The sequence below is a fragment of the Artibeus jamaicensis genome, unplaced genomic scaffold, assembly GCF_021234435.1.
Source record: "Artibeus jamaicensis isolate MK-2021 breed Jamaican fruit bat unplaced genomic scaffold, CSHL_Jam_final contig_797, whole genome shotgun sequence".
Taxonomy (NCBI): Eukaryota; Metazoa; Chordata; class Mammalia; order Chiroptera; family Phyllostomidae; genus Artibeus; species Artibeus jamaicensis.
In genome coordinates this window covers 19,063,334-19,135,422 of record NW_026521977.1, presented here as the reverse complement: position 1 = coordinate 19,135,422, position 72,089 = coordinate 19,063,334, and positions in this window count along the sequence as shown.

Sequence of the window (72,089 nt, the reverse complement as noted above, 5' to 3'; positions counted from 1 at the left end):
TTATTCAGCCAAGCTGCAAAGTGAACACTTTCCTGTTAAAATTCCTTACAAATGTAACTACAGCTTGAGCTGAGATGCGAAGAGGAGAAAGCAGAGACAGAACAAGAGCCTCTCGTATACAGATATATATGTATATATATTCTCATATTATATGTATATGAGAATACTTTTGATACTTAATTCAGAAATGAAAAAAATTAAACAGACAAATTGATATAGGAAAGTGGAGCCAGTCTTGAAAAAGGCACCAGGACTAGTCATATTCGGCTGAGTTGTAACTTCTAAAATATAGGTAATCCTAATGTTATTAAGTCACTTCAGGCCTTTGAAATATATGGGAATGTCTGAATTCATTTGAAACCAGTCCTGCTTTAACATCAAACTCCAATAAAGAGATTTTAAACAAATAAACAATGATCAAACCATATAAATGAATACAGGGCAACCTAGCAAAAAAATGTATGTGTGGGGGGAAAAGTGTAATAAAAACTAGAAGGCTGGGTGTACTCCAGGATCACAATTATGCATTATATAAAAATTATGCATGCATATGTAAATAATAATACATTATTTAATGCATAAATTATCAAAAAATCTTTTAAAGTCTGTGACAGCCCTGGCTGGTGTGGCTCAGTGGTTGAATGCTGGCCTGTGACCCAAAGGGTCGCCAATTCAATTCCTGGGTTGCAGGCCAGCTCCCCAGTGGGGGCGTGAAAGAGGCAACCACACGTTAATGTTTCTCTCCTGCTCTTTCTCCTTCCCTCCCCCCTCTCAAAAAAAAAGTCTGTGACAGCACAAACACATATACAAGCACATGCACCAACACACCTGCACACAAAAGGGGAATTACAACTTTTCACGGCATTTCCGGACCAAATAACATGATACTAGGCCAAACTCTGGACTCTCGACGTCCTGCTGCTGCCATTGGCAGCCCCAACCTCGCACCATCTATGTTGCTCACGAGAGGTAGAGACCTTCCCATTCCTTTCCATTTCATGGGATATTTCATTCAATTGAATAAAATAAACCTCTATGAAAGATATCTGGACAATGTGACATATTCTAAAACTGAGAATAAGCAAAGATAACCATGTCAGGATATCTATTCCAATAAATACTGGTCCTATGCAACTCTCTGAGGGGGAAAAAAGTTTTGTATTCAAACCACTCAGAAAATCTCTCTGGGCAAGTGACCGTGTGGACAGAACACTAAAGGCTCTGAACAGCCTTTTAGTAAACCCTCTGTTTAACCTAGAAACCCCCAAAGTAGCTGACTGTGGAACTCTTTCTTCCTTTTCTTCTCTGCACAATACCAGTTAATATCCCAAGGAAGCACCGTTCCAAAGGACACCTCATGGGAATTGTAGCTTAGGTCACTGCAGACGGCAAAGCCGTTGCCCTTGGGGCAATTTCGGACACAGAGACAACCCAGAGAAGAAGTTGTGGGTGGATGGAATCCATCACAGAATCAGAAAACAAGTTCTCTGTCATGTGGTTGGCAAAGTCTGCTTCTGTGTGCTCGTTGCTCAGGGTATTTTACCAGACGTGTACATGAACTCTTCCACCCACGTCGTCACTGAGACAGCACTGGGGTGAGCACCAGGAAGACTGTCAAAGTGCTGTTGTAAATGTAAAAGGACCATCACTATCACACCGATTGGCTCTAATGCCACCTTAAATGTTAAATTACTTTAGGTAAAAGGATAATATCGATAACTTGATTGTTTTCCTCCCTAACTGGAGACATACAAGAAAAATGCCCGACTGGAAGAGGCGGTGTGATACTCCATGGAAAATGATGTGAGTCTTTCGGTTAGATATTAAATACCTTCAAGTATTATGTGGGGGCCAAAGGAGCAGAATGTTGCTAATATTAATAACAAATATTATTATTAACTCTTAATTCATACTCATTGATGACTGATTTAAGTTTTACTTCAGAAATCAAACTTCATTATAATGAATATCACTAGTTTGGAATTCATTAATACAGATTCTTATAAAAATTATCAACCAATTCTAGCAGCACTGAATACTGATTAAACATATTGAGTCTAAAATTTTTTTAAAAATGTACTCTAAGTAAATAATTTCCAAACTTTTGAGAAGCACCTGAATTCAAAAAGATGGCCAATATGTTCATAGCAAACAATTTCATTTATCGTTTACTTGCCTTTAGTGTGTACATACGTAGCCATAGCAAGACAGTGTTTATTTTTAAAAATTCTACAATTTAGAAATTTCTGAGACTACATTTTCTCTCATTTGATATAAAATAGTAAGGTCTATGAATACTAAGTCTCAATTTATTTCATCAGCAAAAGTTCCACTTCCGTCTCCCAGTATTCCCCTAGTAACAGCCAAAATCATTACACATGGTTTTTCAGGACTGGCAATGGATTTTCCTTTATCCGCCCAGTCTCCTCCAGGCCAGTCAGTGCCTGGCAACAGTTTCAAGATGCCTGGCCATAACTAGGGGCGCCCACAAGAGGGAGCCAGAACGAGGGCACCATCCCCACGTGACCTGGCTGACACGGATTTCATTCTTCTCTGGGAGAAGCCTAGGACACAAGCGCACCATTTGGTGGGAGCCAAGAAGGAGATGCCACGTGGGCCTGCCTGACTGCCACCTACTTCAAGACAAAGGTCCACAGTCAAAGCATCCTACCACAGACTGCAAGTTACCCCGTCTACATTTTCTCGATAGATCAGCAGAGCTCCTAATGTATGCCAGGCACTTGTGCTTACTAAATGTTTCCTACAGTTCAGCATTTTTCTGAGTGTTTGCAAATAGGAACACAATTAATCTTACAATGCTAAGGTTAATTTTATGTGTCAATGTTCCAGGGCCATGGGATGCCCAGATTAAACATTATTCCTGGGTGTGTCTGTGAGGGTGTCTCCAGTCGAGGTGAACCCCTGAACTGGCGGATTCAGCAGACAGCCCTCCCCCGTGCGTGTGGCCATCACCCTGGAGGCCCCCAAAGAACAAAAAACCAGAGCGGGGGAGGATTCGTTTCAACCCTGCCTGTCTGGGTTGGGACATCAGTCATCTCCTGCTGTTGGGGTTGGGGTTTGCTTCACCAGCTCGCCTAGTTCTTGGGTCTTTGGATTCAGACTAGAACTACATCAAGGGCTTTCGGGGTCTCTAGCTTCCAACTGCAGATGATGGGACTTCTCAGCCTCCATAATCATGTGAACCAAATCCTCACAATAAATCTCCTTTTGTATATGTACATATACAAAGAATAAATAAATCTCTTCATTTCTTAAATGCTCTTAACCACGACTGTGTGCTGCCTCAATACAGGCAGCATGTAAGATGAGGTCCCTACCCCGAGGGGTTTAACTTTCTTTAAGGAACTTGAGAAAGGTTCACCTTCTCAAGATGCCGCTTTTTAAAACCAAATTGCTTAACACAAGGTTTCCAAACGCTCGTCCAAACTCCAATCCAAGGCAAAGTTTTCACCCAACCGAGACAAGCCAACAAAATAACTAGAGTTGTGTGTCTGTGTGTGCGTGTGTGTGCGTGTGTGTGTGTGTGTATGTGTGTTCACCTACTGCTTTTCTGGATCTAAAGGACAATCCTCCAATTTTGGTGTCAAAATTTCCTTTCTGTGCTAAATAATGTCATTGTTCATGTCCCTCCTTGACAAAATTAAAAGTAAGCAAATACAAACTGGAGTTCCAAAGTTCTTCATTTTACTAGTCCACGAGCTCTCTCAGGGTCTGAAAGTCAGCCATCTTTTTTGAAGACCAAAGTTTCCTTTCATAGGTAAGTACCACTGACAAAGGCACTTCACACCTGTTAGCTGGAGTGGGAGAGGTGGGAGGGAGTGTGGGGAGGGCCTAAGGGAGCAGCAGCATCCACAGAAAACTGTCTGGATGACCAAGGAAGAGCTCACAAACTTGGACTTTTGAAGGGATGGAAAACTCTCCTTCTCTGATGGCCCCTACAGAGAGCAGCTCTCCTCAGGTCAAGGGTTTATCTGGCCTTGTGATTTTCTACACTTCTTGCTGCAATATCACTATTCAAATTCTGGAAGTTCAAAACATACACTATTACCCTGGAGATAAATAACACACAATTCTCTCTTTTCCCCTGCATTGCTAATACTATTATTTTCATAGTAAATAATTGCTGGAACCATTACTAGTGAAATAGTGGCATGTTTTGTTGACTTCTTGCAAATACCAAGAGAAATTCAGTGTTTCTTGTGGCACAATGGTTCGGTTATGAACTAATTGCAATTGATTCTGAAATCCTGGCTCTTTTTGAAAATAAAAATAATGACCCATCTATGACACTGTAACATATAGAAACCAACATTTTTATTACAGAGACGTCATTAAAATCTACTTTTCTCTCCAACTGGATTGAAGTATTGAATCATTGAACCCTAAATCTATTTTAGTGGAGTGACTTTATTGGCTGAACTACCTGCATGGCAGTGCTACACATGTTTTTATTCAGAAGTCTGAAAAGTTAACTGATTACTTTTCATGCTGACCTACATCAGAGAGTTCCTATTTTCAAAACATCCAGTCTATTTAAGAGTGAATTCCCCTAGCAAAAGTGCTGCACATGTAAAAATAAGTGATTTTAATCAGTGCCTGAGAATGATTGGGAAACAATGAAATTTAATAACAGAGGTAAAGATTATTTTATAGCTTCAATTGCAACGTTAGAGCATTTTAATAGTGCTGAACAATGTAACTGACTTTATAATATCAAATTAAGTAGAAAGCAAAAGAATAACTTTATTCTATGAATCTAAAAGTCTGAGGACGCCAGAGTTCCCAGGCATACAGCCTCTGCATATAGGACAACACCAGAGCCAATGCAGCCTGAAAAGCAACTAACAGAACAGATGGACACAGCACAGACTGTAGCGGACTCTGCTGTGATTTCACCTATATCTGCGAACTCAAAGATCAAACTAATGTACGATAAGGATTCTAGTCGGGGAAAGGAGTAGAAACCTCACACCTGGGCCTGAGGATCTGGATTGTGACCAGGCTTCTCCCACCTGCTTCCTTTTCAATGGGAAGCAGATCACTTTGCCTGACTGAGCCCCGTGTTCCCTCCCGCTCAGTAACATGAGAGGGTAAGATCAGGTCATCTGTAAGAGCCCATTAATTACACCATGATTTAAAACGAGAAAGGGTTTTTTTAAAAGTTTCATCACCCTAGACATAGGTTACTTTTGCCCAACAAAATTTTTTTCTATGTCTTTTAAGTCTCCTTTAATCTCGAGATACCCTTCTCCATTCCCTTTGTTCCCTTAAAAGACATCTGATAAAGAACCTGGGCCCCTTAACCTGCAGAGTTCAGAGTTCCCACCGTCTGGATAGACAGACGCATACTCATGCTGACGCTCAACATGTGCCTCTGTCCTCCGCATTTCCTGCAAACGGGCAGCTGGCTCCAGAAATGGAAGCATTTAAGTCCTCGCTTTCATTAATTTATAATACTGTATTTTAAATTGAGAAGTAAACAGCAACAAAAGCAGTCTGTATGAACAGTACCCTCCCACTCATCCTCATTCTCCCAGAGCCCTACCCTTTCCAAAAAAGAACAAAATAGAATGACCAATTCTCCATCAACACCAAGGATTCTTTTTACTAGAAAGCCAGCTCTGGGCTCCTCTGAACTAGAGACAGGGGTTTTACCCCCTGCCTGATCTTTGCAAGATTCCCTCCATCCTTCTATTTGCATTCCTCTCCTTTCTTTCTAGACCTACAGCTCCCCTACCTACAGCGGTGTTACATAAGGTGGCCCTGCCGCAGGGAGGCTGCTGTCAGGCACTATTCCAGGAAGCAGCCTTTCAGCAGAAATAATAGAAATATGCTGCCTTGGAAGTTTAAGCCTGTCTCTCTGGGGGAAATGAACTCCAAAAGGTGACTTTAAAAAACAGCGTCACAGAAGAGAGGCAGAGAGGCAGAGATGTTTCCTAGCACCGTCATCGAGGAAACAGTTCTGTCACCAGCCATTACAGCTGTGTCTTGTCGGCACAAATGAGTGTTCCATGGGCAGAGTGGATGTTCCAAAGATGCATCCTTGGTAAGTAGAGATGAGAAATGTGAATTGACAATGTGACCTCGCTCAATACCATATTTGAGGGCAACAGCAATTAGAACATTGAATATAATTGGAGCTAAGAATGCAAGGATCGTTTTCCAGTCCAAAGATAACTGCAGAAAACATATTTTCAAGAAGTAAAGTAATTCTCACTGTTGCCTGTCACCGCACAGTAGCAAAGTGAGCCAGTCTAATTCTGGGGCTCTTAGACAAACGTGGCTGATTCCACATCTCTGCTGAAATAACTGTCAATTCTTCAGCCGCAGAAGAAATGGAGGGCTGAATTGGATGGAGGCCATGTGTAAAAAGAGTTTTTGTAAAAGCATGAATAAATAGGAAGAAAAGAGCAGAGGAGGGCCTTTATAGTTCCTTCAACATTTCAGGGAAGTAGGAATGGCTTGACACATCCCGTCCCACTACGGAAGGTAGGAGGAAGGAAAGTTGGTAGACATCTGGACCTCAATTTTTTTTGAGTTTTCAAATATATTTTTATTGTACCAATGGAGATTTGTCTGCTTACAAATCCAAGAGGCTTTTTCCAAAGATAAAACTAAAAGGAAGGAGGGAGACACCAATGAAGGAAGACCACCAAGAGATTCAGAGATAAGTTATAATTTCTTCTTAAAAGAACTATTTAAAAAATGATGGGCAGATATGCACATGTTCATACATTAAAAAAATGCAAGAATGATGGAAAGAGTGAAATTCCAACAATTTCCTGACTGTGCTTAGAGTTACTCTTGTACTTTTATCTGCCATATTCTTTATGTTTTAAATGACCCCAGGAAGAAAAATCACAGATTCCATGGTTTACAGACTTCACCTTGAAATCAATCATTCACAGGCAGAGTTGAAAGTTATACTTGAATGCCTGCTCCAATGCAGGCAGCTAGAATAAGCACTTAGGGTCCTGGACCCATGTGTTCAAGATCTACAGCGTTCCCTCCTTTTATAGACACCACCCTAGCCTCAGGCTTGTCTCCTGAGCACCAGAACAAAAATCCACTTGGAGAAGTTCTTCTGGAGCTATTCTCCCTGCCCCATTTTTGTTTCAGTTCTGGGATTGTCCAGATGGCGCAGTTGGTGGTAATGGCAGGGAGGAGGTCATGTCAGTCAGGACAACGTCTTGTTTTCATTCATTTTCATTCAGACTTTGCATTGGGCACCTGCCTCTTGGCGCTCGTGGTGCCACCAGAGGCCCTGTGGAGCCTGGCAACAAAGGTTGAGGCAATGAAGTGCCACCCACAGGACAGAGATGGAAAAGCCCTTTTTGGATTTCCATGGGTCGGCTACTTCTTCCTGCCTTGGTCTTGCTCCAGAACCTGATAAGTGTTCCTGGATCCTCTTCCATCTGTCACTCTGGATCTGCAGCCCTGGAGAAGAGACCTGTATTGGGTGGAAAGGATGATGCCTCCTTCCTTCTAGAGCTGAGGCCCTGGTTATCACTGCAGCAGGTCAAGCAGAGCCCGAATTCTTTTCAACTGAGGGGTGATTCCTGTAGTCCTGGAGGCTCCTCTGCTGGGGGTGCGCCATTTAGAAGATCTGAATTGGGTCTCGATTTCTTGCTTAGAGATAGCTAGTTGGTTACATTTGAAAGGTGGGTCACTTCCAACTGATTGATAGTGGCTGTCTAGGTTATAGTGAGGATTCTAAGCACAGTCCCAATTCAGCAAGTAAGTGTGCCGGCATCAATTAGTTATGTCTGCCATGCAGGCTGTATTGTAGAATGGAAGTGTGAGTGGACAGATATTTAGCATCCTGGGTGAGGTGATCTCCGAGGTTTCTTCCAGCATCTAGTCTCACTATATTCACTTTCAGAAGATAAAACCAGATCCAAAGGTGGTTAGGTGACTTGCCCGAGGTCTAGCACTGGACAAATCTGAACTAGAGGTTGGTCCTGGCTTCCCAATGACAGTTCTTTCTAGCACCAGATGTATCCTGTTACTTTTCTGAAGCACCAACTGGGAGGCCAAGAAGAGAGAATGAAGTGAGGAGAGCAAAGAGAGAAAGTTAAACCATGATTGAGGGACCAAATGAAAAAGAGGAAACGATGAGCAGGATTGGGCCAGCAAACAGACAGAATTTCCACATTGAGGACGGTATGCAAATAAGGTCTTTCCACATCTGGTAAATCAAAGATACTGATGATTTGCGCCTCCCCACCCACCTGAGAAAACCTGTTTGTGGCACACACTCCCCTCCCAGCCCCACCCCTGAGCAACCCCTGTCATGGCCTAGGCTGAACAAGCGCTGGTCCTGTGAGTGTGGACCAGAAGCTTGGGCCCAGAATGGATAACTGGACTGAGCTGGTCTAACTGAACTTTTCCCAAGGAATTTGAAACTGGGACTTGGAGACACTTAGCATTATATATTGGGTGCTTGACTAGGGATGCAATACAAACCAGGAAGCTGTGTTTGGCACAGATACACGCCAGAATAGAGAATGCTGATTTGAAGAGAGAGACAGATACAAGGCACTGCAGAGGCTAGAGACCATGCGACCTTGAGAAGAGAAAGTCAGAGAGGCCAGTGGCTCCAGTTCCACATTTTAGGAGGGCTTGTCTGTACCACTGGGTTTTGAGCTGTACTTTGCATGCTTCCCAGAAGATAAGCATTTTGCTTCAACTAGCTCAGGTGGGTTCTATTCCTTGCAAGCAAATAGAAGCGCTGCTGAGGTCAACAGAACCCTGGTTGGTTATCACCTTCTACGAACACAGTCCCACTGCCGCGTGCTATGGGAGAGGGAGAGATGACAAATGGTATCCTATTAAAAGTCAAATGTTCTCAGAAAATCCAAATTTATATGCTGACCTTTGCAATAATACAGTACTGCCTTTTATCCACCAAGTAAGGCATTTAGGCAATATATCTAATTAAACAAGATATCACCCACTTAAAATCTATTTTGATGATTAGTTTCATAAACAAATGTAAAACAAGTTTGTCATTAATTTATTACCACAAATTCCAGGTACAACAACCCCAGAGTTTGAGCTGCAAAATCCAGAGAACATGGCATCCCTTTGCTATTCACAAGTTGCTAAAAATCCCAGATGGTAAAGCCTTTAAAATCAACTGCAGGAAAAAAAAAAAAAACCAGTGCCTGATCAAGATCCTGGGGCTGTAAAATTGGCTGGTGGCGTATGAGGGAAGAGCTCATAAAACTGTGATTAAATAAAGCACCAGCGAGTGCTTAGGCAAAGCCTGTTGAAAGATGACTCTAGAGTCTCCTTGTACAAAGGCAAAATCTATAAAGTCAGGAGCAATAAACTCTTCTAAAAGATAATTCTCTTTTGCAGGGATTGGATTTTCACCGAAATCCTGCACGTGTAGCGCAGAAGGTGAGAATGCTGGGGGACAGCCCTGTGGAGCTGTCGACGGCCCGGCCCTGGTTAGTGCCGCCAAGGAAAGGTCACGAGGGCCGTGAAGGAGTCGTTCGTCCACGGCTTCCATGGCACATTCTGGGGGAACCAATTCTCCAAACTAAGTTTTTCCCTATTTCAATTTTTTGTGGTGATTTTGCAGAAAATTCCATTCTAGTTTTTTTAATTAAAAAAAAATTTACTGATTTAAGAGAGAGAAGAAGGAAGATGAGAGAGAGAAATATTGATAAGTTGCCTCCCATGTGCACCCTGACCTGGGATCGAACCACGATCTTTAATCATATGGGACAATGCTCCAACCAACTGAGCCATGAGGCCAGAGCAAAACCACTCTAGTTTTGCTGTTTATTCTTCCTTTAGTTTAATCTTTAATCTTTAAAGAGATAAATCTCCATTGCTTTTCCAGATTGTCAATCTTTAGGTGCTTCAAAAAAGATATGTGGAACAGTAAGGAGCAGATGGGTAGCTCCTACTGCAACATGACTTGGCCTCTCTAAGGGAGGTACCTTGTACCTGGTGCGGAGCGCTGTAGCCCCATCTTCTGCTGTCATTTACCTCCTTGGAACCTATCAGTCCAGATACCTCGGAATGGGGCATAAATAAAATAATATGGACTAAATAGTTAGGGCAGTTTTGATCTTTCATTTTCACCAGTAGAAGGCCTTGTACAAGGTAAAAGACCAATAAATGGGCATCATTTTGTCCAGATGTAGAAGACACCTTTTTGAGCTCTGTCCAGCACACAGTCCTTTTTCTAGAAATGCCCCCTTCTGAAAACATGAAGTTGGTTTGCTACCAATCCTAACTCTGACTGTCCCAAGAGGGAATGCCTGCCCCGAGGGAAGCCAATCTTTCTTGGACACCCAGCCATCAGTGTGTCCCTGGCCACAGAGCACTTCAGGGAGCAGTGTGTGGGACACTGGACTCCACGCTACCACTTCACGTTGGCTATGTGTACCCCAGATTCAGAGAAAGTCTCCGGATAAACTGAAAGAACAGCACCAAAGAGAAGTAGAAACATAAAAACCAATACAAATAATTGGCTGTCCTTTGCAGATAGGCATGCCCACATGACTAAGTCTCAAAAATGGAACGTGAACAAAAGTAATCTGTTTCTTCCAAAGAAAATGCTGTGCCCCCACTCTCTTTTTGGGTTAGAAGATAAGGTATGTAGCTGATAAGCCAGCTTGTACTGTACAAACAAGGAGCACATCTTAGGACATGGCTCAGCATCAAGAGAAACAAGCCTGGGTCCCTGGGGGCTTCATGAAGCAGACCACCTCCTGCCTGCACCTCCTGTCATTAGAATGGTTACAAGACAGAAGAAAATGAGATTATCTGGAAAAGTGGCTATTACATTTATTAACCACTACCACGATGGCAGCATCAAAAGCTAAATACTGCCCTGGCTGGTATAGCTCAGTGGATTGAGCACGGGTTGGGAACCAAAGGGTCACCAGTTCGATTCTCAGTCAGGGCACATGCCTGGGTTGCAGGCCAGGTCCCCAGTAGGGGGTTCATGAGAGGCAACCACACATTGATGTTTCTCTCCCTCTTTCTCTTTCCCTTCCCTTCTCTCTAAAAGTAAATAAATAAAATCTTAAAAAAAAAGCTAAATACTTTCTTAAATGCTGGCCAAATTCAAAACTATAATCAGGTTTATAAAAAAAATAATAAGCCCATATTATCTATGTTCATTAAATTGTCAAATATCCATCTGGATATCACTCTGAGAAAGATGTGTGGATATGTACACGTGTTACCTTGTCTGTTTTTAAAACTAAACCTGACTATTTACTGAGCAATACTATTGAGTATAATCAACTAAACAACCTAGCCACTAGAATTTTAACTGATAATCTATAGTGTTAAAATCAGAATATTTTAGTCTAAGCTCTACAGCATATGAAAAAGACCCAGGGTGAATTTCTTTCTTAGAAGAAGCTCTCTAGGTAAATGATCATTGTCGACCTAATAAGAGCTAACATTTACTGTATGCCTACAATGTTCCAGGCTGGGCTGAGCTTTTCAGATGTATCCATTCATTCACTCCACACAGGAATGCCAAGGTAGATACTCTTAATATCCCTATTTTACAGATGGGAAAGCTTGAATCTAAGATAGAGAGGTTAACAAAGCTTTTGAACTTGTACAATCACACCCCTGAGCCTACGTCCCTGACACATGCCATCTGTGCAAGGAGATCCCCCCATGGACTCTACAGAACACTCCGATGCCAGCATGTACCTGGGACTCAGATTTTACGGTCACCATCCTGGGTGCCAGGGCTTTGCATTTTGTGGTATAAATGACCAGGTAGCTCGGATTCGCCTGGGCGGCCACGAATTTTAATGTTGTGATGGAAGTCCGCACATGTGTTCAGTAACACTGCGTGACTGATTTTCTGATCAACAGGGAATTCCCCAACAGTCTGCTCCAATGTCTTCTAGTGGAAATGTTGTCCTTTTGTGAAAAAAATTTACTTGGTCTGCGGGCCAGCTACTGAACAATGTTTCACATGTTATCTCATTAATCCTCCCAACAACACTTGGACAAAGGTAGTACCGTCCTCGTGTACCCTGCAGGATGAGCCAGTAGAAGCAGGAGAGGGTTTGCTAAGGATAATAAGTGACTTAAGGGACTTGTTGGGAGTTCTGAAGAAATAGCCTCTAGTGACAGAGCTTTGAAGAACACACCCAAAGTCACCAAAGTGGGATGTGGCAGAAAAGAAGCCAGCACAGCTATGTCTGTGCTTGTCTGGAGGAACAGCAGTTGCAGAAATATGGCCTCTGCTTGGGTCCTGGAAAGTCATGGAAAGTCATGGAAAGTCATGGAAGTGCCTCTGACCCCTGTTTGCCTCCAGAACTCTCCCTGTACTGGAGCCACAGAAAGGCAATTTTTTAGTTCCTAGTTTCCGAGGCCTTGGAAAAGCACATTTGGTAAGAGGGTAGGGAAGGTGGAGTTTCCAGCGGTAACTTCCCTAAGCAAGGCTTGAAGTCAGACTGAATGACCCCTAAGCTGGTGCTTCTCCCACGGAGCCATGCTGCCCCCACTGACCTTCCCTCCTGTTTGCTTCCCTGTCTTGGTGGTTCTCCAACTCACTTTCACATCTGGCCACAACCACGCCTCTGACTGAATCGGACTTGAAGAAGGGCCACAGTTGGCTCTGAGGGACAGCCAATTCAGGAACCCTTGCACCTGCTTCATCCTGTTTCTTACCCCAGGAGCTCAGGGTCTTCACAACCCCACACTTTGGGTGTTTTCATGAGCATCTCGGCCTCCCCCTCCTCTCCAGCTACACCTGCAACCTCTCCAGCACTACCACATCTTTTGCTCTCATGGCTGCCCACTTCAGTTCTTGAAGCTCATTTTCCTGTGAGCATATCAGAGGCCTGAGTCCAGTATCAATGTCCCTGAACTCTGGGTACTTTAGAGATGAACAGCCCTGAGATTCTAAAACCAAGCGACTCTGTACTGCCCGGCCAGTCCCTACAATGTACAATAATCAAAGCTCCTTCTGCAGTTCTTTGGCCCATGTGTGATCACCAGTTGGCTATAAGCAGTCAATTTCCAAAGCCTCCCTCAAAAGCCTCTCTTATTCAATGCTGCATATAGAATCCCCCTCACTGCCGAACAAACCTGGTACCAGCACTGTGATCTCCGAAGCAGAGAAACGTGTCTCCCAGGTGCTAAGAGAAGAGAATACAGAACTTCCTAGTGGGGGAGTCACTTCTACTGGCCTCCAGTTTGTGAGGATGATCAGAGCGACATTATCGAGGGCAGACCGGGATGGCAGAGGTGGCCACATTCATTCCAAACACAAATCACCAAGTCCTGGCTATAAATCCCAGGAGCGGCGGGTGTGTGCTTCAGAGGAATAGCTACTGCAATTTAAAAAGTGACATTTTAATGGATTATGCAGATCAGCCAAGGCTCTAAATCATACGCCTCCTGCCTTAGATGGGATCCTCAGCACAATCCAAGGGAGAGGACGCAGCACAAACACGATGAAAATTTTATCGCTCCTTATGACCTTCTCATACTTCCCTGTGAAAATGAACATTAACCTTCACTTCTGGAGAGGCCCCTTTGTGCTGCTTAACAAAGATAATAGTTCATCCACGTAATAACACGTGAGCTGACTTGACTTTGTACATATTGAACATCACCAGTGTTATCGGATATCATCCCATTACCCCTGGAAATAAAGTAAGTGGTATTTTTGGGGAGTGAGGGAGTGAGGAATGAGAACCGGAAGGGAACAGGTGCAAGGCTCACCAGAGGTGAAGTGCACAAACGGAAACTAACACGGGGCCTGCAAGATTGCTTTGGTACTTTCTGTTCACACATCAGCAGGGTAGGGCTGGCCTTTCCTTCTAAAGCTAAGAAGGTAGGGAGAGAGTCTTTGTCTGTAAAGACGGTGGGAAAGACAGAGGGACCAACAAGTCATTAGCAATACAATACAGTGAGCATGGGAAATGCTGGCAGAACAAGGGACATGGAGTAGGTAGGGACTGTGCATGAGGTGTCAGGGCACAAAGAAGGTGGCCTAATTCACTGGTCTCACTTCAGAAAACAAGTTACCCCCTTGATTGTCACTTAAGATTAAAGTCTCCCAAAGAGAGAATAGAATCAAAGAGCTGAAAGGAAACTGAGAGGAGGCCCAATCCTCTCATTTTATACTAAATGAAGAAACTAAAGCAAGAGGTTAAATGACTTGTCCAAGATCACAGGGTTATAGTCTAAATTGGGCCCTCTCCCCAATTTATATATTGACCCCCTAGCAATGTGACTGTATTTGGAGACAGGGCCTGTACAGGGATAATTAAGGCTAAATGATCATAAAGCTGGGGCCCTAACACAAGAGAACCGGTAGCCCTGTCAGAAGAGACAACAGCAGGGATGAGCACACACTGAGAAAAGGCTGTGTGAGGGCACAGCAAGAAGCCGGTCTTCTGCAGGCCAGGGAGAGAGATCTCAGGAAAACCTGCTAGCACCTTGCTCTTGAACTTCCAGCCTCCACAACTGTGAGAAATTTAATTTCTGTGGTTGAAGCCACCCAGTCTGTGGTACTTTGTTACATCAGCCTGGGCAGACTAATAAGCGCAGCAAGGAAATGGACTGGCCTAAGGCAAAACCCCAGGCTTCCACTTTCTTTGAACACCACTCTTTGTCTTTCTTGTTCAGAGAAGAGATCTCAAAAGGATTTGCAAGTTGGTGACAAATGTCTGCATGCACAACAGAGATGCCTATTCTTCATGTAGCCGTGTGACATGGCATGATTAATTTTCAACCTTTCCTCTTTCATCCGCATGAAGCAAAGTGGAGCAATTTGTTTCCCCTCCTCTCCTTGCCTCTGCTCCATTTGGAGGGTCGGCGTCTAATAGGCAGTGAAATGATAAGGATGGGAAAAGAGCAGTGGGCTGTGCCTGGAGCTCCCCACCCAAGAAGCCACCATGCCTCGGCAGTCAAGTTTCAGTAGCACGCTGTGGTAGACAACATGGACCACTTTGCTCAATACCCACTCCAACTTCTTTCTAGCATGCAGAGGCTAAAAAACCCAAAACTGTACTTCCCAGATGCCCTTGCAGCTGGGTTTTGGGTGTGCATTAAGTTTCTGCAAGGAGATGCATTGCACAGGACTTCAATCAGGAGCGAAGTCGTGTGCAGGGGAAGGCAGGGTGCAGTACACCTGTTTTGCTGCTGTGGGTCATGGCAACTGTAGCATAATCCTCCAACCCTCAGCTATGCAGCAGCTTCATGATTGTGCAGAGATTCAGTTCTTCAAGGTCGTTTTAGAAGTTATGCCTGAAAGTTCAGCTCAGAACCTATTCTACAGTCCTCCTAATGATTCAGCAAGGTAATTTAGTACTAACACATAATAAATCTCATTTCTTTGTGAACTAGCTAGAGTAGATTCAATGACCTGCAACTGAACCCTAAAAGAGTCATACATCAATCAATACAATAAAATTTAGCATGTAATGGGGCATGGTGTGTGCTAACAGATGAAGAATAGGCACTAGTGATAGTAGTTGAGTACTTACTCAGATCAAAGCATGTTATACACATCATGCAAATCAACCCTCAAAATTCTCTTGGCGAATAGGCATGAGTACTTCCATTTCACAGATAAGGGCTCAGGTCACACAGTCCGTAAGTACCACCAGGGGTCAGGTTGAAAACAGAAAACTGTCTACGCCCACACAGCTTACTGTCCATGTGAATGTCACTGACGGGCCTCAACGGTTCTATTGTCCTCACCAACACAACTTGGCTCTTCCAGGAAACTCTTAGTCAGGAAGATAAAAGTTGCAAGTAACAATTATTCATTTCAGGGACTTCCCCCAAAAAATTATTTAAAATTGCCTGATTTTTCAATGCATAGCATCAAATGACTATTGACGCTGCAAGACCCTTGGAAATTCCTGGCTTGCTGTGTCCACTACTCTTCAACCATTATATCTCAATCCTCACCCAATCCTAACTAAGATGCCCTAAAAACCTCACGAACATCATGACTTCGCTCCCCTGTCCCTGAGACAGCAGGATTCCACCGAGGCGGTGTCCACTGGACTGATGCAAGCGATAAACTGGCTTTGCCTCAGTGCAGGTAATGGGGTGGTATCTGGGGGAGCAGGAATTCAATGTGACCCAGATCTCCTTGTGTTCTTCCCACTACACATTGCTGTTTCCCACTGAAGGGACTGTTATACCAGCAATTAGGTGTTTTCCCTGGAAGTCAAGCTGCTCAGGAGTCTGACACAGAAAACCAAGCAGTATCGGACCCTGTTCCTTCCAAAGGCCCCCAACCCTTGGGAGGCTTTTCCCAGCATCATCCCTTCCGGGCTCCATCTGCTCGACATTGGGGCTCTGATGTTGGGGGAGGTGGGAACAGGCTGGACATTGGCACAATCGATTTATGAAAGTAGAACTGCAATACCCAGCGAAGTGTAATGGCAAAGACCCTCCAAATACTTTGTGTTCCTGTAATGGCCAAAATCTGGGTGTTTTCATAGTTGGAATGTAGCAGAAATGAGGATGAAGTAACCCAGAAGCTGGACAAAATACCAGATGATTTTTTACTGCCTGCACCTTACAAACAGGGAAACAAAGCATCCTCTCCCCGGTGAACAGCCAGTCAATGAATGGCAGGGCCAGGGCCCATCACCATTTCCTAACTGCAGACAAGAGTTCTTTGCAGAACACACTCACCACTGGGCAGGACAGCAGCATGAGTAAACTGTTACTAGAGTCGGACTGCCTGGCTTCAAATCCTGGCACTGCCACTTTTCAGCTGATAACCATGGGTAAATGACTTAACTCTCTCTGCCTCGATTTCCTCATCTGTAAAATGGGGCTAATAACAGAACTCATGGGGTTGTTGTGTCTATCAATGTCGCATGCCATATATAATTTACCCTGAATAGTGCCTCGCTCAATAAATGAGAAGCTTGATAAATATAAGCTATTATTACTGTGGAGGTCAGATATTAGAATATTTTCACTTTGCCACTGAAACATTTTGTAGTCTTGAAATCCTATCCCCATATACCAAAAGTCTGGCCACAAAAACAAAACAAACAAACAAAAAAAAACCCAGAACTGTATCTATAGGTGGAAATGATCAAAGAGCAGATTCCTGTTCACTAATTGTTACAAATATTGCTACATTAACCTCCTAGAGAGCACAGATGGCGAGAGAAGGGAACTGTCCCCATTGCTCTGCTCAGACCTGAAATAACACAAAGATGAGCAGACATAAAAGGTGAAATCTCAATTTGAAGGCAGTGGCAAGCAAAGATAATCAGAGGGAAACAGGAGTGAGAAGTAGCCTAAATGTACAACTCAGTGAAAGTTTACAGTTGATTTGGAGGCCAGTGTAAATCGAGCATGGGGTATTATGTAATGGGGATAGGAGAGAGACGTTTTGTTGGCTGCAGAATATTGAACTGATTGGCAAGGAGAGGCAAGAGACAGTTTAAAGCTGCAGAGTCTCTCAACCTTCACTGGCTAAAAGCACAGATAAAAGGGGTTTGCTGGAGAGTCAGTCTCCTGACAACCAACGAATGGACTTGAGTGAACAGAGTTTTGCACCTTAGCTCAGTCATCTGTCATGGGTCCTATTTGATGGGTTTGTTATGAAAATTGAATGAAATAAGTGTAAGTGATTCACTGTCCATGGTAGGCAGGTAATACATAACAGGGATGGTGAAGATGAAGATAGCATAAAACTTCTTAAATCAGAAGGGGGAAACTTACATGACTAGGGAGACTTCAAACTAACAATTTTTAAGCAGTTCTGAGGGCAGAACTCGGGTGAATGTTGTTTGAGATGAGTAACAAAAGTGGGTGTCCTCTGCCGACTGTGCCTGCTGCACATTGAAATGGACAACCAAGACTCAGTGAGAACAAGTAAATAATTGAAGGCTTATATTCACAGAATTGAGAGGTGAGAAAAGTTTGGAATAAACACTGAAGGCATGATTGAAAATCAACCTGTTGAAGCCCTGCCGTATTTGAAACTGTCAAATGACTTTTTGGTAGCCAACAAATGAACTCCCATGAAAAGACCTCTGAGGAATAAAGCTACAAATAGACCAAAGGGAGACACAGTTCACTTTGTATAATGGGGATATTACTAAAGGCATAGGTTATCGATAAAAATACGTCAGACAAAAGAAAGACAAATAGCATACAATTTTACTTGTTTGTGGAACCTAAAGAACAAAATAAACATACAAATAAAACAGAAACAAAATCATACATACAGAGAACAGACTAATGGGTACCAGATGGGAAGGAGATTGGGGGCTGGATGAAAGGTAAAGGGGTTAAGCAGTACAAGTTGGTAGTTACAAAGCAGTCACAGGGAAGTCAAGTACAGCACAGGGTATGTACTCAGTAATATGGAAATAACTATGTACAGTATAAGGTGGGCACTGGACTTTTCGGAGGGATCACTGCATAGATTATGTAAATGTCTAACTATGCTGTATGCCTGAAACTGTTATAAACTAATATTGAATATGATGTGTAATTGAAAACTTTATTGGCACTCACTTATTTAAAAGAATCTTGAGATGTGCTCCTTTGGAAAAGGAAAGGGAAGAAGTAGAACCATTTCTCCCAGATTAGAAAGACTCGGGTTTAGACACTACCAAGTTTCCTCCTTCACACAAAAGAAAGTGGATGATCTGGAGAAGTGTTAAAAAAGTTCTCAAAGCAGACCCTGGCCAACTAGCTCAGTTGGTTAGAGCTTTGTCCTGGTATACCAAGGTTGAGGGTTCAATCCCTGGTCAAGGCACATGCAAGAATCAACCAATGCATGCATAAATAAGAGGAAAAATATATGTATATACACACAATTTTATGCATATCATTTCATATATTTTATATATAAATATACTTCTCTCTATAAAAAGCGATAACTTTTTTTAAAAAAAGGTCTCAGTGCAAAACTTCCCATAAACCAACTGACGTTCCACCTCTTTCCCTACCTCTGAAGTTCCTCTCAGAGACCGAAGGTAGTAGCATAAAAGTCCCTGATTAAAACCGTCTTCTCATGAGTGATACGGTGTAGCTCCATTCGAGAAACTAGCAGAGCAAAATCTCATTAGGAAGCAGGTCTCAGCAATAGAATCACTGGTAACAAGTGGGAGAAAATGAAGATTGATTCATGAAGACCAGAAGGTTAAGCTCTGAAAAAGCAAGATGCAAAGTTCTACACAAACATCTCTGGGAGCCCCCTCCCCTGCCGCCGACCCAAGGTTTTGAACCCTCTGCCCGTGTGCCTGAGCAGGTTGCTCCCCTCATCCTTTCTCTCACAGCATCTTCCTCTTTCCCTCACCCCTGGCTTCTGGGTGTCTCGGACTCTGGGGTGGGCTCTGAAACAAGGCTATATGGGCTCACATCTCGGCTCCACCAAAGACTTACCACATGACCTTGGGCAAGGACTTAACCTTCCCGTGCCTCAGCTATCTCATCTTTAAAATAGGAATAATAACCACAGCCACCTTGAGTTGTAATTATTAAATAAGTTAGTACAGCTAAGATATTGAAATAATGCCTGAATACTATCGATTATATTAATATATATTTTTCACACAAATAATTCCCCCCAAATAAGATAACTTCTTTCTTGAAAACTGCTGGTTATTTTCTTCATAGTACTTATTAGTCTCTGAAATAATTTATATTTATTTATTTATCTTCAGTCTTCTCCCATGAATATGTTATCTCCATGACAACAGTGACAAATCCTTCTTGTTCACTACGCTATGCCTTCTCCACAGAAGACTCAGTAAACATTCCAGAATAAATGCGCTGCTATTACCACTGTCCTTCGTTACCTAAATTGTTTCAATTTCCGAGATTGAAAAGCAAGTGTGCACAGTGAGAAATACAGTGTTACACAAATCTGTTTGATCCTGACTTTCTGATAGCCACAGTAATAAGACTTTGGAAAGCAAAGTATTTACCTAAAAATGTATTCATAGCTTCTTGATTCCTGAGTTTGAATGACAAAGGATGTCTGCATTTGAAAAGAAAAGCAAGCAAAACTCTCTTTTTTTCCTCCCTGGAAATTTCTATTAGCAAGTAGGCCTTTCCAATACCTTCTGTCCATTTTGTCTTTTTGTTCCTGCTCCCTCTCTTTGTTACCACTTTATCCTGACCTTTAGAGCAAAATTCCTGGGAGAGACCGAACAGCGACGTGTCAGCACCACGGACAGCAGCGTGCAGTTGGAAGCATTGAACATGAGGATTGCAGGCGTCTGAAGTTAAGAAAAACTCCATATAAATTCTTTTATTTTGCAATAAATTGCACAGAGTTTTAAAGGAGAGTAATTCATGCATTCTTTTGTTTGTTTGCTTTGTTAATAGAGAATGAATTTGACCTCTCTATAAGAAAACTAAGTTTTGAGTGCCTGTGTCAGTCAGTGTTGGAAGGCTTTCTATCTATTTTATTTTATTCTCATATCAACACTAGAGCTAGAAAGCTCTAGATTTAAATCTTGACTTGACCTTGATAAGTTACTCGACCCCTCTAAGACTTTTATAACCTATAAAATGGAGATAGTATCTCCTATCAACCTTAAAAAATCTGGTCTAAAACTGTTATTACAGTTGTCCCAATTGTTCTCCCTTTGCTCTCCACTACCTTTTAGAACTCCTTTTTATAAGAAATCTCAGTATTCCTATCTGTAATATTGGAATGACATCAATAACTGCATACCGTAGCTTACATGGGAAGTAGGAGTTAGCGCAGCACGAAGATAAGAACTACCCTTACACCAGTGACAGGAGATGAAACCCAGAGGGATGAATAGATGGGTGGGGAAGAGCAAGAGCCAAATTTCAGAGGGCCTTGAAAGCCAAACCAAAAGATTCAGATATACCAAAAGCCTTGAAGAACTTCTATACTGGCCAGAATCATGTTTTCCATTTCTTTTTTGTGCCCCTCTTTCTTACAATATCTACCACAGAGCTGCCACATAGTAAATGCTTTGATAAATGCAAATTTATGAAAGAATGGTTTTGATGATGCTTAGAGAGTAGCTAAAGGCCTTGGCGGTGTCCAGAAAGACTTCAACCTGCTGCAATTATGGAACAGACCTAAAAAGAAGTGGAAGTGAGATAACTCTTGAGGTCCTACCTACAAGTTGGTCCAAAACCTAACTGTATGAAACCCAAGTGGAGAGATGGAAATATTCATTCTGGTTTCAGGGAACAGGAAGCCCCTGCCGGTAATATTCTCTTCACTCATTCAATCAACGGTTATTCATTGAGCACTTATTATGTGTCAGGCATTGTGCTAAACAAACCATAGAGTCTGTAAGACAGATACAGACCCTATCTTCACTAAAGCTTACATCCTTGCCAGACACTCAAATAAATAAAATGACAACCACCCCTCATTACTTAAACCTATGAGAGTTTGGATATAAGTCTGGATAGTGAGGGATGCCACCCAGTGCACTAGCTGCTCTCCAAGCTTCATCAAAAATGTTCTCTTGAGAAGTCAAAGTTCAGATAATATGGATTTGTCCTCAGTTTGGATAGAGAAGCCTACTTGCTGAAATGGACTGGAGAGAGAAGACAATCAAGAGCTAACATAAGGAAAAAAGAGGGGGGATCTCTTCTATGCAGCAGAAGGTCAAGCGGGAGTCTGTCTTTTAATTGTATAACGCGGTGGTTCAGCATTATACAAAAGGGGGGGAGCAAAAAGGCTCTAAATGTTCATATTGAAGTTATAAGATCTACCTTCTTGAGTCGACCACATACATTTTCTCACAGGACTCTGTCTGTCATCAGGGTGAAGAATCAGCTCTTCTACCTCCTTACCCTCACAGGTTAGGAGGTCTAGGAGCTCAGAGTGGGGGGTCTTGTAGGGTGTGCACTGCATGTGAAGAGTCTACCTCTCTCCACACCCATCTGCAGAAAGAAAATGGGACCTTTCTCACTGTGGCAGATTACCTCCAAAGACAGCTGCCAACAGCCTCTCCCTTCCCTGTATGCAGATGCCCCATCACGATGTGGAGTTTCTTTCCCCTCACCTTGATTTGGGCTGGCCTTTTCATTGCTTTGACTAAGAGAAGGTGATGGAAGGGATGTTCCGGGACTTCTGAGCCCAGGCTTTAAAAGTCCTGGCAGCTTCTGCTTCCTCTCTGGGAGGAAGCCAGCCTCCGTGTACAAAGTCCAACTCTTCTGAGGCCTCCATGATATGCGGAAGCCAAGCTAACAATGTGGAGAGAACATGTATCAGAGAACTAAGAAACCCATATACACAGTCCCAGGTGAGCTACCCAAGCTGGCCCTCAGCTATATAATCCATTCCAGACATGAAACATGTGCTAGTCATCTCCATCGTGACATGTGGAATGAGACACGTGAGGTGGGCATAAAAGGTCCAGCTGGCTGGTTCCTGAGTAAGTCAAACGACATGTTCCAATTAGGGTACAAGGCACTTCTGAAAATTCTTCTCTCAATGTAGCCTTCAGGTTCAGACCGAGGGATAAGATTGAGAAGACGAAGGAGCACAGAGTGAGCCTGGAGTGGGTCTTATGCAGTGGTGGTGGAGACAGGGTGTGGGAAAGCTTCTTGGAGAGTCCCTATATAACACTAATTATGTTTTTACATCGGGCTCAGTCCTATTAACAAGAACAACTTATGTTGTAATTAACCTTTATTGAGGACTCACTAGAAGTCCCGAACTGTGCTAAATGCTTCCTCATTTAATCTTCAAAAAGGATGTCATGAGGTCACCATTCTCACTAGCATCTCTGTTTTACACATGAGGAGACCAAGGCTCAGAGAGCGTACCTGACTTGTGCAAGATGACACTGAGCTAAGTGCAGAACCGGGATCTGAATCCAGGCCAGCCTGGCACCACAGTTCAAATAAACATCAAGATCTGGCAGCTGTAGTGCAACAGCTGTTACTTTAATTGAATATTTAAGTTCTAATAGACTTTGATTTTGTGTGTACATATTTATTTAACACAAACTTCACTGGTAATTTTTAAGAAAGGTTAACTAAATATAAAAATGTGTCTGTACTGACAGAATACTCTCTTGTCGTGTTGTGCTTTTTTATTTTCAAATTTTATTTTTGCCACATAAATGGGATAAAGAGAAAAGTATTAATAGGCTGCAATCCTTCACCCCTAGAGACACCATGAAAGAATAAAATGAAAAGGCGTGCCGCAAAGTATTACAGTGCTTCAGAGTTTTTTTCACTTGGGACAACAGTGAAGATTCTAATTCCTTTCTGACGATCCTGGAGGGTAGAGCGATATTTCTTTGAAAGTGATGTCATACCTAAACATGGTCACAAGATAGCTGGGCTTTATAGGAGCTGCAATAATGACTTGTTAGTTAAATTTTTAAAATGTCACCTGCTTACTCATAAAGCTACATGTTTAGGTGTGGAGCGTTAAGTTACTTACTGAACTCGAGGGCTGAATATTAGGCTCTACTCCAGGGTTTACTGTTAGCTGCCTTGTGCTGGGCAGTACTCTAAGTACTGGACATATAATAATTAACATTTTTGAAACCTTCCTCTCATGGCATTTAGGTTCTAGCAGGGGAAGAAAAAATAGTTGAACAGGACACAGAAGTGGTGAATTCTATGAAGAAGAGAACGTAGGATGAGGTGCTGAAGAGAGAGCCAAGCTACCTTAGGCTGGGTAGTCGGGGAAAGCTTCTCAGAGGAGGTGACACTGGAGCTAAGATTCGAGTGATAAGGATTAGCCATGAAAAGACATGAGGAAGAGACTCCAGGCAAAAAGAACACCGACTGCAAGTGTGCTAGGGGTAGGAATGAGGTTGGTGTGTTTAAGGTACAGGAGGAAAGATACTGTGCCTAGAACATGATACACCAAAGGAAGAATTACACAAGGTAAGATCAGAAAGGAGACAGGTCACTGTCTCATAGGGTGCATGGTTACCATAAAGATTTTGAGTTTTATTTTACTGAGATCGGCAGCTGTTAGAGGCTTTTAAATAAGGGAATGATATACTCTGAGCTGTGTATTTAAAAGATCACTCTGGGTGTATTGTGAAGCATGAATTGCAGTGCTGGCAGTGGGTAGATGAAGGCAAGAGCAGAAGCAAGACAACCTGTTAGGAAGTGAGTAGAGTAGCCTGGCAAGGTTTATGGTAATTGAACACGAGGAGTGGCAGTGGAGATGCTGAGAAGGGGATGGATTGGGAAACCATCCCTACTGAGAAGGAAAAAAGCAGAATTCAAAGTTGTGCCTTGGGCATGTTAAGTCAAAGTATGTATTGGACTGGAGAGCAATGCTGCAAAAAGGATGCCAGCACTACACCAACGGCTGCTGCTGCCCCCTATGCACCACCTTGGGACCCTAGGCCCCTACTTCGGATATTATAAAGAAGTCCAGTAACTCCTGGGGTTGTTTGTCTATAGGTGAAAGGTTAGCTGACAGTTTTAAACACTTGTATTCTACTTTCTAGAAGGCTGTTGATATACTTGACGAGAGACCTCAAGGACTAGACATGTGTGAATGTTTTTATAACCAGGTCTAGTTCTCCTTTCTTTGCACCTAATTATAGAATGCATTTATTTCCTATCAAGATCATTCTGCTTCAATATTTGACTACGATTAAAAGCGACGTGACTACAAATGCAGATCTATTATTCACAGCATGGCCCACCAAATCACAAATTCTTTTTTCCTGCAGGAAATTTCCATGAGATGCCTCTGCACCTTTGTTCAGAAGCCCGAATTCAGCTGTGCACCCAGGGGAGCTGCACCAAGCCCACGCGGCTCTTTTCTGGAAGTGCAACATGATCCAAATGAAATCTGGCTTTTGGAAAATTTTTCACTTTCGCTGGCCACTTACAATGCTAATTCTCTAAAATATAATTTATTCTTCTTTGATGCCAACAGGAAAGTCTAAGGCACTTAGATACTCTTTGAAGGTCCAGAAAGCCCTCTGTTGCCAATGGCCCTTGAAAAGTGCCTGCAAAGTTCCTGATTTTACACATCTGCTGCCATTAAGTAGCTATTTGACTACATGTTAGTTTACCTCTAGCAGGTCTAGACAAGGAAAAAAAGAACATGCCGGTACTGGGTACTTACAGTGAGTATCCTTCTGCTTAAGCTTTCCAAGGATTCTTAAAAAAAACTTCCCTAATACCATGCAAATCCCCAGCCTTTGTGTTAGTGGAATAATGGGCTTATCTCCCATGAGTGAATTTGGCTTTTCCATTAGGAAAGGAAGAATATTTGTTGGCTTTAAGCTTTCAAATCCATTAGTTCTGGTTTTCTTGATAGGTGGCTTCTTTGCATTGGGTTCACAGTAAAACATATCCATACAGTTGTTTTTTATTTTAATATCACAGGTCATCTGCTACAAGAAACAAAGCCAACTCTGATTAATTTAAGAAATCTGAGGAGTTGAAGGAAGGCTTTTAGGAGCTCATAGACACAACAAAGAAGGGTAGTGAATTAGGCACGGAAAGTAGGCAGGCTTGGGGCTCCAGAAACAGCCTCTTTGGCTGGGGTTCTCACCCTTGCTGCATGCTGGAATCATCGGGGGAGATTTTAAAGCTTTTAAAGGATATTGATGTCTTGACCCCATCCTCTGAGATTCTGATTTAATTATCCTGGGATGGGACTGCTCTTGTTGGAAACCTGCCATTTAGAAATGCCTGCTATCCCATCATGTACAATCCCTTAGTCATGCTGTTCAAGACTTAAACCCCAGGAGACGGAGAGCACTATTGGTCTGGCTTGATTCACAAGCTTGCCCCTTGGCAAGGGGAAGGCAGGGCACCTGGTGACCAACCCTGCCAGATGGTGGCATCAGGGAAGATGTAATTCCCCCAAAGGAGAAAGCACTGCTATTAGGAGAGCAAATGGAGGTAAGTAAGCCAGCCAACAGGTAAATATGACAAGTCTCCACCACTTCTCCCCCCAGATACAAAGGTACAATTTAACTGATACACAATATGATAAGCAGCCCCCACGATTCTGGAATTTTGTGTTTTATCACAACCATCCTTTTCAACAGAGCAGGAATGAGGAGAGCTAGTCGTAAGGTGCCCCCTGGCATGCATGAATAGGCGCAGTCAAGTTCATCATCCCTGATGTAGCCCCAGTGAAAAACTCACTACTGTTGCAATGAGCCTAGCCCCAAAGGCAGGACCAAGACCTTCTTCCATCATCACATTCATGAACTAGAGGTACAGGTCAGAGAATGAGGAATCCTGCTCTATCTTTGAGGTACAAATCATGACAACCGCATGGACCCCCTATTAGAAGAAAATGCTGTGCTTTCCTGATGGTGAACAGAAGCTTTATCATCTCCCCTTCCCCACTCTGCATGATTACTGGCGAATACTAATGTTAACCAAGCTGAAAACAGTTGCTCCAAACAGCACGGAGAACTAGCCACCAGAATGATTGATATTCATCTGATGACAGCACTGCGGGCACAGAGAATAATGACTAGAGTATGTGGGATAGCTTTTGATAGGAAGCAAAGTACTCGTGCCGGGGACAATAAAATCTAACGTGGCTAAAGAAGCAGAACTAACACAGCGACCTATGCGGCACCGTTATCACAGCTGTAGTATCTCTGACTGCCTCTGAGATTGTGTCAGTGTTTGAAGTCAAGGTTTTTCTGAGCAGCCTAAATAACAAAAGGTAGAATCATGTCCGTGACTAGCCCCCATGTGAAATTCTATCTGGGAACAAATGATACACACACACACAGATGCCTTATCCATACTCCAGTCTTCATGTCTCTTTACTGCGGGGGTTAACTGGGGTTCAAAGACACTCTGAACTCACTGACATCAGATGGAAAATTCTGCATGTATATGTCCTGGCCAGAGGCACCACAAGTCCCACTTGTTTTTTGGAGAAGGCTTGAGACTTGGCCTGACATATCTATGGAAACTACCTTTTTCTTGCCTATTTTGACTGCCTTCTTGCACCTCATCCTCTGCAAACTGGTCTTGTCTCCAAGCCATTTGAACTTCTAATAGAAACCAGACCTGTTCTCCAGTACTTGACTGCCAGTCCTCTTTCTTTGTCAGTGGTCTGTCACTGGTTGGAACCAGAGGGCCCAGCTGCCTCAGATGACCTCAAGGCCAGCCACTTCGGGGAGGAGTGTTTTTACAAAGTAGGCTGACATCACCTTGTTCTCAGATAGCTATGGCCCTCAAAAATTCTTTCCTGAGACAACATAGGTTTCTCTGCAGAAAAATAAAATAAAGTTTAGTTGGGAAAGAATGTGCATTTTTAGGACTTTTGTTTTGTTTTAGTTTGGGTCGCAAAAGTACTCCCCAATTCAAAACCTAGTGCCCACAAGAAAACAGCCACATGGGAACTGCAGTCTTGGCTGGTTGGAATGGTGTGGATGCATTAGTCAGGCAGTTTCCTAGCTGTTCTACTCTTTGGTCGGGCATTGCACGGTAGTGCCACATGAACAGGGAGGAACCAAAGGGATCAAAAGCCCCATGGGAGCTGCGGATGGCCATCCAACAGTCTTCACATCACACCCTGTCGGGTTGGACGTGAACACTCTCGACAGCACCACCTCCAGAGCAGGCTTCCACGAAGGCTCTCTCCACACTTCCACTTGCAGTCATTTGTCATACATTCAAACCACGGGAAATATGGCAACTGTTATGAATCAGACACTGAGCCAGATATAGCAGTTTCAAGTCTAAAATGGTTTTAGCCTTTAAGAAACTTAGAATCTAGCTGAGGAGTCAGACACCTACCCCAAAAGCCACGGCACAATATAGTAAGTGACATGACAGGAATGAAACACTAAAATAAACTGAGCGGGGAGCAGACCAGCTCTGTGTGTTACACAAATGCCAGATCCTTGCTATTCAAAGCATGATTGATAGACCAGCAAGGTGAACAGTATCTGGGGATTTGTATGAAATGCAGAATCTCAGGCCGCACCCCAGACCTACTGAAGTAGGATCGGCATTTCAGTGAGATCCCAGGTAATTTATAGGCATACTGGGGTTTGAACAGCTAAATGTCAATAAAAAGACAGGCATCTGGGTCCCTGCTAATATACCTAATTGCATCTGCAAATAGAATGTGCCAGGAATAATCAGGGGGAATAATACTCTACATCTGTTTGAATATATATGGATGTGGGTTTTAGAAAAAGCTGGCTAGTTAAGAGTAAATTAAATAATTCCATCCACTCTCACACCAGACTCAGAACCTTCATGGCCTGGGTGAGGGCAAAGAATCAGTGCTCCCCAGCATGCCCAGCTGCCAACTCACTCACCCGGTGTGGTACCACTGAGGGCAGAAGTGGGACTGGAACCCCCTCTTCTGGCTTGCCCTGGGAAGATGTAAAACTTATCGAGTGGTTATGAACACTGACTCCAGAGTCAGAGAGACTGGGTTTGAATTCAACCTTTGCTACTTATCATCGATCTGTGTAACCTTGGGCAAGTCACTTGATTTTTCTTAATGTCTCTCAAATTCTGCATCTGTAAGGCGTAGCAGTGTTCTTCTGTTCTTAAAGAGTGTTGCGAGAATTTACTGAGATGATGGTTATAAAGCATCTAGATCATTAAATGTCTAGCATATCGCAAGAATCAGTAATCTTTGACATTTTCATTATTTTTGGCTGTTGCAGTAGAATATGGGCAATTGTCCACTGAGCCTGTTTTCTTCACACCCAAATGCACATCTAGACAATATTTTCCAGACCCCCATTCTTTTTGGAGTGGCTGTAGAATGTCTTGGACACTGAAATGGAAGAGACAGACGCCACTTCCAGCCTGTCGCTTCAAAGCCTCCTGTGCAACCCTCCCTTCTCTCTCTCCCATGTGATGCTGGGTGGAGTGACTTTGAAAACCACGGATGAGGATGGCAGCACTTCCATCAGCCTCGGTCCCTGAACGACGGGCCATATGGAGAGAAGCTACATCACCACCATAATAATCACTTGCGTTACTGACTGGACTGTAGATGAGTGAGAAATAAACTCACATCGTGTTAAGTCAGCGATTTCAAGGTGTATCTATTACAGTGGCTAGTGTCACCTAATTACAGCTAGCCAGTACGACAGTCGAATTATTCATAGTTTACCTCACAGGGCTATTGGGATGATTTAACAATACAGCAAATGTGGAAATGCATTGTAAACTGTGAAGTGCTGTGAAAATGTGTGGAGGGATTGAAGAGAATACCACATCTGGAGTCAGGGCCAACTTCAAGTCCAAGCACAGTTGCACACACAGTGGGTAGCCCTGCATAAATTATTCACACCAGCTGAGCTGATCTAGAAAATGGAGAAAAGAATCACACCTCTCAGGGCTCTTAGGCAAGTAAGATGGAAGTAAAAGTTGTATTTCTAGGGGCAATATGACTTAGGGGTTAGGAATTAGTCTTCCTGAGTTCAAATCTTCAATTGCCTACTTCCTAGTTAGGAACTTTAAGCAAGTTAATTAATATTTATGTGCCTCAATTCTCATTTCCATAAAATTGGGATAATTATAGAATCTACCTTGTATGGTTAAATCAAATGACTGGATATGCACAGAGTTCCTAAAACAGTATCTAGCACACAGCAAGCAACCAATAAATTTGATAACTATAAATATTGAACAAGAATAAGAATTATAAGCTTCAGTTACTCAAAATTTTCTGCTTTGCCCATATGACCTTTCTTTGCATTAAAATATACAGTACTTGATGAGTATAATTACTGTTGGCAACTAAAATAATTACATTTACTCCTTTTGCCATCCTTTAATATTTGATCTTTAAGAAAACTGAGGGGAGCCCATCTGTAGTTGGACTTCCACACATCCAAGAAGTAGCCATCAATGAGAGCAGAGGAGTGTAAATACATACGGTATCTGTGTAACTCATTTTCCAAACACTCCTTTTGCGTTTGAGCACCACCAGCTTCACAGACTACCACCACAGGAGTGGGTCGGCATGAAAATGAACACTTACCAAACCCCATTTTGAGTTGGAAAAACTCCAAAATCAAAGTCTTTGTTTCACCAATGAGAAAGCTGAGATTCCAAGATATCAGGTATTGGGGCCAATACCCCAGCTCTAAGAGGAGGATCGACCAGAATGCAGACCTCTCATGCCTGGGCTCCTCTATCATTCTGCCCCCAAGGGACAGCAGAGAGAAGACAAGTAGCAATGGAAATGAAGAAGAGGAAAAGTTCTGAAAAGTGACTTTAGATTCAACTTTCAAGATTTCAATTACATGTAAGGCACTGAGTTCTTACTCATCAGCAGCTCCCCAACCAACCTGGATCAGCTGTGGATTCTAACACACTCAGTCTTGGGTGTTCAGCTTCAGACCATGACATCAGTCTTTCTGTCAGTCCAGGGTCCTCAACCCCAGCTGTGCATCAGCATCAATGAGAAAATTTCTGAAAAATACGGATGCCTGTGCCCCACCTACATTAATTAAATCAGAATATCTGAGGATGGAATCCAGATGGAGGCGTAGGTGGAAACACTGTGCCTTCTCGCACAACCAAGTCTAAAAACAACAAAGTTTTAGCAACAAAAAACGCAGCCAAACCACTGAAAATTGAACAATACGGGAATCCGACAACAACGAACCACTCAGCCAGACCGGTAATAGGGGCAGAGCCAGCAGCAGAGCGGGTTGGGCAAAAAAGATCCCCTGACCCAGGCGGGGATCCCAGGTATGGGGCAGTGACGGGTGGACCCAGTGAAGGCACAAGTCAACAAGCTTACCATGGTCACACATTTGCATGCAGATAAACCAGCGAAGGAGCGAGCAGTGTGACAGACCCAGCAGGCCCCAGCGGTGAGAAGGAGCAGAGGGGACTGCTATTGCTCCCTCTCTGACCCCGCCCCCACATACAGCATCACAACCCAGAGACCTGGGTGGTGCCGCCCTGGTGAACAACTAAGGCTCCTCTCCTCATACGTAACAGGCACTAACAGGCACAAACAGATCAAAACATGGCTCAAGAAGAACTCAGAGCCCCAGAGCTGATAAATCAAAGTGAACAAGAAATTGCCAACCTAACAGAGGCACAGTTCAAAACACTGGTGATCAGGATGCTCACAGAACTGGTTGATTTTAGTCACAAATTAGAGGAACATATGAAGGCTAAACTAATTGAAATGAAGGGAAATGCACAGGAAAGCAATAGTGATGGAAAGGAAACTGGGACTCAAATCAAGGGAGTGGACCAGAAGGAAGGAAAAAAATGACCAAATAGAAAAATATGAAGAAACAAGAATTCAAAAAAATAAAGAGAGGCTAAGGAACCTCCAGGACATCTTTAAATGTTCCAACATCTGAATTATAGGAGTACCAGACGGGGAAGACGAACAGCCATGAGTAAAAACCTTATTTGAACAAATAACAAAAGAGAACGTCCCCAGTCTGGCAAAGGAAATAGACTTCCAGGAAATCCAGGAAGCTCAGAGAGTCCCAAAGAAGTTGAACCCAAGAAGGAACACACCAAGGCACATCATCATTACATTAGCCAAGATTAAAATGAAGGAGAGAATCCTAGAAGCAGCAAGAGATAAGGGGACAGTCACCTACAAAGGAATTCCCATCAGACTGTCAGCTGATTTCTCAAAAGAGACCTTATAGGCAAGAAGGGGCTGGAAAGAAGTATTCCAAGTCATGAAATCCAAAGACCTACAATCAAGATTGCTCTATCCAGCAAAGCTTTCATTTAGAATGAAAGGGCAGATAAAGTGCTTCTCAGATAAGATCAAGTTCAAGGACTTCATCATCACCAAGCCCTTATTATATGAAATGTTAAAGGGACTTATCTAAGAAAAAGAAGATAAAAAATATGAACAGTGAAAGGACAGCAAACTCACAGTTAGTAACAACCACACCTAAAACAAAAGCAAATTAAGAGGACAGCTAGATCAGGAGCAGAACCATAGAAATGAAGATCACATGGAGGGTTAGCGACAGGGGCGTTGGAGGAGGAGAAGGGGGAGAAGGTACAGAAAATAAGTAGCATAGACGGTAGATAGAAAATAGATGGGGGGAGGGTAAGAATAGTAGGGGAAATATAGAACCTAAAGAACTTGAGACACATGGTCATAAACTAAAGGGGGGGGGAATGGTGGGGGAGGGGTGTGCAGGGTGAAGGGGAATGAAGGGGAGGAATAGAACAACTGTAATGACATAATCAATAAAATATATTTTTTAAAAATTTTAAAAAATAAATAAAGTTCCCAAGTAATTCTAAAATGCATTCATGGTCACAAACCAATGCTTCTGCTCATGGACTTTTGAGGGCAAGGGGAGAAAGAAGAGCTTCCAAAACTGAAATGCTAGGGCTTTGCTAGGACATCCCATGTCCCATTGTTCCATGGCATTTAGTCAGTCATTCAGTATGTGGTCTAGCCCTTCTGTGTGCTAGCTGCTATGGATACAAAAACAACAGAGCGTGGTCCCTGCCTCCAGGGCTCACTATTAGCAAACTGCCTCTATCTAGAAGACTAGACCTCTTGGTCAGTACATATCACCTTCTCACCCCATAGCCCTGCCCCCCTCACTGCCCCAGTCAGTCTCCATGGTCCACAAGAGTCTGGCAGATGATCTACATATGGGGTCAAGAAATAGTTAATAATCTTCCCAAATGACTCTGTCCTTGCTGAAATGTGACCTCAAAACTTTGACATCAAGCAAAAGAACCAGCCTTTTCATTATTAGATATTATCTCTTCCCTATTAGTGCAGCTCCTAAACATCAGGCAGAGCAAAGAAATGCAATTTATTTATGACTGAGTGAATAATCAATTACTATGGAGGTCCATGTAATACTTCTTGATATTCACTACAGGCAGGCTCTGTTGATAATGCTTAAAACTATTTGCTTTCATGGATCCACAAAGTGTTTGATGGCCATGTAGTGGTTCCCATAAGTGAAATTGTTAGGAACCAATGGGCTAAAGTAGGTCTTGGCTAGAACAAGGCTGAGAATACCTGCTCCATCATCAGTGATCAGGTTTCTGTGACATATCTAATCACTATCAGAAATTGAGTTTTGCAGGCAGCTCCTTGGCTGAGTTATTCACAGATTTTTTTTAAATGTGTAAAGTCCTTGACATTTGAAAGATGTTAAAAGAATTGCTAGACATAGCAACGATTCAAAGGATAATTTGTCCTTCATGAGATGACAAAGTAAAAAGCTGTTATGTCTCTCCTATCATTTATCAGCCTTTACTAAAACATTGTTCTCAGTATAATATCACTTACTGCAGAAACATAATTAGATTAATTATCATTTCACACACAAACTAAATGCATAAATAGTTAATTTTTTTTTCAACAAGCTGAATAGCAGCATTATCCGGGGATTCCCTAAAAAGTCAAATGTCTTAAACCAAAAGAAACACTAAAACCAAGCAAAGTATGATCCTAAATCAATCTTAAAAGAAACAGATCCTCAAAAGCTTTGGTGACTTCAAACTGGCAAGATGAGCAAATGCTCCTCCTCCCTTGGGTCCAAGTTTTCTAAGGGACAGGCTGTGTGGGACAGGAACCCTTGCCTGAGGAAGCTCTCAGGAACAAATTAAGCCCTTGCAACTTGGGCTGCAAGGTTCAGAAGCTGTCCGTGCTGAGCCAACCGCAGCTGTCAAAGCTGGGGGTAAGGAAACTGTTGGCCCGGAGAGATGAAAAAGGAACCCAAACTTACTGCAATCAAATAGAGGAGGGGAAGTTGACTCTAAACAATGACTCTGATTAGAATACCAATTTGGTGCCTTCTGAGGACCAGGAAGATGGCGTGGTGCCTAACTACTTATTTATTTTTATTTTTTTTATTCATCCAAGGGTATTTTTTTCATTGCTTTTAGAAAGAGAGAGAGGAAGGGAGAGAGAGAAACACCAGTGTGAGACAGAAGCATGGACTGCTCACCTCTCTTACACACCTGGACCAGGGATTGAACCCACAACCTATGTGGCCTGACCAGAAACTGAACTTGCCACCTTTTGGTAACAGGAAACACTCCAATCAACTGAGCCACACCATCCAAGGCATTACTACTTATTTTAAAGATGCAGAAAGAAAGAAATCATAAAAGCAAGATTGGGCAGTGAAGAAATGATACTACAGTAAACGTACAAACTCTAGAGAGGGACTAAAAAAGGGGTGGGTGAGTAAGATACAACCTTGAGCCAACAGTGTGATACTGCGACTTATAACAAGAAATATATACAGGTGCCCCTTAAACAACTTGGGGATTAAGGATGCTGGCCCAACGCAGTCAAAAATCTGAGTGTAACTTTTGACTCTTCAAAAACTTAATGACTAACAGCCTAGAGCTGACCAAAAGCTTTATCAGTAACAAAACAGTTGATTAACACATTTCTCCATGTTATACAACGTACTCTATTCTTACAATCAAATAAGCCAGAGCAGTGATTTTCAACCTTTTTCATCTTACAGCACACAAACTAATTACTAAAATTTTGGTACACACCAAAAAATACAATTTTGCCAATCTGACAAAAATAGTTATAATTTTGATTCATTCACATGGCATGGCTATTGTTGTGTTCCCTGTTCTCATATTTTTGGCAATCTAAGGGAAAAGGGGTCAGTGCCCCTGACTAAATAGTCAGGTACTGCATGTTTTAAAAATTCTTGCAGCACACTGGTTGAAAATCAGTGAGCTAGAGAAAAGAAAATGTTTAAAAATCATAAGGAAGAAAAAGTATGTTTACAGTACCTTACTATATTTACCAATACTGTCTGTTTACGAGATGAAAAAAAAGGCATGTATAAGTGGACCCATGCAGTTCAAACCCACGTAGTTTAAGGATCCAGGGTATTTGGTCTTCATCGCTGGTCCTGGCACAGACCTCTTAAAACTCTTGTCATTTCCTAAGTGATGAGCAGGATAAAGATGTTTCTTGTTATAATGATGAGGTCACTTTTGAAAGTCACCTAAGGATAGTGGCTGATTGCCAGGAGAACCAGCCATCATGTAATTAAAGGGTTAAACTTTCAGTTCCCCCCACCCACTTTGGGGAGGAGAGAGGGATAGTCTGTTGAATTAATCATCAATGGACAGTGATTTGACCAATGATGCCTGAGGAATGAGGCCTCCATAAAAATCCAAAGGATGGGGTTTGGAGAGCTTCCACATGCCATCACGCTGGGTCCCAAGCCCCACAGGACAGAAGTTCCTTTGTTTGGAACCTCATCCTATGGATCTCTTCATCTGGCTGTTGACTTGTATCCTTTAATATCCTTTGTAATAAATTGTAATCTAGTGAGTAAGTGGGTTTCCTGAGTTCTGTGAGCCTCTCTAGCAAATTAATCGAACCCAAAGAGGCAGCGGTGGGAACCTCTGATTTACAGCCAGTTGGTCAGAGGTAACAACCTGGTCTTGAGACTGGTGCCCGAAGTGGGGGCAGTCTTCGGGTGCCGAGCCCTTGACCTGCCGACTCTGATGTTATGTCTGGGTCAATACTGTCAGAATTGAGTTGATATATAGGACACCCTGAGCTGGTGTCTGAGAATTGCTTGGTGGTGTGGAGAAAAACACACACACTGTAACTGGAGCCAACATTTTTAAGCAGAGAACACACAGAACTACAGAAAACTTAATTCAGTTTTAGCACACCCATAGACTGTACCCATATAGCTACAGCTAGTATTTATGAACACTCAACCTCTACTGGCACTGCACAAAGCCTTATAGATGGATACCATTCACTCCCCGAAGAGACTGGTCATGATTCCCGTCATATAGCTGGGGGAGCCAGATCACACAGAAGAACTGGCCAAGGTCATCCTGACTGAATAGTGGGCTGCAGAGCCTTTTTCCTAACAATACCCTACACTGTCTCCAGCACAGACAAAACAGCCATAACTGGAAACAGAATGAAGATCCACACCATGTGACACAGACACCAGAAGAAAAAAGTCAAACAAATGCAGTGACGATGAGACATAAGAGGGCAGCGATTAATGGCAAAGGTCCTTGGTCCCCTTCTTAAAGTCTCTATGTAGACATCAATGGATGGGCCTGCAGAGTTAGGCTCAAGATTAAAGTCAAGAGACGTCTGGAGACTCCCACTTAACAGTTGCCCCAAAATGTAGAGTTAAGGTTGAAATGAAAAGAATGACATTGAAATTGCACCACTCACACTTAGGGAAAGAAAAAGATCTAGGAAGGATGTACCCAAAATAAAGCGAAATGCAGCCCTCACGGCATGGACAGTACCTGACCAAGCAGAATATAGGGTTGAGCAAAAGTAGGTTCACAGTGTAATACAAATAAATAATATAATAATTAATAAATAATATAAGAATAAACTGTTTCATGTACTCAAAACTATAAACCTAAGTTTGCCTACTCTTGTTATTTTACAGACCCAAAAGACTAGGACCAGCCCTGGATGGTGTGGCTCAGTGGATTGAGCGCAGGCCTATAAACTGAAAGGTCACAGGTTTGATTCCCAGTCAAGGCACATGCCTGGGTTAGGTGCTGGGTTCCCAGTTGTGCAAGAGGCAACCAATTGATGTTTCTCTCCCTCTCTTTCTCTCTCCTGTCCCCTCTCCCTAAAAATAAAATAAAATATGTATACATTTAAAAAAGGGCAGAACAGCTGGTTCAGGTGCTAAAGAAAAATGTATGTCCTGTGTTGACTTACAATTTAATCCAGTATCTACTAAGACCTATTAGAACGCATTCTAGAACAAGACAAGTACATAGTAAAACTCATCTCCAGAAATAAGGCATCACAGGCTTTTTAAAAAAAGAAATGGAGGTAGATCCATTCCACTGGATTAGAAACTACAAGACTGTGGTTCCCGACATTATATGGAGCTGCAATAAAAACGAGTATCACTGGGCTGATATATACTTCAGAAACAGAATCCAAACTATAAAAGGAATCCAAACTATGAAATGAATAACACAATAGAAGCAATACAAAAAAGGAGAATAAGTACTGTTAAACACCAACTTAAATAAAAATGATTTATTATACCTTAGACTCTGTTCTTATAAAATAACAAATTTAAAACAGAAAATGAATTATATATTAAGACTGTCTATGTTGGAAATGAAAAGTGAAGATGAAAGCATGGCTTACTATGAAGGAAATAAAATAGAGAAGTCAATGGGCTTGAAAAATAAATAAATAAAAAGTAATGTGGAAATATGACAAGCATAACTGATAAAACTTTTACTGTTCAAAACAGCACCCATAAAGAACTGATATGAATATATACAAAAGGCCCAGATTCTGAGTAGGCCGGAGAAGGTGGTCCACTTAACTGAAAAGAAATCTAAAAGGGGAAAAAGATGAAGAGAAATGTACCATCTCTAGCTATTAAGACAATACAAACTAGAACAACTTTAAGATACTGCTAACACATTAGATGAAAATAAATACAAACACGATGACATGGGCTTCAGCTTGTTAGGGTCCTGTCCCCACAAATAAAACCCTTTTTACATAAAAAAAAAGAAAAGAAATACAAATGGGAAAACTTAATGCTAGTACAGTTACAATACAGGGACAAAAGTAAGTTGCTAATGATACATTTAGTGGAGGATGGTGATACTACCATTTTCTTGAAGTAGTGGCTAAGGTGGATTCCTGCTTCCCTGTGACATCCTAGGAAGTTAACTGGGCTTCTGATGGGGGTGGCACACGGCTGCCAGAAAACATAGCCATAAGCGCTCCAACTTCGCCAAACGGTGGCCAGCCCATTCCAAAGATTGGCATAGGGGGACTGGAAATGGTAGAACCAGCAACTCTTCAATGAGCCACATGGACTCGGGCAACAAGCATCTTGTATGTTGTTCCTGTAGGCTGAAGGCCAGAGATCCTCCCCCCAAATTATGGGTAACGCCTTGTAACTATGTTATAACCTTAAAGGTAAAACACAACACCTGAAACGAAGGGTTCCCATATAACCCAGGGATTACACTTATAGGTATATGCCAAAGAGAAATGCAAATAAATACAAGCAAACACTTGTGTGCACATGTTCTTAGCAGTATTATTCATAACAGCCAAAAAGGTGGAGACAACCCAAATGTCCATCAACTGGTGAATAAAGTGAGGCATGTCTGCACCACGGAGCATTACTCAGCCGTGACTGGAATGAAGTGGCCCATGCTGCATGCTGCAACATGGGTGAACCTTGCAAATGTTCTGCTAAGATGCCAATCACAAAGGAATATATATTATATGATTCTATTTATTAAATGTCCAGAATAAGCAAATCCATAGAGGCAGAAAGTAGGTGGGTGGTTGCCTGGGGCCGGCAGGGCTGGGGGACTGCTAATGAGTACGGGTCACTTTTGAGAGTAATGACAATATTCTCAAGTTGTGATGACTGCATAACTCTGTGAATCTACTGAAAGGCACTGAATTACACACTTTTAAATGTGAATTGTATGGTATGTGAATTACATGTCAATAAGCTATTCAAACACACACACATGCACACACACACACCATTAATATAAACCTCCCACCAACCCTGATTGCAAATTTAAAGTGAGTTAGAAAAATAAGCTAATATAATGTTTCTTATAGTTCAGCCTTTTGGAGTAAGTCCCTGCCTGCTGATCATATTATAGCTTTTAAGTGGAGACTCCAGTAGAGTTCTCAGCCTTTCCCTCCCATACTTGGTCCTGACACTCCTACCTTTTCTTGTTCTTTATTTTCTCTTTTAAAATCACATTAATTCTCTATTAAGACAGGACCAGCACAGGCTCCTCTTCTTCTCTCGCAACAATTCTGCTAAAAATACACACCATGATTCAGTTTCCACACCTAGGGTTATGCTCTTAACAATAAACGGTTCGATAATCACAAGATCTCTTTTTTATGACAATTCAACAGAGCTTTCTCTTATCCCCTAGCGCTGCTTTCATTTCAGATTTTCTAATTCAACTTTTAAATTTCCCACTGATTCTCCATTATATTCCTAGCACTTCCTACCCTTTCTCTCTGGTTCGGCCACTTCAAGGGCCAGCTTGCCGTCTGCGCAGCCCAGGCCTCCTGCCCCCCTGCTGCCTTACTTTTGGGTCAAAGATTTATTTTCACTCTGTGCTAACCCTCTCTCAACCTGGATGTTCCTCAATCTCATTCCTCAGCAAGCATTTGTAAATTCCATGTTCTTCCTAAATGCTGGCCAATCACAGATCTTCAAGGAGAGGCCAGGTGGCAGCTTTAGGTGGTCTGTGTGTGGCCTGAATGCTCTCTGGCCTCGCCTCAGAGTCTCCCCAGCTCTGCAAGAGCAGCTGATGGCTCCTACCCCAAGGCTCCCCTGCCCCTCCAGACCCCAGCTGGCAAAGCCACAGAAAGCTACCATTTCCACGCCCTTGACTATGCTTGTTCGCCACTCAAAAGCTGGAAAAAAGCTGAAATTTTGCACATTTACATATATATATCATATACCTCTTTGCTGCCTTGGGTTCAAATAATGGCTTTGTCATTTACTAGGTAACTTGAAGAAGGAACCTGCTTAGCCTCTTCAAGTCTGTTTCCTCATTTGTGAAAATGGGGATAATAATATTGTGAGGATTAAATGAAATAGTTTAAGTAAAGGGCTTGGGACTGTGGTCATTCTATCAGTCCATATGGAGCAAAATCATAGCATATTCTTTACATAAAGGACAATACAAAAAAATATGGGAAAATGCCATCACTGTATGTGACCAGCTCTTTACAAGGACAGACATGGAGGACTCCCCATCCACCCTCCCCTGTTGCTAGGCAGCCTTATGCAGGCAGAGCCCATTAGCTCCGTATATCTGCTCCATGTGGTTATAACAGCTCTGCAAAGCCCGAAAAACCTCTTTCTCTGTTCCTCTCCTTAACCAGTTCTGGCCAATCTGTGGGGTTTTTTTTTTCCCCAAGACAGAACTGCAGCCTCTATAGACACAGCCTTTCAGAAATCTTTGCCCATAGTGGGGACTGCAAAGCAACCATGCCTGTTGGGATGGAGCAAAACTCACCTCTCTCAGCACCCTGTTAGTATGGCTTCCGTTGCAGCTGCTGCCGCAGCACTGCAGGTGAAAGCTCAATGATACCATGTCATCAGTGAGTTCAAGGTCAGTGGAATCCGCCTGCTGCTGAAGACAGTGACTTTAATGTTGCTGGAGTTAATTTCCCCTCTGTGCCCTTTTATTGTGGATAATAAATCCCAGAGAAAACTCAAGCCTTGCCCTTCTATGTGACCAGCTGACACCGCCTCTGGCTGGACCTTGGCCTGCTGTCCAAACGTGGTTTGCTCCTCCTACCTGTCCTTCATAGGTCTCTACACTGCGCCCTGCACTACACTGTTTTAGTAGGGCAGGTGCCCTGTGCCCCCGGGGCTGTTTTCTGGCTTCATGAACTCAGACACAGCTGGAACACATTCCTGCAGTGGCCTGTGTGTGCATGCCCTTGTGCATTCAGCAAACACATGCGCCTTCTGTGGGTCAGGCACTGTGCTGGGCAAATGGGATAGAAAGACAACATGGGTCTTTGAGGGGCCCACAGTTCTGAGCAGTAGAGAAGGAAGCAGGTAACTGACAATCCCAGAGGGGTAAGAGCACCTCATCTGGGCCCCAATAGTTCCCAAAGCAAATAGCACCTTAATGCAGCTAGGTCGTGAGGAGGACTTAGCCAAAGTGAATTGTGTATAAATGGCAGTGAGGGGAGTTTCCTGGGCACCCCACACAGGCACACTCCTCCTCTAATTATTCATCACAGTGCCTTTCTAAAAACCCTACATTATACATCTTACATCTTGAAATGTGTTGTGTTCCATCCCACTGGGCAGAAGGTCAGAGAGAACATTTCTGTGAGTCATACCTCACTGAGTTTCTACATCTTGTTAAACATACATTCCCTTTGTCCGAGCGTCAGAGACAGGCTGCCTACCTCCCCTGCCTGGTGCTTCTGAAGTGAGGGGGCCGTTCTACCCAGTCCACACCTTCTCCCCTTGGGTTAAGGTCCCACCAAAGAGGCCACAGGGCGACTCCTCTGAAGAAGAAGCTGATTTTGCTTCCTTCTTAGCTGACATACCTGGTATGTTACTGCACTGAACCTGCTTATTGATCCCAAGCTGCTATGGCCCCAGTCCCCATGGCTCGTTTACGGGCTTGAGATCTGGGATCTGCACTCATTCATTCATCATTCATTCACCCAGTCACTTACTTATTGAGCTCCCACTCTGAGCCTAGCACAGTCCCAGGTGCCAGCAATACAGACTTGAACCAGACACACAGGTCTGCTCTCATGGAGCCTGCATTCCAGCAGAAGAGACAGATACTAGATAAGCAAACCAGAAAGTAAACAAGGACATATAGAAATGAGACATTTTTATGTAGTGACAAGTTCTATGAGGAAGCAAAAATAAAACAGGGTAATTTATTTCAAAGTGACATTGGGAGAGCTTATTTTTAAGAGGGCGTACAAGAAAGGCCTCGCTAAGGTGACACCTGAGCTGAGATCTGAACAGCTCAGGTCTCAGACGGCAGACGTTGGGGTGAGGCGCAGAGGGGGAGGAGGACAGGCAGGTGCCAACAGGCCATGGTATGGAAGAGTCTGGATTTCATTCTAAGTACAACAGGAATCCACTGGAGAGTTTTCAGCAAAACGGTGACATGCTCTTATATTTTTAAAGGATCACTCCATCAAAAGTGCTCTGGATTCTGTCCCTGTAGCATCTGCCTGTTCCTCCTTTTCTTGGATAAACTTACTGAACTTGACTTTTGGTTTATTAAACTTGAGGCTCTCCCTACTCCACAGGTGGCAAACATAAGGTCTGCAGGTTGAACCCAGCACCGCCACCTTATTTTATCTGGCCTGGCATCTTGTTTCTACCCGGTGGCAGCGCAGAGCTCTCATTTAACTGTTCAAGAGTAGTTACATTTACATAGTCCTGAAGTTACATTCGGCCCTTTGAAAACAACTGCAAGGGTGATATGGCCCCTGGTGGAAACGAGTTTTACACCCGTGCTCTAGTCCAACATCTGGACTCAGCCTCACTGCTGCCCACAGTTAGAAAAGAAGACAAGCCTTCTCAATGAGCACCTCCCCATTCATTCATCTAAATGTCTTATTTCCAAATTGGCATGGTCTGTGTGCTCATTAGCTGGGTCGCCTAATTGCAGAGTAAACTTCTCTTTCAACAGAACTGCAGCTTCTCGTTCCCTTTAAAGCCACCAGTGTGGCAGCTTGCCAATTTCGGCACAGTCATAGATGGCCCGAGTAGCATTCAAACTTGCTATCCCTCACTCAGGCTGCCACTCGAACCAGTTGTGGGGGCTCCAGGTTTTAAAAGACCACTCGGGAAATCTAAAGCAAAGCTTCTCAAGCAGGGATGCACACGACTGGGGAATTTCCAAAGGCTCCAGATGTGCCCAGGCCCGTTCCAGATTTAATGAATCACAACAGTATCGGAGAATCCATACCTTTTCAAAGTTCCCCCCGGCAGTTCTGATAGGTACCTGCACTTCTGCTTAAGATCCAGTTTGGAGGTAGATAGGCTGTATTTGCCACCTCACCACTGCAAATTCTTCTTTTGAACAAGGCTAAGTAAAAAAAAAAAAAAAAATGCCTCCATATACTAAAATCCACAAACCCAGAAGAGGCAAGACTATCTTCCTTACATGGATCAAGGCAACATCAAGGAGAAGAGGAGGTGAGGGATTATGGGTTAGTGGGTACATGAAGCCCTGACCCTCTCTGCTCAGAAACTCACTGCGGGGGAATGAGACACGCCTGCTTCTTCACCCGCATTGTCTTCCCCATTCACAGCTCCACAGAAGCAACCAACAAACTCGCACACTCTGGGTATTCAACACCACATGCCCTGATACATGTTCTGCCAGACTTTCAATTCCCTGAGATATTCCCCTGAAATTTAAAAATATTTGCACTGAATAATTAGAATTCCCACACCATTTCTCACACAAGAGTGTTTATGAACACAACAGGCCCTAACATCCCTGGCTTGCAAAAAGCCGAACCCAAACAAACTGAGCAGCAATATTGTTTCGTGTGGCAGGTGTTTTACTGAGCACCTACTCTATGCCGGTTGCTGTGCCATACACTTCACTTACATTATTTCATTTAATCATCCAACCCAACTTTCCTTGAAGTGCTTATCATTATCTCTCTTTGACAAAGAAATAAGTTGGAGGCCAGGGAGGTTAAAGGGCTTCCCCAAGGCACAGTGGTCATGCCAGAGGGGAGCCCTGAATCCACACTTGAGTCTAAATGGGGTGCCCTATCATGTTGCTCTTTTTGTAAGAATCTTGTATGTGACAGTCACCAAGTGGGACATAAAGATGAATCAGCCTCACAACCCTGCCCTCCAGTTACTCACGGAGGACCAATGGGCAAGGTAAGCATGTCTATGACTGCCGTGTAGGATTCAATGTGATCAGAGCCACATGGAAGATATGGGTTCTGGAATCAAAGAGGCGGGCAAAGCAAATCCAATCAGGACAACATACGTCATCACAAACATGACACTTTAGTTAGTCAGATCTTCCCCAAAGGGGTATTCTGTGACCAGTGGATAAGATAGGAAAGTTATCCTAGGCAGAGAATAGATAACCAAGGTGAGGGAATGAGAAACACGTTCCGGGAATGGGGATAATGCAGTATGCGTAGGGTAGTAGGAGCCCAGATGGGTGGAGAGCCCTGAATGCCACAATCAGAAGTGGGGACCACTTTCTCCAGGCAAAGGAGACTACAGAAAGCTGCTGGCTAAAGGAGAGAGGTGATAAAACAGGGGCCACTTTAAATTACTGAGAGTTCCTCTCCCCAGTGAACCTCCACACCTGCTTTTCTCTCTTCCTCCCTTTGATGCTGGGATGATTCCTATGAGAACTGTAAGACTTGCCTGGGACACCATCCCCTCCAGGAAGTGTCCCGTTTCCCAGCTTGGTCAGGCGTCCCTCCCAGGTGCATCTTCAAGCACTTTATACACTATATTGAAATCTGTCTGCTTCCTACCTTTCCAGCTAGATGGAAGCTCCTTGAAGGTAGGCACCACGATTATTCATCTCTGATTTCCCCAAATCCTCCATTTCTTGGCATGTGATAGATGCTCAATGAGTGCTTGATGGATAAAAGTGAATAAACATCAGCAAAGTCCCCAAAAGACACTCCAAGCACAGCCATGCGAGTCTGAACTGTCAATACAATTAATTCGCTTGTTCTTTTGTTCTTTCAACAATCACTTCTTGTGGCCCTATTTTATACCCTACACTGTGCTTCGGGTTTGATAATTAAGGGGTGTGTGCTTCCAAAGGCAGCCCCTACTCTTGCTCATGGTCACATGTTAGAATCTGAAAGCTTTAAATGCCAGCTCTCACAGAGCTTCGTGGCCTCAAAACCAGCTGTCCTGGGACTGAAGTGCTATCATCCAGTCCAGAGAAAGCTCTGCTTCTCAGTCTGGGATGCAGCCCTCGGGTAGGCAGAAGCATGACGGGAAACCGGTGAAGCCTCAGCAACCAGCCGTGGCAAATCTTTCCAAAGCACTGACTTTTACCAATTAGATTTTATAGTAGGGAAATTTGAATATACTAGGAATTACAATACAAAATATGCACAGAATTTTAAGATTAAAAGTAAGAAACCTACAAGACGTCTTTGACATCCAAGCAGCAACTTTTCTGGACTGTCCCTACCTACCCCTCCGGGGTCTGAGCTCCCTGTCCTCTGTTCTTGGGGTGTATGGCAGACACCGTGGCTGTCTTCCTTCATGCCCATTTCCTTGTCTCCCCTAGTAATAGGACCTTTGAACTCTAGCTAGGCACATGGATCTTGGAACTACAGGCCCAAGCCTCCTTTGTGTGGCCAGCCAGCTAAGATTTGGTCAATTTAATGTAGGTGGAAGTGTTGTCTGTCACTCCTAGGAAGTGTCCTTAAAGGCAAGAGGTACCCTTTCTTTTTCTCCTTCCTACTGAAAGGAATGGAGGCATGGTGTGGAGAGCTCCAGTGGGCACCTTGGTCCGGAGGTGGTGTTCTAAGGACGGCAGGGCCGTGGGGCGGCAGGAGCCTGCATTCCAGCTCTGTGCTGCCCATCTTAAGACTTTTCACACCGGAGAACAGAACCTTGTGTCTTGAAGCCACTGTCTGTTGGCTTTTGTGAAAATGTTCGAGAGGCTCTGATAAGGAATCCAAGGGTTCACAGACTCACAGAATGCCAGATCCAGAAGGGACCTCGGAAACCTGGCTCCCTCTCCCTGCCTACCAAAGCCCATGCCAGATCTGCACCCGCCTAACCATTCCCTGATGGGGCCAGGAGACTTTGCAGCGAGCTACCATGTCAAAGTAGATGGAAAATGCTTTCACCTCTTAGCAGGCTTGAGGTAAGGAGAACCCCTCTTCAGGAGAGACCTCCCGCTGTTGGGTGAAGCTTTGCTGAGCTCCCTGGGCTCCATCTAATATGTCAGAGCATCAACTATAAAACTTTTAAAAGAAAATGTAGAACCAAATTTTTGTGACCTTCAATTAAGCAATGATTTCTTACATATCACACCAAAAGCATAAATGACAAAAGAAAAAAAAAGATGAAATTAACTTTGTTGTGCTTCAAAGGATACCATCAAGAAAGTGAAAAAATAGCCCAAAGAACGGGAAAAAATTTTGCAAGCCATATACCTAGATAAGGGACTTGTATCCAGATTATGTAAGGAACTCTTACCCTCAACAATAAAAAGGTAAATAAATCGACTTTAAAACCGGCAAAAGGAATGAGAAGATAGCACTACATACTTATGAGAATGGCAAAAAGCCACAGCACTGACAACACCAAAAGCTGGCAGGGATGTGGTGCAACAGGGACTGCCATTCAGTGCTGCTAGGAGTGCAAAATGGGAAGGCCACTCTGGAAGACAGTTTGGGAGTTCCTCACAACACTGAACGTATGCACCAGATAACCCATCAATCGTGCTCTGTTGTAGTTGCTCAAATGTGTTGAAAAGATATGTTTACACAAAACCTGCACACAGATGTTTATGGAAGCTTTATTCATGATCACCAAACCTTGGAAGCAACCAAGATGTCCTCAGTATGTAAATGGATAAATAAACTGTGCTACATCCAATGGAATATTATTCAGCACTAAAATATGGAAGAAACAAATGCATAGTACTAAGTCAAAGAAGCCAATATGAAAAGGCAAAATACTGTATAATTCCAACCATATGACGCTCTGGAAAAGGCAAACTGTGGCGACAGTAAAAAGATCAGTGGCTGCGAAGAGTCAGAGGAGAAAGAGGGGTGAATGGGTAGGGTGTGGAGGACTTTAAAGGCAGTGAAATGATTCTGCATAATAGATACTGTAATGATAGATACACATCATTTGCAAAACCCATAGAATGTACAACACCAAGAGATGCCAACTCCATATTTTTTAAAGATTTTATTTATTTATCTTTAGAGGGGAAGGGAAGGAGAGAGGAAGAGAAATATCAATGTATGGTTGCCTCTCGTGGGTCCCCTGCTGGGAACTGGCCTGCAACCCAGGCATGTGCCCTGACTTGGAGTCGAACCTCGATCCATTGGTTTGCAGGCCCAAATTCACTGAATTATACCAGCCAGGGTGCCAACTCTGTATTTTTGGTGGTGATGATGTCAGTGTAGATTCATCAGCTGCAACAAAGGCACCACTTTGGAGCCAGCTGCATGGGTAGCTGGGGAGGCCATGTGTACGTGGGAGCATGGCATACATGGAAACTCTCCTACTTTCCACTCAAAATTTTTTTTTGTTTTTTCTTTTTTTTTAATTTATTTTTTTATTGATTATGCCATTACAGTTGTTCTATTCCCTCCTTCATTCCCCTTCACCCTACCCCCCCGTCCCCACCATTCCCCCCCTTTAGTTTATGACCATGTGTCTCAAGTTCTTTAGATTCTATATTTCCCACACTATTCTTGCCCCCCATCTATTTTCTATCTACTGTCTATGCTACTTATTTTCTGTACCTTCTCCCTCTTCTCCTCCTCCCACTCCCCTGTTGCTAACCCTCCTTGAGATCTTCATTTCTATGTTTCCACTCCTGATCTAGCTGTCCTCTTAGTTTGCTTTTGTTTTAGGTGTGGTTGTTAATAACTGTGAGTTTGCTGTCCTTTCACTGTTCATGTTGTTTTAACTTCTTTTTCTTAGATAAGTCCCTTTAACATTTCATATAATTTTGCTGTGAACTTAAAAATACTCTAAAAAAATCCATTAAAAATGTTTACTGGGCAAGGGATTTGAATCCACATTTCTCCACAGATGACATACAAACGGTCAATCAGCACATGAAAAGATGCTCTACCCCACCAGCCACTAGGGAAATGCCAATCAAACTCACAATGAGATCCCATATCACACCCACCAGGATGGCTAAAATCGAAAAGACAGATACTAGCAGGTGCTGATGAAAATGTGGAGAAGTTGGAACCTTCACACTCTGCTGGTAGAAATATAAAATGGTGCTTTTGGAAACTTTGAGAAAACAATTTGGCAGGTGTCCGAATGAGCGAACACAGAGTTCCCATATGGCCCAGCAATTACACTCCTCGAGACAATTGAAAACTTAGAGCCATACATGAACTTGTACATGAACATTCACAGCAGCACTACTCACAACAGCCATAAAAAGTGGAAGCAACCCAAACTGTCCACCCACTGACAAGTGATTAAACAAAAGGTGTTATGTACACACATTTATGATTTATTATCCAGCAATAAAAAAAGGAATGAAGTACTGACATTTGCAAAGACATGGATAAACCTATATAAGGTCATGCTAAGTAAGAAGAGCTGCACACGGAGGCCACACATCGTATGACTTCATTCACATGAAACGCCCAGAACAGGCGCATTTGCAGAAGCAGAAATCAGATCAGTGGCTGCCTAGGACTGCAAGGAAGGGGTCTAGGGAGTGGCTCCCAATAGACAGGGGGGTTATTTTTGCGGGGATGAGAATTTTTTAAATGAGATTGTGTTGATAGTTGGACAACTCTGAGAATATATTAAAAATACCACTGAACTGTACGCTTTAAATGGGTGAGTTTTGCTATATGCAAATTGCATCCCAATAAAGCTGTTATTCAAGAAACAAAAACAAACAAAACCCCACTCAAGGCCCAATTCTGCTCAAACCCAATACAGCCAGAGTAACTGCTTCCTCTCTCAATACTTACTTCTACCTTCCTGGGGCCATTGTAAAAACTGTATGTTGATGCTCCTATAATATTTTTACATGCAAATAAGTTCAGTACTTTCACTCCACCCAGGACTAGGGAGCCATAAAATATACTCACAGAAATTACAACAGCACAAAAGCCAGAATTATGATCATGTAAACGCTGTATTTTAGCCAAGAAGAGTTCATTACAATGTATATTTTTAAAGCAGTGCTGAGAATGCTCATCAACACTCACAAAATGTAATCTTCTCACTGCATACATGATGTTTTCTCCCAAGTTTATTAATAACGCATAACACTCACCAGCTCATGAAAGAGGAACCCGGACAGGAAGGGACACAGGGGCAGGAGAGCAGGGAAGGCACCTGCTCTGTCAACACGCAGCATTCCACAATGTGACAGAGATGGACCTGAGGCCACAGGTGCGTCCAGGTCTGTGGTGGCCCAGGAGCCACATCAGGTGCTAGATGTAACATTCTTTGCCAAGGCTTGTGATTTTCCCATAACTCTACTGAACTGGCACTAACCTGTGATAATTTTTTAAAAATTTGCGACACCTTTAAAGAGATACTGAAAGCTACCCTGCAGGGTCAACTGCTACACAAAAACTCTGGTGCCATGGAAACTACTGACAAGAGGAAAATATGAAAATGTACACCCTTGTGAAACTTTCTAATGTGCTAAAATCAGCAGTTCTCTTTAAAGAGCAGAGTGTAGTACTTGCCAATTGATCTGTTTTAGGATCCAAATGGCTTTGCTCACACTGCTATCATCCCACTGGGCAAAAAAAAGCTTTGGCACTTAAAAAATGATTAGACTTCCTGCTATTTATAATGATGGAGAAATGTCACCAAGAATTAAACGTTTTGTCAGTGGGAAAATGTGGCTGTCTGGAAAAGACTGGGGACTCACGCGTGGAATTGATGGCAACACTGGATACCCTACTACAAGGGAGCTCGAAAGACAAGTGTTTTGTGTTTTGGAGTTTTCTTCTTTTTTTCCTTTTCAACTGCAGGATTTTTCACCTTCTTATTTACATGGATTCTGGAACAGTCTGAGACAAGCCGCCCAGACTCCAGGTGCTCCACTCTGCTCACTGCAGACTGTCACCACTATTTTCCCTCTGTGCTCTACAAATAAGGCAGCACCTCTCACCCCACAGTAGATTTTCATTAAAGCTGATCTAGAAACAAAACCCTGAATCCACTGCCCTGCCCAGACAGAGAGCAATGGCAATACTGCTCTCAGGATCTGACGTTTGGGACTCTGCTGTGTCCAGATAACTAGAGCATTCTTGGGAAACTACTCAATCAGCAGCCAAGCCCCTTCCTCTCGGTTTTTACCAACCTCTCCTTCTCCCACGCTGAACTGCAACTCCAGCCAAGCAAACCTACTGACCTCCTGGTGGCTGTGCTGTGTCCCTCAGAGCCCACCCCAATTCGTCCCTGCCACTGATTGAAGGTAGTGCATTCTAGCCCTACGTTCCTCCTTCAAACGCTAACATGAACCTTCCATTTGCTCCATATTAGCTCTCTCTCTCTGCAGGACATGCTTTCTTATTAGAAATGTCTCATTTGTTTCATTAGCACGAGTGGACTCGTGTTCTATTTCCTACTCATTAATCACAACATGCTCTATTACAGAACATAAGACACCAGCACTTTCATCTCAATAAATTCTGGACTGCCTCTCCAAATCCTCATCACTTCCTCTGCTGCTTCTCAAAAATTTCAGTCTGTACTCTTTCATGTATTTGTTTATCAGCTGTAGGTCAATAACTTAGCTGGATCAAAGACTTGGGGGTAGAGGATGATGCAGGGCTAAGAAGTCTGGACTGCAACCCTGAGAGCATCACAGAAATCCAAGGTAAATGAATCTAGCCAGCACTTGGCGGTGGAGGGACACACAGGGCAGAACAAGAAAGGGCTAGTACGTCTTGCTGAGAAGTCTGAACTTTATCCTGGGGTCACCCAATGCCATCAAAAAGTTCTATGAATGAAAGTGATATAAGCAGATGTGCATCTGGAAAAATCACTGTGGCTATAACCTAAGAGCCATAGCAAGGATAGGGAGATGGAATGCTAAGTTCTTTGAGCAGCTAATTGTTAATGTTATTCAGGGGGGAAACATGCAGTGGTCCCCAACTAGCTTGTACACATACACACACACACAGCTCTACAGTCATCGGTGTCTACAATGTGCCCCTGTTGGCTTGGCTGTGTCCTCCGCTCATCTACATATCTTCAGGGCCCAGCACAGTGTCTGGCAGAGAGCAAGCAATTTAAAAGTGTTGGCAGGTTGCATGAATGACTGAGTGCCTGAATGAGAGGATGACAGTATGAATGAACCAACAAATGATGGAGAATGAGGACCTTGGGCAGGACTTCACTTAAATCTCAGATCTAGCATTTACTGGCTGTGGAAGCTTGAGCAAGTTACTTTACCACTTTGGCACTGTCTCCTCACTGTAAAACATATTATAATATCTGCTGACAATATTGCCAAATGAGGTGATGTGTATGACGAACTGCCACATGAGGTTCTGGCACTATACAAACACATCTCCACCTCTTTCCGTTCTGTCTTGCCCCCTCCCCCCCCGCCGTCACCAGCCCAGTGTTCCAGAAATGCAGCACAAGGAGAAAACCACCAAGCAGAGGTTCTAGACCTGCACCTGAGACAACGTGGAAGATAAAAATCCCTTGTTAATAATAAGGCAGAGTTAGCTAATTGTCATTCCAGCCAACTACTAAGCCACTAAATTTCAAGAATTTAAAATAACTATTTCAAAAGCAAAGAAGTTAAAGGATTTGGGGAAGGTGTCATAGATAGTGATGCAAAATGACATAAAACAGTCTTTTCTAATCATTCTCAGCCAAGCAGAAAGAGGTTCAGATTGTGACCAAAACGCATCTACCAGAAAAATAACCCCTGACTTCAGCTGAGCCACCTTTTCAGTGCTGTCCCTGGGATTAGCTGGACAACAGACAGTCGTCACTTCTTTTCCTCTGGCGCAAGAACATGTGGGTACGGACTTGACTGCTCTGTTACCGGAAAGGTTGGTATTTATTCTGGGTGGTTTCAGTAGGAGGCAGTTATAATTAAGGCATCTTACAACACTATCTAGTTTTCCCCAAATTCATTTATACTGACTTTCCAAAGGGACTAAGGAAAGAACACAAATAAAACTGAAATAAAAGGGATGAGCCAATGATAATAAGGAGGACTATGGCGTCTGGGACTGAGTGTGGAAAAGTGACGACATTCATGTGCTAGGTGATGGTTATGTGGTACCTCATGTAATTCTTATAATAACCTGATGAGGGAGATACCCTATTTCAATGAATAAAGACATCATTGGGAAAGCAGCTGCCAATTAAACTATGACAAAACACTTTGATTTTGATGATGTTAAATGCCAAAAAAAATGTATGGTTGAGACTCAAGGATATATGGTATTACTGCCTCCATTTTTTATGTAGAGAAACTGAAAAACAGAGAAGTTAAGAAAATTGCTGCAGGTCACTGGCCAGTAAGCTGAAGAATCAGGTTTGGAATGCAAACCAAGGGGCTCAGGTCAAATAAACTGTCTCCTAGTGTTGAGCTTCCTGGCAGCCATAGGAAAAAAGAACTTCAGTTGAATTACATAACTGTTAGTGGGGAAGAAACACACTAGCTTCTCAGGGAAGACAAATACAAAACTCCAATAACAATTTCTTAAAGATATTATACAAGTGGTAAATTGCTGATGATTTTCTTGAAACCTTCAGAAATAATTAGAAGGCTAATATAAAAACAGAGCTTCATGAAAACAATTTTCTATCGCCAAGGTCATGTGGTCTAAGAATATCACCTCCTCATAGTCTACTACAATCCACAGGTGCAGCTAAACACAACCAGAGAAATAGAAATATGCTCCCCAAATTATCTTCCTTAATCCTCATTATTCTCCATCCACTTTTTACAGACAATTAGTTTATTAGGCAGTTCAAGATATTCTCCAGCAAAAGCCTAAGGAAAGCTCTCCGCAGACTGATGAATTCTATCCATATAGTGATTCGCTTATGAATTAGGAATTGGCTAGCCACTAAATAACTCAGACACCCTTTTAGATTCAACATACACCACCATCTTCTCCAGAAAGTCTCCACAGCCTCGGCTTTGGCCTGGCAGAGGCTTAGCAATCATGAGCCAGCAAGAAGGAAGCTGACACCTTCCTCAGCACCGTGTCCTGATGTGGCTTTGGAGTAAACTGCCTGGATCCTGAAACCAGCGCTAATACTCATTAGCTCGGTGATCCCACACAAGCTGAGATGTCTTGATTCCTCAGTTTCTGCATCTGCAAAATGCAGATCATAATGCTATCTACCTCCCAGGGCTGCCGTAAAAACATAATGAGATAATTCGCATACAAGACCTAGTATGTCTGGCACATGGTGAGCAGTCAATAAATGCTGGCTGGTTTTGTTATTTGGGTAGATTATTTTTTTTAACCAGACCATTTATTTAGGAATAGTAACACTTGGGCCCTTTGGGAGAAGAGGTGGCACAGGTGTGAACCATTCTGTTATGCAGGCATGCAGTACAGTGAAGTGCCTGGGGAAGAACAGCAATCACGAGATGCAGCAAACACCTACCATCTCAGTGGTCCAGGATGCCCTGTGAGGAGGGGGGCAACCTGGCATATGGAAAGAACTGAAGGTTAGAATCAGGCATTTGCTCAAATCCCAGCTCAGCACTGACCTGCTATACAGCTTTGGGCAGGCTGGTTAACCTCTTTGTCTCCCATTTATAAAATGCAAATGATATCACCTGCAGTGTTGTTGCAACGAATGGAAATAATATGTGTAAAATTCCTGACACAGATGCTCTGTACATAACACACAACATTATCACAGCAGCCTGTCCATTGTCTTAAATGATTGATCTTCCTCGTCATTAAAAGAGTGGTCTATGGGAATGTTTTGTTTTCTTTTTTCACTAAGCAAAAAACAAAACAAAAAAACCCCTCCCAATTTCTTATGAAAACATAAAGTACCACTGATTACTCTTTAGAGATATGAAATTATATATGGAGAAAATCAACAGTCCAACTCAATTTTAATGCTCTTTTTTTTCAACCTGTTTTTAAATACCCCAGCAAAGCAATTTCACTGTAAAAAAATTAGAAAATTGAGATTAAATAAAAGGAAGAAAATTACTTTCCCATAATCCCACTGTGCAGAGATAACTATAAATGGCATTTTGGTCTCTACCTTTGCAGAATGTTTTACTCTGCATGTAAACATACACACACAAATCCATTTTTAATAACCCCATACAGCAAAGACCAGAAATTCCATTTCTCTCAGGATCATCTCTGCCTGTGCCAATCTTTGCAAGGAACAAAATGTAAATGCTTTAGAGGGTTTTTTAAAGTTATGCATTCATTTAGCAGGAACCCATAGGTATGGGAATTATTTAATTAAATGTATTTTGCTAAGGCCTACAGCCTACTAAATATGCATCAATCTCCCTGTGACCAACAGTATGTAACCAGGTACCAGGCAGACAAATGCACACAGATGCACAATAAATACCAAAGCCAACTATACTCAATATTCATGTACCCAAGCAAGCCAAAGACACGACTGGATGTACCAGCACTCACATACCATGTCATGTTTTTATGCCAGTAGTTGGCTCCTATATACCAGGAACCCATTAGCCCATCCTTCATATACATAGCCATGTGAGTGCAATGAACAGAATTTCTTTTCTATCTCACATCCCCAACCTCACAATGCCAGGCAGCCAGCCTTGGTTGAGCTGTGTGTGCTGACTGGCTCCTGAGCACCTCAAAATCAGATATGTGCAGGCTCGACCACCTCTTCCACACACACCTCATCTCCATCTCTGTGCTCCCACCCCTGCCATTAAGAGGTACCCCTGAAAAGCCAGTTCTCTAATTCTCCTGCAGTGGAGCCCTTCAGATTAACTACTTGCCATGTTTGAGAGATACAGGTAGCCCCATCCTAGGTAGCCATGATCGGCGAGTACTCATACATTTTAATCACTGCCTTTGAAAAGGAAGTGCTCCCTGTGAAGAGTGGGGGATATGGCAAGAAACATAAGAGATATACTGTGGGTTGCTGAGGGAGAAAAGAAAAAGGATAAAAGGAATGTGTGGGACAAAGACTATTTCTACAAGCTGAACAAGGAAAAGACTGACAGAGGCCATGAATCAGTATCATTTTCCGCACCCTCCAGGAAACTGGGTTTTCAACTCCTCACCCCTTTCATAGTGACAAATCAAAAGTAATATGTTATGTTGCTAATAAGGCATTGTTGCATCAAGCACAGCTCTGGGCTGAGCATCATGTGATGTAAGACTTATGTGAGACAGAGCACAACCAAGTGGCCACAGGCAATGTGACATTAAATAGCAGATCTGTCAGGAAATGGCTCCAATGTGTATGATCATTTTCAAAGGAGTTGACATAAAACACCCTTCAGAAAGACCTGCTGTGTCCACTTCCTCTTCCCAAACACACGCAGGGGCTAGAGGAAGCAGACCTCTGAAGGGGTGGAGTCGGAGCGTAAGTTCCTAATGAAGACAGATGTGAATCCCACCTCCACCCCCAGTGAGGTTGGGAACAGCTGCATCTGAGCTAATTGGGTGAAGCCCAGCATCCTTTAACAGTATTATCAACTCAGGCCACTGTAAAGTTCAAATAAACTCGCCACTAGCACCCAAATACCCACATTTCTAAATGCTATCCATTTTCAAAGCCCAGCTCACAGCAGCTGGTAATCACAGTCCAAACGGGAGCACTGAGGAGCATAAAAAGCAACGTAAAAAATGTAATAAACGTGTTGTTTAGAAGCTTGAAACGCCTCATCTTGCCACTCCTACCATCCCAACTGTCACTTTCAGATGCCACCGTTTTCCAAAGTCCATCTTGTGCTCTCAAGTTTAACACTTAACTGTACACTTTCTCTAAATATACACAGAATTTCCCATGGGGGACAAAAGCACCTGCCCATGGGCACCTCAAGCCCTCATCCCTTCTACAACAGGACAGTGACACCTGTCACTTAGCATAGTTGTGAGTGAAACACACACCTGGGTAGGGGCCACCTGCCCCTTTTCTTTCTGGATCACCTTCTTTTTCAGATGTCTGCACTCTGAATACTACCAGTCCTGCTAAGAGCCAACCAGTGATTACAATCGAGCCCTGTGGCAGGCACCATTTGCGAGGCCCCCGGAGAGGCCCACCCTAACACAGGCCCCTCAGGCACCCTCCTCTCCCTACCTGCAGCGGTTCCGACCTTACCAAACTGCGCCATCCAACAATGGAAGGTTTTGCCTAAAGTTCATGTGATTCTTGGACCTCTTCCTAATTAGGTTTCTATTCTAATTAATCCAGAGCAGTCATCTATCCCCTACGACCTGAAGCCATCCAATTGCCCCGAGCAGCATTCACGTGCTGACCTTCAGTCCTGCTCCTCACATGTGCAGACCCTGGGGCAAGAGCACAAATGGAGGCCCCTGCACTATAAATGTAAATATTCAAAAGTTATAAGTCGAGCTGACAAATTATTACACAAAGTATACTCTATCCTATCTTAATATCAATGCCTTCATAATGACCTAAAAGGCCAGCTTCAAACACGAAATTCTCACTCTGGCCCTTGGCCTCTGGCCCTCAGCTAGCCCCACCTTACCTTCCCGCCCCCAGTTCCATCCTACACCACAAGCAGCCTCGTGCTCACGGAAATGCTGAAATTCTTCTAGCTCAGCCACCTCGAACAGTCACTTCTCTGTCATCTCTCGGGCCTGTGGGTGCACACACTGGTGTCACAGTCTGTCCTTGAGAGGAAGGACTGAGGCCTGGGTACCCAGAACATGACACGCGTTCTAGCTGCTAGAAGGAATGGCACGGACTCTGCCCATTCTCTGCCCTCGTGGACATGTGCAGGCCCAGGAGGGCAAGAGGGGGCTCTCTACTGCCCAGGCATCTCTGTAGGCATATCCTGATTCTCTTTCAAAACCTAACTCAGAAGAGCTCACTACCTCCAGGAGGTCTCCCCTGAGCACCTGTCCCCCAAATCCAGTAGACTCAATAAACGCTTACCAAACAAATGCTGTGGAAAAACCAAGATGAGCATGGATCGCCTGTAAGACAGACCGAGCTTGTGTTTATCGGTCTTTTCTCCCAAATCCTTGTGAGCCGCATTAAACTGAAATGCCGTGAACTCCTGGGCTCATTACAAAGTGGATGGGAATCGGTTCACAGCTGAGCAGTCTGTTAAACTAGGCCTCCTCCTGGCTAAGAGGTCCAGATGCTTTTGTAACAGGATATTAAAGGCCATTTCTTCTGTGGCCTCAGAGTCGCTGAGGCTTCACAGGGCAAAACCATTCAACAGAGGCCAAAAGACCTTGGACCACCTTGGCTGGACCTGCCAAGACACTGAGTTGGCAGTTCCACCAATCTGAGCCCACTGCCCAACTCCAAGCCCTGTAAGAGAGGGGGGAGAACTCATTGGGAGGGTGAAGATATTTTCAATGGAGAGGAGTTATCAGCATGCTGCATAATTCGACACACCCCCACCCCCTCCCCTGGAGAGCGGGGACTGATGAACATGAGAAGCCGGAGCAATGAGAACCTCAGAGGACCTTCCCACGTGCCTCACGATGGGCCAGCAATTCTGCCTCTGACAACCCAGAAGGTCCTGATATCAAACTACAACATCAGGTAAGACCACTGCTCATCCTTGACCCTTGACCTTCCTCTTTACCACCCCCAATTCCCCTCACTACAACAGGTAAGGGAAGGATGAGGGGGGGCAAGAAGTCGAGATGAAACCCATTAACCATCTCTCTTCTCCTGCGCCTGTTTCCTGTCTAAGGGACACCTGAGCTGGAGTGGGGGTGGGGAGGGAGGAATAATTGAGTGTTTCAAAATGGACTTTTAAAAAATTTTAATTGGGTTTTGATATTACATTGCCCCCACATTTTTAATACATGGGAAAAGAGACTATTTATTTATTATCTGAGGATGGTTAGAAAGGCTAAGGGATGAAAAAGGAGAGATAGAAGAAAGAGCAAAGTGTTTTCCTACATGCACCCTGCAAAGTTCAGCATGTTCAATAACCCAATACATCTTCATTAACTCGCGTGTATAAAATACCTAGGCTGTAAAAGGCACACATAGAGCAATATGACATTTCCATGACCCCCACCTCCAACACAGTATCTGCTGCCCTTGGGAAAGAAATAAATTAAATCATTGATTTGAGGTTTATAAGATTGAGAAAGTCATTTTGTTCTCTGCTCAAATGATAAGTTACCTATTAACCTGATTTTAATTTTTCTTTTCATTTTAATTCTACCTGTATCATAAAGACTATCAGTCAGCTAAGGAGGAGTTCCCCTGGTTAGTAATTGAGTACCTTGATCTTCCCCATAATTCACTGGTCTTTCCTTTGCCCTAAGGGATGTCTTCTTTATCACTATCATCACTCACAAATCAGACTGGTGAGCTGGTGAACATTTCTTCCTCAGGTGCATGGTGGTGTTTCAGCTGAAAATGTTTGTAAAAAAGAAATGTTTCTGCTCCCTCAAATCTGTTTGGAAGACCTGACGGAGATTTTTTTCCCCCTACTGCTTCCAACAAACAGCTTACAAAATGAACTGAAAAAAAAAAATGAAGATAAGTACACCAATTACTTACTGCAGAATTAACCAAGAGCCTTATGACTTCTGTGATTTTTTTTCCAGAAGCTTCTGTCCATTTTTAAATAAGCTTCTCAGAAGTATCACATTTATAAATAACTTTTCTGGCTGCCCCTGAATTATCCAGACAACATTTAAGGAAATGATTTCAGATGCAGCATTTTTCTGCCTAGGATTTTAACAGAACCAAACCTAACTCAGATTCCAGTATGATGTTAATTCAAATGCTCAAACACCGTAAGGCAAACAAGAAACTAATACTGAAACATGTCTATATGATTGCTTCGGTCTCTGCACAAAGCCTTGCTTCCTCCTGACTTCCTATGCCACTGATGTCCAAGAGAATTTCCTGTAATGATGAAAATATTTTATATTGGCGCTGTCTTCAATATTTGTAGCCATTAGCCATAGGTGGGCTGCGGGCAATTGCAACGTGGCTATGCAACCAAGGCACTGAACTGTTAATTCTATTTAAGTTTGAACAGTCATATGTTACTGTGGCTACCATTTTGGACAGCATAGTTCTATTAATGTTTATTTTGTTCGCAATCCAGAGAATTCCCATGGAGAATGGGTCCCTGTGGCTAACCAAGCTTTCCGGATAATTAAGCAACAATCACTAAACCTCTGGTTTGCCAAATGGTCTTTAGGCTTTTTAAAGTAGCAATTTCTTTTCATCTTATGTCTCCTTTCTTTTCAAAAGATGTTTCGTCTGTGACAATGCCAATGCTATAGCATTAGGGAGGATGCCTTTCTAAAATGATTTAAGGAAAAAAATATAACGTATACCCATTTATAGGCTTCTTTAACAGCATCCACTGAACACAATTTAATCTTTCCTGCAGGTCTCAGGGTCATGGTTAAGAACACAGGCTATTAGACTGAGAAGAAACACATCAATTACTATAATGCATCTTAATGCAGTGAAGCCCTTAGGGTCACTGGGCTCTGTGGGACTATTTAAGCCCACTCCAAGGCACAGATTTTTACAGCTTTCTGTCACATCTGTTGCCTAGCTATGAATGTCAGTGTGTCTACCTATCTTTATGTATTGCCTTGCTTGTTTCAGAAGGCTTGTGGCAACTGTAGCCCCTTTTCCCATCTCATTCTTTGCCTCTGATTTGCTAACTGTAGTTAGAAATGTTTGTTTAAAAAAAAAAGGAATAGGTAGGATATAAATAAGGGTATGAGGAATTCTCAGTAAACTTGTTTTAATGCCAGGGCTCCATTATGTCTAATTCATCAGCTCAGAGCCTCTTCTGCTTACTGCTTGGTTCCAGGCAGAGGGCTTGCCGAACAGCAGCTTGCAGACAGGTCTGGTCTTAGTTTTCTGCTCAGAGGGATCCTATTCTTGACCTTAATTGTTATTTGACTTTTTATTCAGTATCACTTGTCTCCTCACATAGAATGTAAACATTTTGGTAATGGAGGAGTAAAAACCTCAGGGAATAGAGGGAGGGAAAAAATGTGCTTCTCTTACTTGTATTCCCTATAATATTTTCCCGGCACTATTCACCCAGGAAAGAGCAAGTGCTTGTTGAATGAACTGATACCATGTTTTCCTTTTGAGTTCATTTTCATATAGCTTAAACATAATAAAAATGGTTTCCAAGTTAAACATTATTTAAAGCAGAAGCTGCAGGTGATCCACAATGATGAAATATTACCATTTCTTAGCAATTTTTTACCTGATTTGTTAGGAATTTAAGTTGAAACCTAATCTCGTTGGCCATGTTCAATTATACTCATGATAGGATCATATGCCTGTCACCTCTGACAACCCCTGCTCTTTTGAGCTCCAACGAAATTAGCACAGAACATATATCAGCCCACGGACACAAACCACAACGTGGTGAAAATAGGGAAGGGCTGCTGAGTGGAGAGGGGCAAAGTCGGGGGAAATGGGAGACATCTGTAATAGTGTCAACAATTGTTAAAAAGTGACCCAGAAAGATTCCCTAATTCCCTAAGCAGAACAGAACTGAACTAGTGAAATTCCAGCAATGACCCTACTACTCCAGGAGCATCTTCCCAGCATGCCTGTGTATGGGGGAACAATCACATCTCTGATTCTAAAGAGTGTGTTTGCATTAATGAGCCCTAGGAGTGAGTCGGCAATTTTAGCCAGCCATATCACATTGCTGACTCCTATCTAAACTTCAGGTCAACTAGAAGCTCCCCCGAGACAGTCTTACTTTGATAACTATTACCTTCCGTTCCCCACCCTGGCCAGTCATCCTGAGTTAGAGGAAACTGAAGCTAAAACACTCTCCAGAAAAATTTAGAGACCTTTCCCATCCTTGCAGATGTTCTTTCCAGAAATAATACGACTCCTCCACAAAATCTCAACTGTTCACAGCTCTGCAATTCACTGACAGTCTCACTGCCTCATTTTCTTCATCTATCCTGTGACATTTGCAAGGATCCAGCTTCGGCCTGAAAGAGCAGTGCTATCCTGTGTGAGCCACTCTGAGAACACATGTGGCTTCCCTGGATATACGTAATCCGACTCATCGAAAGAAACTTAAAAGCGCACGTCCAGCTGGAAAGATGTCTCTTTGCTGGCCAGGTTTGAGTCACCAGAATGGGCAATAGGAAGCGTGCAGGGAAAGCTCCCACATTGTTAAAGAGATTGCTCAGAGGTTCTGACCCCACCACCTACCTCACTCACCCCAGCCTCCAGGTCCTTGCAAAGCAGAGATCCATGAGGGCAAAGACACTCAGAGAGGGTGAGAGGCCCTCAGAGAAATGCCCAATGGCCTGAACTACAGGGCAAGAGAGGTAAAACCAGCTCATCAATAGCCAATCACCACAAGGGGTTGGCTACTGTAGGAAAAAGATGGAACAAACTTCCCATCCATGATGGGGCCACTGTGATGGACACCTCCCTTTTCCTGCTGTTTCTTCCCTAATAGCACCTGCTCCCTGGATGTAAGGAGAAGGGTGGGACATTGAAGGGATTATCAGTGTGAGAGAGCTGGGTAAATAAAGACTATTTTTAAAAGCTTTGAGTTTGAATTTTTTTTAACTAAAAGAGATCTCTCTTATTGGGATCTCCGATTTACAATTAGCACAGTGGGGAAAAGTTTTGGATTTTGGAGGCAGACGGACTGGGGACTGGCTATGTGGTCTTGGCCAAATCGCCTGACCTCTTGACCTCAGTTTCTTCATGTGATATTGTGAGAGAATTCGAGGTAAATATATGTCAAATGCCTAGGACTAGTGGTGGGTACTCAATAAATGATACTTGTACTCTGCAAGAACCCCAGAAAATTTTTTTAAAAAGCAGAAATGAAGCAGAGGCTGGCGATTTGGAGACTTGTCCAAGACAGAGAAAGGTCTTTGATTCTGAGGGTTTTTCAGATGGTCTAATTCCATTCCCTAAGCTGGGATAAGTTCTGGAGAGAAGCTTCGTCTACTTCCACTGAAACATGGCTGACGGGGAAAAAGGAGACACTTCTGTTCTCTTCCAGACAAGAGCAGAACAACAGTTCCTCAAATAACCCTTTAGCTACAAAGCAAATGAATCAACTCAAAGCAGAGGCTGAGCAGAATGCATAATGATAAATTTGCAGGGCGTGTGCAATACATAGAAATAATGTAGGTGGAGATGGCCATATGCTAGAGAAACTTCAGGAAAATAAACATGGTTCTTTGTGTGTCTGTGGATGCTTATAAATCCATCCAGGTTGGTTTTTTTTTTTTATGTTGTCCTCTTGTAAAAAGTTAAGAGTTGAGCACATAACACTTTATACCTTTCCTAGGGCAAGTTCTTTCAACTCTGAAAAATTTATTTGCTTATAGGTTCCATTTCCCCATCTAAGGCTATGAATTCTTTGAGGGAAAATTTATGTCTTCTTCCTTTTTGGATCCTTGGTGAATTGTACACAGTGGGCCCATATAGACCACTGTTGGAAAGAAATTTAATGACTTATATCTACAAACTGGAAGGTGTACTTGTGTGTCTAATTTTTTAAATATTTTATTTATTTATTTTTAGAAAGAGGGGAGGGGAGGGAGATGGAGAGGGAGAGAAACATCAATTGGTTGCCTTTTGAATGCACTCTGACTGGGAACCAAACCTGCAACCCAGGCATGTGCCCTGACTGGAAATTAAACTATGACCTTCTGCTTTGCAGGACAATGCCTAACCAAGTGAGCCATACCAGTCAGGTCTAATTTTTAAAACTATATTGTTTTATTACGACCACTAGGAGTAGCCTTTATGGCATGGGGGGTACACGGGGCTCAGGGTATGCGTGGGCCATGAAGACTGAGTGAAGACTGGGAAGCTGAAACAATAAATGGAGGCTTAGACCCAAGTCCTCAGATTTGCTTGTGGGAATGCCAGCTATGACAAAGGAGTCAGAGCAAGCCGCGCCTGTGACACCAATAAGATTAAGAAATGCCTGTCACAGTTGAGTTCCAGTTTCATCATCACGTGGACAAGGACGCCAGGGTCCTTCCAGTTCTTTGTGAAGGCAGCCAGTTCTGTCTGAATGAAGTCTGGGAACTTCCTGTGGAAATTTTGCACTTTTTATGACCATCTCCAGTATATTTTTGGAAAACAGCAATCCAGGACTCGATATACCACTCAGCCTCTGTAGGGCTGAAGATTTTCATGATGTTGGAGTTGCGCCAAGAACCCAGGCTCTTCGTGCAGAGAGCTCTCCTGGGTGTTTTCTCTGCTTGCACCCAGGTTGAAGGCCCACATGTGCCCATCTTCATCCCAAGTGATTGCATATCAGGTGATTTTCTTATATCTTTCTTTCTTCATCTTCAAGATAAAGAAGTTTTTGAGGTTATAACTTGAGGACTTCGGTTATCAGGCTCACTGAGTATTCTCCGAAATCTTCATCTAAGGAAGAGCTACAAGCACACCATCAAGCCACTGAAGCAGCTGGGCAAATACCTATTTGCTTCAAGACAAACAGTGATGCATGGCTGCTGGGTTGGCTGGAAGGCTGATTTCATCTATATTTTGTCACTGACATGCGCCATCTGCAAGAATCCGAGCCAGGGAGTTGAAAATTGGTGAGCTGGTCAAATATTGAAAGCTTATTTCCAAGGCTGTCTCCTTTTGTTCCAACCCACCACCTTCTTTTCCTCCCAGGCTAGGACATCATCTAACACACCACAGAGTCAGCTGGTTAGCCTGGGCCAGGCAGAGACAGTACATCCACAAACTGCCCTACGTTTGTGATTTTCATGCGACCATGAGATCAGACGGAATGGTCAGGAGATGGTATTCCAAAAGCACCAGGAGCAAGGCTCATTGGCAGACACATGCTAGGGCCAAACCGGGTTTAGTAGCTTTACATGCCCAATTGCCAATCACAGAGAGTCACAGAAAAATGATCATTTCTGGACTTTCTTGATAAAAAATTAGAGTTACAGGGTGGGAGTAAATGTCTCCTCCTTGGCCTCAGTGGTCTTCTTTGCTTGGTTCTGCTTTGCGCTGATAACCCTCTCCAGTCAACTTTGAGTTCATCAAAGGGAATCCTCCTCTGCTCTTTGAAGCCATCACTCAACTCACCATTACTGACATTGAAAACGAGCTCCAAGGAATAAAAGGAGTGAAGAACCAGGATCTGGTTGACAAAACAAATACCTAGAGATAGCAGTAGAGAGGCTGCAAAGCACATGGTCCTCAAAGTTTCTTGGTTTTAAACCTACTACAAAATAATAACACGTGTTCATTATTGGCATTTGAGGGGGGAGGATGAAGAGTAGAAGAAAGAAAAAAATGCCCATAGTCCCACCACCCAGAGACAATCACTGTCAACTTTTTATTCCAACTAAAGATCAAATCTGAGTTCTACTTTTTTCAGTAGAACCAAAATTAATTTCCTCTGTGACATCTGAAGGTCTACTCTTTGAGAACGAACATTTACACTGTTAAGTGTGGGTAGAGGTGGGTAAGAAAAAAGCTGAACTGAGTTACTAAGAAAAAATGAAAAACACAAAAGTTATCGTGGTCAAGTTGCTTCCTTTGAAATAGTTTTCCAAGGTATTACTACATTGAGGTCACCTGAACATGGCTGACAGTGAGGAGAAATTTCATCAAGACGGCACCTGGAAATCTAGGTTTTCTTTTTTCTCTGAGCAGCTGTCTCTAAATTTCAAGCACAAGGGACAAGCAGGGAGGCCAAAAGAAAGCAATTTCAAGCATGCCAACATTTTTTATAGGCACTGAAGAAGACTGGGAAAATAATAACCTAAAAAATGACTGTCAAGCTGGTTCTAGAGTACAGTAATATAAATAATATCTGACTCAGTCTATCCTTATCACAGACCTGCAACCTCCTTTATTGTAAAATATTCTGAACTGTGTCTCTATCCAGTACCAATGTGACTTTAAAAATATCTTCAATTCAAGAGGAATGCCATATACCACATCTCATGTCAAGTCTATTGGGAAAACTAAATGTATTGCCACTGCAGCAGGAAATATATTTTAAAAGACAGATGCATACAGTACTGAGGATAAGGTTCAAAAATAGGAAGGATATGCAACTCTGGTATCTATGTTTCTAAGTCTACACTTGCAGCCACAGCACAAGCAGTACCTATCAACTGGGGAGGTTTAAGTTGACCATCTGTAAAAGATGCTTTCTCTGATGTGTTTTCAAATTAAATTATTATAGAGAAGCAACTTCCGGAAAATGCTTCTCTTACTTTGGAATTATACTTTTGGTTTCACAAAGTACAGAGATGAATGTCATCTAGAACTGTGACCTTGCCCTTGTATGTCTCCATTCCTTTGCTCATGAGATCTCCTCTGGCTTGAATGCTCATTCTTAGCTCAACCTTGGCTCATCCAGATGGCAAGCTCAATTCATACAGCAAGTACTCTGCAAAGCCTTCTCTACCATCTTTCCCAACTCAGGAAGACCTGAACATTTCCTCCCCTCGGGTTCCCACGGCATCTTCTGCATACTTTTGTCACCTCCTTCACTCTTGCATTCATTCAACCACATCTTCGTTGAGCCCCAAGTGCCAGGCATTATTCTAGGCACTGGTGGTACAATGATATAAATACAGCAAAGTCCCTGGAGTTTAGCTTATATTCTTGGATTTTATATTTTAGAGATGAACACAGGCAATAAACATAAAATACAATATAATGGCAAGTCATGATTAGTGTTATGAAAAAAGTAAAATACACCAAAACCCTGTGTGTGTGTTTGTACAGAAACTGTGCTCGTCATCTTTTCAACAGGCTGCTTGTCATATAGTCCAAATGAAATAAATATTGATAAGCTGCATGGATGGATGGATGGATGGATGGATGGACAGGTGAACTGACAGACAGATACATGGATATCCTAAATACCAAGAGGTATTTTAAAGGGTAAATCCATAAAGAATGTGGCACAGTTCCCTCTCATCTGTGAGTGTCGGTGCAGCTGTCACAACGTGTCTCACGGATCACCACACCACTCTCACACAGGGAGGTCAGTGCTGACGTCATCACCACATATGGCTTCTTGTCTTTGCCCTACTAGAACCTTTGTTCCAGGCCAACAGATGAACTTCAAGCTTCCAGGGTAGACTATGCTCACAGCGGCCTCTGTGCCTTTGCCCTGGACACTTCCTTTCCTCACATTCCAAGCCAAAGTTCTTTCCCTTCAATACTGAGCTCAAGCTTCTCCTCCTCCTTTCCTGACAAGAAGCTCCCTGTGGTATATGTCCATTCCAGCATCTTACCAAGGATTACATCTTCCTCCCAACTGTGATAGCCAGCTGCCAAGACAGTCCACAAGGATCCCCACCTCCTGATACCCAAGCCTATGAATAGTCCCCTTACAAAGTGAAACAGGGCTGAGCTGTGAGACTGATAGGCTATAGCAGCAGTAATGGTGTTTGGCTTTTGAGACTGTCATAAAAGGCACTGAAGTTTCTGGTTTGGCCTGTTGGATCACTGCTCTGGGGAAAGCCAGCCACCATATGGTGAAGACACTCAAGCAGGGGTATGGAGGTGCCTATGTGGAGAAGGACCAATCTGCCAGTCATCTGAGTGACACACCTCAGAAATGCCTCTTTGAGCCCCAGCAAGGTATCAGGTGACAGCAGTTTTGGCCAATATGGTGGCTATGAACTCATGCAAACCTGGAGCAGAACCACCAGCCAGGCATCGGATCCTGAATTTCTGACCCACAGAAACTGTGAGAGATAAGCAATGTCTACCATGGCTTCAAGCCGTTAAGTGTTGGGTAATTTGCTACAACGGAGGAAATAACTAATACAACAACTAACAGCCAAGTTCTTTGGAAACAGGAACTGTGTGCCCACCTCTGCACCCCTGAACCTACAGCTGTGGCAGACACAGAGCAGGAGCTCCAAACAAGGTCAATGAAGCAACGAATGGGGTTTTTTTAAACTGACATTTATTGAATCCTGATTGTGCCAGGCACTATCCTAAAAACTTTCTATCTGCTATCTCATTTCGCCCTATGAAATAGTAACTACTACCCCCTACCCCAATTAACAATGAGAAAACTGAGGCACAATGAGCTTAAACAACTTACTCAAGGTCACACAGGTGGCAAGTAATGAAGCCAGGATTTGAACCCAGAAGCCATTTTTTAGCCATCATGCAAAATCGTTTTATGATGATCAGCTACTTAGGGGAAAAAACCCATCTCATTCGTCTCTGTATTCCTCATGGGATACAATGCCTCAACGATAAATATGGAGTGAATGAATGAATGAATGAATGAATGAGCATGACCAGACATCCCCCTCACACTTGGTTACAAATCCTTTCAATAACTGACACAAATTATTTCTCACAGTCTTGATATTAACCAGCTTGTGTGTTCCTTCTGGATTAAAATCAATTCTAAATATAAATTGAATTTCATTCTTGAAAGGCACTGTGAAATTTCACCGAACAACTGCTGTTACCCAGTTTCTCTCTGATTTGCTCCCGCCTACGGCTCCCAGTGCTCTGCTGCTTTTGTCTCTTACACCAGCAACCACCCCCAGACCAGAGGTTTGGGGATAAAATCAGGGCTGCTAAGGAGTGGTGCCCTCACCACTTCCACCCTCCCTGTGGTCTGCCACCCGCCACCCCACCGTCCCCCGCATCCAGCTGGGAACCACCAGGACATGGCATCTGGCTGTGTGTCGCTCCAGGAAGACTCAGGGCCTACTTCCTGTTTCTACGTCCCTAGACTTCACTCCTGGCAGGATCCAGAGTGACTCATTCCTTCGCCATCTACTGTGGGCCAGCTCTGCACCAGGCTCTGTGTGAGACACATGCTTCCGGGACTTGACAGACTAAGGAGAAGAGCAGATGAGAACACACACAGCTACAAGGCCGTGTGTGCAGCAGGGAGACACCAGGCCCCAGGGGGACCCTCAGGGCCCGGGGAGCACCATGAACCCTGGGCCTCACTATCCGCACCCTGAACTCAAGTTTCAGCTCGTCTTTTTTGGAGCAGGCCTAATTGTTGAGAGTTTCTTCTGGGTGCAGAGAGTAGTGTATTAGCTAGTGAAATATGTTATGTGACAGAATAAGAATATGTACTTAATTAGTACATATTCTTAATATGCTTTAATTTAATTTCAATATTAATAGCTGCTAGGAAGCAAGGACAGTTCTTTTTAATGAATTAATTAGAACCTCTAATCCATGCACATGGCAAATCAGTCACACAATACAAAAAGACAAGGAAAAGTAAGCCTCCCCGTCACCCTCCAGGCCTCAGGTTCCCCTCCCAGAAATACTCATTGTCACCAGTGACTGCTGCCTCTTTCCAGAAATACCCTGCTTTATGAATGGACACGTTTTACAAGTGAGAACACACAATGCACTCGTCTCTCCTCTCCCACTTAATGACATACCTTAGAGTTCATCCCACAAAAGCGTGTGCACTGCATCTCTTTTCTCTTTATTGGCTGCACAGCACTGTGTTGTATGGACATTACATGATGCCTCCGGGACTGTGCGACCAGATTGCTTCCAATGGTTTGAAGCAGTTCAGTGTTTTCTCTCATCCAGAAAACAGTGGGGAATAAACAATATTTCTTTCTGTTGTGGCAGTTAATGAATAAATCATGGCCTTGCAAGATACATTGATTTTATTTATGTTTCCTTCTTTTTATTTGGTTTCGAAGGTCATCTTTAACCTATAAAGTCAATAACCCTAAGTAGCACTGATCCTGTCTAATTTGGTATTTTACTGGAAACCCAATGGGTATAGAATTAAGGATTTAGAAGGTTCCTTTATAAAATACCATGTTGTTACCATAGCAATGCTTTATTTGTATGTGCATGTGTATGTAAATGATAAGACTGCTTTCAGTGCCTCTATGTAGCTGGTACCAGCTCCACTTCCTATTTTAAGAAACTGAGGAAATTAGTCCTATTATATCAATGACTTTGTCCATCAAGAATAGAGATATATTGAGGAACAAGTATGAAAGACACAGGGATGAGGACTGGGGTGGGGGGGGAATAGGAGGGAGGTGGAGAGACGGGGCAGGGGGGGCTGGGATGGGAGAAATAGACAAAAAAAAACTGTACTCGAAAAATAACTAAATAAAAAAATATATTAAAAAAAGAATAGAGATATAATTTTAAATATGTCACAGAGGTTAATAGTCTAGATATCTCTTCAGGGTCTGTGAAAACATATATATTTCAATAGATTTGGCTTTCTTTGCAATTCTATGAATTGTGTTTTAAGTATTAAAACTATCATTCTAAAAAAAAATCTATAAACTTCACCAGACTACCAAAGGGGCTAAAAAGGGGTAAGACTTTCTAACTACTAATGAATTAGTACCAGTTTGGGGGTGCCAAGGAAAATCAACAACTTTGAAAAATGCAGCATCTTGCCCATTCATCAATCACACCTTTGAAAATGTCCTGGCATCTTTCATTAGCAGGACTGTTTCCAAATCAGGTGTTAGAGGCTCAGTAAACCAAGCCCATTTTTTGGGTTCTTTGTTTTGATATTTTGAGACTTTAAAAAAAAATAGCTTTCTCTCAAACAGCATTTGACTCCAAAGTAGATCACTGGATGATCAAAAAAATCTCTTGCATCAACTTTATCAGATGTATTGACTATCTCATTTTTTATGAAAAAACATTTTCAGCTTTTTCTTTTCTCTCCATGCTTCCAAATTTAAAAGCTATGTACTTGTTTGAATGCCTGAAGGTGGTAATCATTCATTACTCCTCAACCTGTCTATGTCACTATAAAAATGAGGCAAAATATTTTGTTCATGAGAAATGGCTTTAAAATGTGGTTAATTACAAAGAACGGTTGTTGTAGTTATTCCTTATAAGAGTGTTTTCAGCTTGTCATTAGAAAGCCATTTTCAATATAGCACATATTTTAACAAATCACACAAAGACAACTAATTTAGTTGGATACAGATGGCATTTAACTCTGAGCCCAAATTCAAGGGCTTCTCCACCACGCTGGCCTTATCAGTGAATTAACCAATCACTTAATAATGACGTGTTGTTTATTCAGCTTCCACTGATTGATGGGTAGGTTCATTGTATGACATGGTGATGAAGTGATTAAAACACACAAACACATAAAGAGATTCAGAACCAAATCCCTTGCATGAATCACTGTGTTTTAAAAGATGATAGTGTTCAACGCTATCTACCCCTGTCTTGGGTATTGCTGGTTTCCTCCCTCCACCCCACTTACATGCGAGCTCTGCGAGAAACAGGATCTTCCTGCCTCGCTCATTCACTGCCGTTTTCCAAACCGCTAAACCAGTGCCCAGCACACGCAGAACTAGGTGGGTGGAGATGCCTCTTCCAGTACAAATCATTTACAGAAAAGGATAAAACTTTTAAAATCTGATTTAAAACATGACTGAGGTTGCAATTAAGTATGCTGGAAGCCAGCAACTAGAAGAAAGTACAGTTTTATTGTAAATGCACAGCTGGCCATTGTCCCGAGGACATCGGCTGACCTCAGAACCTGGGTTTTGACATACAGCCCAGTCTGGAGACCTGAGGACAATGCCCGGGGCCTGGTCATGGCCATAGGCCCAATCAAATGCCCCTTTCCAAAATGCCACAGCCCTCAAATAGAAACCATCTCAGACAAGGAGGCAGGAAAACAACCCTGTCCTTCAAAAGGAGACTTATCTATACTGGCCTGGGCTCTTAGTGAGGCAGAAAGAAGGAAAAAAGTCTCTTCTTGGAATCTCTAGCCAAATGCCCACACTCACGGCATTTGAGGGCCAGAGTTCGCACTACCAGTGAGGCTGGGAGAACAACTGGCACAGCCACCGAGCTGAAAACGTGACGAAAGCAGTGCCTGGCTGTCACTCTCCTGTGGCTGGAACAGATGCAAGTCCTTACTGGAGAAACACACTTCAAACACAGGACTCTCACAATGGCCCCAGAAAAAGTCTCAAGGCACATGGGCTCACAATCAAGAATCACTAAAAAATAAGAGTAAGTCACTAGGAGTGAAAGTTACCAGAAAACTGCAGATTTTGCCATGATCAGATACAGAATGTAAAATGAGTTTAATATGTGTAAAGAAATAATAGAGGGACTAAACATATGATGAAGACAATTGACTAAACCATTTTTAAGAGAGATAAATAGAATTTCTTAAATATAATATAATAATAAGAACCAAAACACAGGTATGTAACATATTGGAAATAGCCAAAGGCAGATTTTATGAACTTTAAAGTAGACTTGAAGAAATTACCCAGAATACAGCACAGAGAGACAAAAATAAAATCCATGAAAGGGTGAACCCGCTCACTCTGGAGCACAGGGAGAAGGTTTATCATATGTATCATCAGAGTTCTAGAAAGGAAAAAAATAGAGGTATAGGCAGTACTTTTTTAAAGGGCTAAAAAATTTTTCATGAAAGACATGAACTACGAGACTGAAGAAGTGCAACAAATTACAGGCAAAATAAAGAAAAAGAAATCAATGTCTAGACATTAAAAGTTTCAATATTTAGTGAAATTGAAGAACCAAAATCAAGAGAATAATAGCAGTTGGTGAGAAAAGGCGGACCACTGACTTCTCAGCATCAAAAATGAAAGTAAAATTCTATCTTCAAAAAGTTAAGAGAAAATAACCGTCAATTTAGAGTAAGCTAAATTGTCTCTCAAGACAAGGGTGAGAGAGACGTTTACAGGCAAACAAAAAGGGACAGAAGCCGTAACTAGCAGATTCTCACTAAAGAATTTTAAAACAATGGACTCGGAAAGAAGGAAAATGATTCAGAAGGAAGATCTGAGATGTCAGAAGGAATATTTAAGAAGTGTGAGTGCTGGTGACTGGGGCCAACATGGCGGCGCCCATCGGAGTCCATGTGCTCGTCCGCAGAGAGGCCCTGGGACTTTCGCCAAGATGGAGGCATAGGTGGAGACGCCGTGCTTTCTCACACAACCAAGTTTAGAGACAACTAAATATTAGCAACAGAAAACACAGCCAGAATACAGAAAATTGAACTTTTCAGAAGTCCGATAACAATGAATTCTTCAGCCTGACCGGTAAGAAGGGCGAAACCAGCAGCTGGTGGAGCGGGGTTGCACAGGAAAACTCAGTCAGACGAACTCAGGCACACAGATCCCAGGCATGGGGTTGTAAAAGGCTTACCCAGTGAGCGACCCAGTGAGCGACCCAGTGAATGACCAGCAGATCAGGCGAGGGTCAAAGGCAGCAGGTTGACTGTGCTGGTGCATTCCTGTGCAGATAGACCAGTGAGGGAGTGGGCAGTGAGACAGGACTGAGCGGGTCCCTGCAACGGGAAGCAGGAGAGATGGCCGCCATTTCCTGGCTCTGACCCCGCCCCCACATACAGTGTCACAACCCAGGCTTCGCTCCTCACCCAGCAGCAGGAAGCAGGAGAGCGGGACGCCATTTTCCCACTCTGACTCTGCCCCCACATACAGCATCACAACCCCTGGACCCCACCCTGGAGGCCCCGCCCAGCCCCTAAGGCTCAGCTCCTCATACTTAATGGGCGCGAAGAGACCAAAAATGGCTCAAAAAAATCTCAAAGCCCCAGAGCCCATAAATCTAAGTGACAAAGAAATAACAAAACTTTCAGATGCACAATTCAAAACACTGGTGATCAGGATGCTCACACAACTGGTTGATTTTAGTCACAAATTACACAAACATATGAAGGCTAAACTAATGGAAATGAAGGGAAATGCACAGGAAACCAATAGTAATGGAAAGGAAACTGGGACTCAAATCAAAGGAGTGGACCAG